This window comes from Phocoena phocoena, chromosome 19 (assembly GCF_963924675.1).
Source record: "Phocoena phocoena chromosome 19, mPhoPho1.1, whole genome shotgun sequence".
NCBI classification, from domain to species: Eukaryota; Metazoa; Chordata; class Mammalia; order Artiodactyla; family Phocoenidae; genus Phocoena; species Phocoena phocoena.
The window spans coordinates 58,339,462-58,402,299 of record NC_089237.1 but is presented as its reverse complement, the minus strand read 5'-3'; the positions used below and the strand labels follow the sequence as shown (position 1 = coordinate 58,402,299).

General features: G+C 60.4%; 4 protein-coding genes across 4 annotated transcripts; 2 read left to right on the top strand and 2 right to left on the bottom strand.

The window, feature by feature from the left end:
- Window positions 1-3,087: 3,087 nt before the first annotated feature.
- On the bottom strand, window positions 3,088-12,678 carry B9D1 (B9 domain containing 1). Its single transcript, XM_065897243.1, has 7 exons — window positions 12,603-12,678; window positions 11,083-11,151; window positions 9,596-9,707; window positions 6,075-6,171; window positions 5,189-5,251; window positions 3,442-3,509; window positions 3,088-3,230 (listed from the first exon to the last, which is right to left on the bottom strand). The coding sequence occupies exons 1-7, from the start codon at window positions 12,663-12,665 to the stop codon at window positions 3,088-3,090; spliced, it is 615 nt and encodes a 204-aa protein (XP_065753315.1). The 5' UTR covers window positions 12,666-12,678.
- A 17,735-nt stretch (window positions 12,679-30,413) lies between these two features.
- On the top strand, window positions 30,414-35,281 carry MAPK7 (mitogen-activated protein kinase 7). Its single transcript, XM_065896909.1, has 6 exons — window positions 30,414-31,045; window positions 31,689-31,854; window positions 32,498-33,576; window positions 33,673-34,232; window positions 34,582-34,715; window positions 34,811-35,281. The coding sequence occupies exons 1-6, from the start codon at window positions 30,814-30,816 to the stop codon at window positions 34,962-34,964; spliced, it is 2,325 nt and encodes a 774-aa protein (XP_065752981.1). The 5' UTR covers window positions 30,414-30,813; the 3' UTR covers window positions 34,965-35,281.
- Window positions 35,282-36,100: 819 nt separating this feature from the next.
- Window positions 36,101-39,222, bottom strand: MFAP4 (microfibril associated protein 4). Its single transcript, XM_065898075.1, has 7 exons — window positions 38,895-39,222; window positions 38,119-38,177; window positions 37,637-37,715; window positions 37,274-37,428; window positions 36,759-36,855; window positions 36,495-36,677; window positions 36,101-36,348 (listed from the first exon to the last, which is right to left on the bottom strand). Exons 1-7 carry the CDS (start codon window positions 39,220-39,222, stop codon window positions 36,101-36,103), a joined length of 1,149 nt encoding a protein of 382 aa, XP_065754147.1.
- Window positions 39,223-53,569: 14,347 nt separating this feature from the next.
- Window positions 53,570-58,299, top strand: RNF112 (ring finger protein 112). The gene is made up of 14 exons (XM_065897635.1): window positions 53,570-53,623; window positions 53,773-53,813; window positions 54,299-54,581; window positions 54,704-54,910; window positions 55,022-55,150; window positions 55,307-55,411; window positions 55,840-55,890; window positions 56,157-56,213; window positions 56,292-56,366; window positions 56,473-56,590; window positions 57,210-57,376; window positions 57,452-57,505; window positions 57,626-57,700; window positions 57,829-58,299. The coding sequence occupies exons 1-14, from the start codon at window positions 53,570-53,572 to the stop codon at window positions 58,297-58,299; spliced, it is 1,887 nt and encodes a 628-aa protein (XP_065753707.1).
- Window positions 58,300-62,838: the final 4,539 nt, after the last annotated feature.

Genomic DNA, 62,838 nt, shown 5'->3' with positions numbered 1-62,838 from the left:
CCCCCCAGGCGTGGACGGGATGGAGTACGGGGCTCCTCAGACACTGACCTTTGGGGGACGCGGTTGTGCGTATTTTACTTTTCTTTGGCTCGTGTGTGAGTTCAAAGTAAATGCCACCACCGTGGAACAACTCTTGACTTAAACCCACTAGAGCAAGCTTTAAACTAACCTGAGCGTAACCCTGCCACGTGCTCCATGCTTGTACACGTTTGCACAGATTTTGTTTAGTACAATTTCATATTTGTTTGCAGAATTATCGAATAGTCTTTTTTGGCTAATATTTTTATAACGTCGTTCTTATTTAACTGTCTAGTTTTGATAGAATTTACCAGGTCTGGCTGGATTAAGATATTGGCAGCGTCATGTTAGTGGTGTAAATCCTCTTATTTATGGTTTTAACTCTGTAAGAAAATTTAAATAGGAAGAGACAAAAAAAATGCCTTATGGGAAAACTAAAGCAAATTCTTTATAGGAAAACATATGGGAATTTGATTATGCATAAAAGATGTTTATTTAAAAGGAAAAGAAAACTACAACAGTAACAAAAAATCGTAGCCTCCAGTTGCCTTTCCCTTTAACTCCTTTTTTTGGTGGATTACCAAACTGATTGACTTTCAGCCTTTTTGGCTAGATCCTGAGAGAGAGGCTATTTTTCTTACTGATGAACCAACGCGAAGAAAGTTAAAGACAAAAAAAATCTAACATATGAATGTGACTCACCAGGTTTTATCAGCTAACTCCTTTCTGTGACTGAAGGCATGCAGTTAACAAGACTTCGTTTACAGTGGGAACGTGGGAAGGAGAGGCTTTTGGAACCCTGTGTCTGTGACCCCCTCTATCTTACTCCACACTCAGGGTAGAGGTGGGGACAGCGGGGGGAGCAGCATGTCGGGGGCAGCCCAGGCTGACAGGGGGAGGGCCCAGGGCTGGCCCCGACCTACGCACCCGCCCTCCAGACACCCGTTGCAACGTAGAAGTAATCATCTCTTACTTGGCAGAGGAAGAAAAATCATTCTCACCCGGAAGAGATTTTTAGCGAACGTGCACTAATCTTACCTCCCTCTCCCCTGCTTTCCTCACCCCGCCCACCACTATATAAAAGTATTAGGTAAGTCACAAATGAAAGACCAGAAGAGACTTGCTTCTCCCCAGGGCAGGGCCATTTCCCCTGAGTCCTGTCTGTCTGGTCAGCCGGCCTGGCGGGCACCTCAGTCTCACTCTACGTGGCGGACGTCTCACCTCTAGCACCAAGGGCAGCTGACAGCTGGGGGTCTCTCCTGGGGGGATGGGGCCCCTCCCCCCTCTCTGGTTCCAGGAGCTCTGACCCTTGGCGCTGGGCACGGGAGGCTGACTCAGAACAGCCTTCTCGGGCCACTCCTGTTGCCATGTAGAAGAGCTCACCCGTGCTCCTCCCTGGGGCTACCCCCGGCCCAGAGCTCCTGCCCGGCCCCTGAGACCTGGGGCTGGACCATGGGCTCCGGAGTCATCCACGAAGGCCCGTCTGGCCTCTCCCAGCAGCCTGGGGGAGGGTGGGGCAGGGCGGGGCTCGGGGCAAGGTGCTCCCCCGGGAGGTAGGGGCCATCCCCCTCACTGGGCACAGGACCACGCTACTGGGGTCACGATTCCCCGTGAGAGGGAGGGGCCCTTCCCGATGGGACTTTAAGGCCCCGACGTCACAGCCAGTGGCCCACCCAGGCCCAGGCAGACTCCCGCCCAGCTCCTGGCTCAGGCCCACCCCCAGGTGCCTCGTCCGTGTTGCCCGTTGCACTGATCATGAAGCCACTGGTGCTGCCACGCGTGTGGGACACATGCCATCAAGCTCCCTCCTGCCGGGCACCGTGGTAGGGGTGTCGCCCAGCCGTTTTCTCAGTCCCAGGGGCGGATGGCCGGTTTGGAACTTGTGTTGACTGTTGATACTTATTTACTGTATAAATATAATTTATCATTTGTATCACGACGTGGTTTCTGGCTGTGTCCTTCCCCCGCCCCCACCCTTATCAATCCGGAGGCATCGGGAGAGGCGCGCTTGGGAGCTGGTTCCTGCCTGGAATCCAGCTTGGCCTGCGGTTCACAAGGCCACCGACCCGGTCTCAGGGCCTGTGTGAGCCTGAGCGTAGGGAAAGGAGAGGGCTGGGGGCTGCCGGGGGCACAGGCCAAGATCATTCATTACAAGGGAGAGGGAGGGGCTGAGGAAGAGGCTACGTCTCGGGAAGGGCTGTCCGTGTGGTTGGTGACGTGCCGGGGCCACTGGACGAGCAGACAGGTGGTGGAGTCTGTGGTGGACGCGGTGTGGTCTGACAGCCGGGGCGTCGAGGGAGCTGGGACGGGGACACAGGAGATGCTTCTGCGGAGCAGCGGGGCCAGAGCGGGGAGGGAAGGTTCCACGTAAAGAGGGTCAGGATGCTGGGGATTGGCGGACGGTTCCAGAGCGCGCAGTGAGCTGGGGGCCCTGAGTTTATGGGGGAACTGGGACAAAGGCAGGTCCCCGTGACAGCCGGGCAGCGGGTGGTGGCTAAGGTGGGCTCTTCGGGCTGCGGGGCTCCCCTCAAATCCTGCTGCGGGGAGAACCCTGAGCAAGCCCGGTGTTCTGGCCAGAGGGCTCCCCGGAAGCTGCCAGTGGGGGTCAGGTGGCCCAGGGGGGCCGAGGGCAGGCGGGGCTCTCCCGCCGTGGCGCTGCCCACCTTGGGGAGGCTTGCAGCCCATCCTCTGGGCTGCCACGGGCCTCTCCATCCAAGGGAGGCTCTGCCCGGCTCGCCTGTTTGGTGGACAAGCTGGTTTTAGGGACGAGCGTGTGGAAGTGTGAGGGCCGCCCAGGCGTGAGCCCGGGATCAAGCGGAGCCCAGGCTCGGCTGCTGGCTTCTGTCCTGGTGCAGCTTCCACCCCGGGCTGTGCCCACCAAGGCCCGCGCCAGCCCCGGGGCCCTGCTCCCAGGTCAGTTGCTGCGGGAAGAGGAGCTGCCCCAGCCTGGGCTCTGTGAAAAGGTAACACTTTATTACACAAACACCCGCCACCCCCGACGCACGTCAGGCAGGTGGGTCGCTGGGCCGATCGTCCCAGGGGGCCGATCGTCCCAGGGGGCCGATGCCTTCACCGGGAGAGGCCCTGGGGCGTGCTGGGCCCTGAGACCCCCTGTGTGTCCGGAGGCCCGGTGTCATAGCCCAGCTTCCTCATGTCCTTGGTCACCACATTGAAGAGGAGAGTGACGAAGCCCTGGGAGCGGACGCGGGTCACTGAGGACAGAAGGGCAGCGTTAGCTGGGCCCACGCCCCTCACCGGCAGAAGGGGCTGCGGTGGGGACGGGGGACGGACGGACGTGGCAACCCCTCCGGGCTGGGCCCTGCCCCCACATCTGTGTGCTGGCGGGTCCCTGGCATCCAGCCATCTGATTGCGGGGGGCCCACCTGGTCCCACCTGCCCGGGGGATGAGGGGTCAAGTTTTACCTTCCCGGCCTTCCCCCTGAGCCACCACCTTGGGGTCTGTGTACTCGGGCCGCCGTCCCATGAACCAGCTGGGAAGATAGGAGACAGCCTGAACCCAGATAGAAATCCCAGAAACGTGACAGCAGCCGAGGTGGGGAAGGTCGGGCCCTGGGACAGTGTGATTCCCCATCCTCCTGGGGAAGGAGGGCCCCAACCCAGAGCCCAACAACCAGCCTTGGGGTGGGCAGAGGAGCCAGATCTGGGCTCTCCACTGTCCTCTGAACAGAGCAGGACCCAGAATGTCACTTCCATTTCTGAGCACCGGTGTTCTCACCTTAATGGGGACGTGATACTGGTCCCCTACCCCATGGGGCTCCAGCCATAAAGCATTAGCCTCTTGATATCTGAGCCTCCCACCCAGGCAGAGGGTTCTCCGCACCTCAGAGCAGGCCGCGGACACGCAGTGAGCCAGTGAGGGGCTCGGGGTGGGGGCAGGGAGGGGGGCGGGAGGGGGCACAGGGGGGTGGGGAGGGGGGAGGGGGGCAGGGGGGCACAGGGTGTCATGGAGGGGAGCCTCGCCCCCTCCCTGCACCTCGGTTTCCCCATCGGAGGAGCAGGGCTACGCGGCACCTGCCCCCAGGCTGCACTGAGGACCAGCCCGGGAAGCAGCCCCCAAGGGCCCCGGGGCCAGCCTGGACGCTGCTGCAGGGGCCCTGCGGGTGCCTTGAGGCGGAGATGTGCCTGAATAGCTCGTGCAGTGGTGTCTCAGGGAACCCTTTCTGCCGTGTGGAGAGCAGACTGGAGGCTCTGCGTGATGGCCCCAGAGACTAGGTCCCACTGTGAGAAAGTTAATTTCTGTGGTTTTAAGCCACCAAGTCCGTGGTAACTGGTTGCGGCGGCCACAGGAAGTGGCCGCAGGGAAGCAGGCAGCCAGCAGGCCGAGGAAGGATGCCGGAGGTGGAGGCCCAGCAGAGGGGACGAGAGAAGGGGCTGCTGGAACACGGACCCCTCATCTGGGACGACTGTCCATCCAGCTGCCTTCCCCCATTTCCGTAACCCAAGCACACACGGCCCAGCCCAGGCAAGAGCCCCTCCGAAGGGCGGGATACGACCCCCTGCTGCCGCCCAGCCGGCGGTGAGGGCTTTCCCAGCAAGGACCCCCCCCCCCAGGGAGACCTCACACGGGGGCCCGCAGCCCTCCCTCGGAGCTGTGGGGCGTGGAGCAGTGTGGACACCCGGGTGGTGGTGTCACCTCCAGCCGACGCTGGCCCTTCCCATCACGGTGGCTTCTGGAGGGCTCCCAAGGGCAGCAGGCGCCTCAGAGCCCAGGAAGCGTCCTCCCCCGAGCAGGGTGCCGGCCAGGGGGCCCAGGCGGTGCTACACGTTCCCCTGGGCCTGGTCCACCACCGGGGAGGGGAGCTGAGCTGACCCAACCCGAGTAGGTCAGCCAGGCCCAGCCAGCCCTCCAGCTCCTACTCAGATGAGGGAAGGGGCCAGACGCCTCGGGCTTGGTCTCCCTGCAGGCCCGTGTGCGGGCCCCACCGGCTGCCCCACCAAGGTCACCACCTCCTCGAGACCGAGCTGCTCCCTGCACCCCGAGCCCCGCCGGCCCCGCCCTCTGCTCTAGTCCCTGCTCAGCTGTCACCTCCTGGCAGAGGGCCCTTGTGTGAAGCCGTCCAGCACGACATGGCAGCGGGGGACGTGACAGCCCTCCACCCGACCACTGAGGCCAGGAGTGGCTGGGGGGATGGATGTGCAGGAGACTCACCTGGTAAACTTTTGCAGTTTAGACACAGATTCTGGGACAAACATGGGGATGGTCTTTTTGTGCCTGAAACAAATGTTTTCACAGACAGCTGTGCTGAGTCATGGAAAAGTGGCGGAGCCTTCTGAGCCTCCAGCGAGGGGCGGCAGTGCCAAGTCGGAGCCGGAGCCCCGCCCCCAGGGCTGAGTCCTCTGAGAGCCTTGTTTCTTTTGAAGGGTTGGGAGGATGCTGAGGGCTACAAACCAACCCTGGCTCAACTGTGCCCCTCACAGGGCCCTTGTCCTTCTCCAAATATCCCAGCGCGCTGCCATCCTCCAGGAAGCCCCTGACAGTCCCCTGGACCGCACCCGGCTGTGGTCACCCGTCCCCCGTCCCCCTTCCCCTCGCACCCTGCACTTCCCATCTCAACACCCCTCAGGTTCGCCTGCTGGGCCTCCTCCCTCCACCTGCTCTGATGGAATCCTCACCCCTTAGGGTCGCCTGACCCTGGCCACCCACCCCGCGCCTGGAACACGGTGCCTATACCCTGTCACCATGCTTGACAAGAGAGACCTGCGTCTCTCCATCTGTGCCCACTACTCGGGGGGGGGGGGGGCCCTGCCGAGGGCAGGTCCCGTGGTCACACGTGTCTGACACGTGTGTCCTCAGGCCAGCAGCCAGGGAATGAGTGTCTGAACTCCGACCCCAGCTGCCCCGGAACTCTGGCTGGACCCGCCCCTCTCGATGCCCCAGGACACCCGCTCCCAGGTGTGGGCCACGCCCCCACGCCAGGGACCCCTCGCACTCCCCGCCTCAAGGTGAAGCATGCCCCGGGGAGAGCCTCGCGGAGGGTGCCCGGGTCCCGAGCCAGCGTGGCCCGGCGTGGGACCAGGTCGGAAGAAGGACCTACCGTCCGGGTGAGAAGGGCACGTGCACCGCCCCGTAGCCTCGGACCACGTCGTTCCCGAACACGTCCGGCCCGTACACGCTAAGCACGACCTGCGGCCCTTGCGAACGACAAGGCAGGGGTCAGCCTGCGGGCAAGCCTAGGGGAGGCGCAGGGGGGAGAGCAGGGCGGCGGACCCGGGAGCCCCCAGGTGTGCGCCTGCAGGCTGGGCCCCGTGCCGCCCCGGTCCTGCCGCTGGACAGGACCAGGGAGTGCACAGGGACCCGGCTGTGACGGGGTGGGGGTGGGGGCGGGGGGCTGCTCCCGGGGGTGTCTGCGTGTGGCTCAGGGCGGCCCCGCACCCCCTTCCTCTCGAGCGCTGCCAGTTCCCACTGCTCCCTGTTGGCAGCTCCATTGGGGTACATCCTCAGGAGGCGGGGAGGCCCAGAGCCGGCCGGCCTGCCCAGCTTGGACCCGCGGCCACCGGACAGCCCGTTTCCTCGTCCTCCAGACGCCCAGGCTCGGGCCTGACGCAGAGGAAGTGCTCCCCGGTGCTGGGGGACGTCTGTTCCCTCCCCGTCACCGCCTCAAAGGTCATCACTCCTTTTCCGTAAGGTTTCACCGCCAAAGAATGCATCCCACACGTGGTCCTTTGGTTCTGCCCATGTTGTGAACTTTGTATGAGTGGAATCGTATGGTACGTAGATTCCTGCATCCAGCTTCTTGGATTCAGTGTTTATGAGACACATCCAAACCGAGTCACGTCTCCAGGGCAGGAGAACTCGGTCCTGTCTGGCGGCCATGGACGCCCGGGCTGTGTCTCCTTCTTGGGACAGCACGACCTCTCGTCACACGCACACCCGCGTCTGCCCAGGCTGCGCATTCACTCGAGCTGCTTCCCTGGGGGCACCGCACCAGAGCTTGGTGTCCTCACGCTTCCTAACTGGGCTGTTCTGGTCCTGAATCATGGCCGCTCACTTTGGCTTTAATTTGCATTTTCCTAATTGTAACTGTTCTTCCTAAAATGAAGTTGAGACCTCGTCCTGTTTCTTGGTCACTCGGATGTCCTTTTTTGGGTGGTGCCTTGCTCGAGCCTCTTGCCCAGTTTACAACTGGATGGTCTCTTTTCACCCGTAATGATGTCTTTGGGTCACTAGAAGCCCTAAATGTAACAGTGGAACCCGCGGATCTGCTCCTGTGAGGAGTCCTCATCCTGGTGCCGCGGTTCCCGCCTGACTGCGTGGAATCTTCCTGAAGCCGTATCGTCATGCTCTTCACATTTCCGTGCGTGTATCCACCTGGGATGGACTTTGTGTGCCTGATACAAAGCAGGGATCAGGCTGCACTTTTCTTCCTGCTTGTATCCAACTGCCCCAGGACCACTTCTCAAGACCCCCTTCCCCTCCTGCTCTGCCCTTTGTCGTGCATCAGCTACACATGTTCAGTTCTGCCCTGGGCTCCCTACAGATCTGTCCTGGTGCCACAACTGCTCTCGTGATTGTGCTTTACAGTCACAGCTTGATAGCTGGTAGGACAGGTTGTGTTTGATATTACTGGAAAGAATTTATTTTTAAAATATCAATTTCTACTTTTTATACAGAATAGAAAACACATTCTATTTTTATACAGAAAGCAACTGATTTTTAAAATAAATTTATTTACTTATTTATTTTTGGCTGCGTCGGGTCTTCGTTGTTGCACGCGGGCTTCTCTTGTTGCAGAGCTCGGGCTCTAGGCGTGCGGGCTTCAGTAGTTGCAGCACATGGCCTCAGTCGTTGTGGCTCGCCGGCTCTAGAGCGCACGCTCAGTAGTAGTGGTGCATGGGCTTAGCTGCTTCGCAGCACGTGGGATCTTCTCGGACCGGGGATTGAACCTGTGTCCCCCGCGTTGGCAGGCGGATTCTTAACCACTGCACCACCAGGGAAGCCCGCCAGCTGATTTTTATATACTGATCTTATATTTGGCAGTCATGCCCCCTTATTAATAATTTACTGTAGGTTATTTTGGAAATGCTACATAATCATGTCACCTGTGAATAATGACAGGTGACATGATTCTAATTCTTATACCTTTGAATTGTACAATGGTGGTGGTCATGACAAGCATCCTGACCTGACAGAGATCTTTCAACATCTCACTAAATAAGTGATGTCTGCTCTAAGTTTTGTGGGTAGCCTTTATCAGATTAAGGAAGTTTCCCTCTACTCCTGGTTGGCCACAGGTTTGTCATGAATGCATGTTGAATTTTATCACATCTTCTTCATCGATGGGGATGATGGCGACTTTCTTTTTAACGTAGTGAGTCTCACTGGTTGACTTTAGATGTTGCACGAACTTCTTATTTCTGGATTAAACCCTCCTTGCTCACGATAGGTCACCCTCCTGGTGTCCTGTTAGGCGCAGTTTGTGGATGTCTGGCACCACGTCCAGGGTGGGGATGAGGGCAGCCGGGCCGCAGGCCAGGGCGGGCTGTTCTCTCAGAGCACTGAGGTGGCAGGATCTTCCTGGCTCCTGGGTCCCCAGCCCAGAGCGGCCGACAAAAGTCTCGGTCAGCATCTCGATCACCTCTGCTGGAATCAGCAAATACTCCCAGGGGAGCTGTGGCTGGGGGTGTCTCTGGAGCTCTCCTTTTTTCCTGGGTCTTGGCCTCCTAAAGCGCCACGACTTTGCTACCTGTCTGATGCCTTCAAGTAGTTTGTTTCCTGGTTTTGCTTTTTAATATTTTATTCACCTTTCCTAGCCGTCCTCAGCAGGAGGAGATTGGTCCTTTATCTAGTGCCCTGTTCCAGGAAGCCTATGGAAGTTTCTCATGGATGATGACAACAGGATGGCAGTCTCTGCTCCAGACCCTCTGTGCCTGGTAAGCCTGAGCCCCCGCCACACACAGCATAAGGCCTGGACCGTGAAATCAGATGGACCTGAAATCAAATCCATGCTCAGCTACTCAAGGTAAAGCTGAAGGCAAATGATGTCACTTTTTTGAGTCTCAGTTTCCTAGAAGTGGAGAAGACTCTACCTACCAGATAGGGTTACAAAGCCTGGCCAAGCCCACATAGGGAGAGTATTCACGGCCCCTGTGGAGCGAACCCCAGGCTTTGCACACGGTTGGCGCTTATTAAGTGAGAGTGACTGGTAACTGCCAGGTAAGGCGGAAAGCAAACACTGCAGGCGAGGAGGGCTTTGGGAAGGTCAGTGGTAGGATGAGGGCCAGGTCCCCCGGGCAGAGAGAAGGGCAGGGACTTGCAGGAGGAGCAGGGCGCTCGGGTCTGGCAGAAGCACAGCTGTGACGGACAGGGGAGAGCTGTCAGGGCAGGCCTCCTGGCCAGACTGCTGAGCCGGGCTCTGCCCTTTACAGGCTGGGCCTCACCGGCTCCGTCAGAACCTCAGGAAGGTCAAGTGCACACAGATGAGCAGGAAGCGGGTAGGGAGGAGAGGGAAACTGCCAGGAAGCTGAGAGCACGTGACAAGGCTGGTCGAGGGCCCAGGGGACGGGCAGGGAAGGTCCATGTGTGGACACGGGGGCAGGACGAGGCCCGTGGACTCACAGCCGTAGGGGTTGGTGCTCTTAAAGGTGACATCGATGGGGAAGTTCCACACCAGCGCGCGCCGCGCATCCTGGCTCTTGGATGTGATCTGTGAGATGCCCTCCTCCAGCCCCTGCGAGGACGACAGTGACGGCCAGTGTCCCAGTTCCACGCCCCTCCCCTCCCTGGGCAGCAGCTGGGAGAGCTGTTTCCTTCACCATCTTCTGCCAAACGAAGGGACCTGAGACGTAATGGAGGGGCTCCCAGGTCTTTGAGGGTTTTCATCCATGAGGGCCTGGAACCTCGAGGCCCCAGCCCTCCCCCGGTGCCCGAGCTCCACCTGCACCTCAGCCTCACTGAGGGGACGGTGTTGCTCTCTCCCGTCACCATCGGCACATGTGTGCGTGTCACTTTCTTGGTTACAAAGCAACGCCCCTTGGCCCTACGCCCCCCCACCCCTTTGTTCCCAGCCAAGCTTCTTAAAAGACATGTCGACACTCACCAGACACACTTTGCATCCCTGAACCCACCCCAATCTGACCTCTGGCCCCCACTCTACCAAAGTGTTTCTGTCAAGTCACCAGTGGCTCGGCTGGCTGTGATGTGGTCCCTTCTCTGTCCCCATTTCACGGGCCCCCCACCTCCCAGGTCAAACATGCCAGGCACACCCCCCCGCCTCAGGGCCTTTGCACACTCCACACCTTCTGCCTGCCTAGTTCTTTCCACAGCCCTCCACGCGGCTTGTCCCCTCGCCTCCTTCAGCTCTGTGCTCGGCTACCGTCTCCACGAGGGCTTTTCTGGCCTCTCATCCCTCCCTTTCTTGCCTCTGCTTTCCCCCAGCGTGTCACCAGCCAACGGCCTGGAGTGTTTACTGCCCCGTGTCTAGTCTCCCCCTCAAGAAGTGCACCCAGCAAGACCGGGGCTTCACTGGCTCTGTTCACCACTGCGTCCCCATCACCACGAGGCTCGGCAGCTGTCGCTTAGCGGGTGCCTGGAGGACAAGCGCCATGGTCGCAGCTGCACAGAGGAGGGACCAGGCTCCGAGCGGCTGTGAGGGTCGCCCCAGCGCCGCGCAGGCAGTAACGTGGTGCGGGCTGAAGAGGCGCCAGCGTCCCTCTCCTGGTGGAGACCATTCCTCGGGGACTCTTGGAAGGAGGGTTCCAGAGTCTCCCCACAGGCTGAGGAGACCGGCAGTGCAGTGAAAGGACCAGCCCAGTGTCTGCAGCTCGGCCGCCTCCAGGCCGGCTCTCTGGGGTCTGCCCACCCGCGCTGCCCAAACATCCCTACTTGCTGCCACGCGCCAGCTCCCAGGACAGGGCGCGCGAGCGAGCACGGCCTCGGGGGTGGGTCAGGGAGCACCGCAGCGCTGCATTCTCGGGTCCCCCCTGAACTCAGCGTCCACCTCTCAACTGGTTCTGAACTGGGAGGGTAACGGGAGTGATGGAGCCTTCAGAGACCCCCCCAGTCACGAAGGCCGTGAGTCTGGGAGGCCAAAGGGCCCAGCTTACCGCCGTGGGGGCCCAGTCCTGGCCATACACGAAACAGTACTTGCAGTAGAGGTCATCATACTCAGGAAACTGTGGAGATAAGCATACACAGCTTCTGCTCACGGGGACTCACGCTGAGACCGACTGCTGGCCAGGCAGGTGCGGCCACCAGTAACTCCGATCGTGAGGCACCTGGTGAGGGGGGGCGGGGGCTAAGAGACAGCAGGGGGTGCGGACGTGGCGCTCAGCGGAGGGTCTGGGGCCCAAGATGTGGGCGAGTCCAGGGCCGCTACTGCCCCTGGGCCTTTGCTCAGGCTCTGCCTTCTGTATGACATACCCTTCCCATTCCTTCACCTGGAGTTTTCCTGCTCACCCTTCAAAACTGATCCTTCAGGGAGCCTGCCCTAAATTCCGGGCCGTCCTGGGGGGCCACTTCCTAGCTCCCGCAGCCCCTGGTGCTTCCCTCCATCACAGCACTGACTGTTTATTTCTCTCAACCCCATTAGACTGTGAACAAGGGACAGGTGTGCGAGCTTTCTGTGTCCCCAGCACCTGGCACAGGGGCAGCTCTAAGGAAATGATGCAGTGAAAGGTCTGCGAAGGCAGGGTGCTATTAGGACACACAGAGCAACATATGCTTGGCCTGCTAGAGGAGGGGCCCGAGCAGAGGGGGAGGAAAAGTGGGGATGAGGTGGCTGCTGAGAGCACAGACACATGTGACCCAGCCCAGCTGAGGCCCCTGATGGGACAGAGCAGAAGAGGGGAAGCGGATCTTGGGCACTGGGTCAAGGGGGAGGTGGACAGAGTGGGAGACTGGGGCAGCGTCCCTGATGAAACAGGAAGGCGGGAGATGCCCGCTAAGAGGCCCCAGCAGAGCTTTACCTAAACCATCTCAGTTAGTCCTCACAATATACTCATAACAGCCTGGAAGGGCAAGTCCAGCAAAGCTCTGACATCAGACCAGGTTTCAAATTCCAGTTCTGCCACTGCTTTTGGGCAAGTTTTCCCATCTGTAAAATGAGGGTGCCAGTAATACCTACTTCACAGGTTGCTGTGAGGATTGACCGAGCGGGGCTGGGCATGGAGGCTGGCATATGCTATGTCTTACACACAGAAATGACAAACGGTTCGTAGGACGTGCTGGGGACTGGAGGGTAGCGTCCCCTTCCGTCCAACAGACACCGCCCCCCCCCCCCCCCCCCCCCCACCGCACCGGGGCAGCCGCCACCATCGCTGCATCAGATCAAGCAGATGACCTCCCTTCCAACCCGCGCCCGAGGGCCTGAGAGTCGAGGGCGCGGGGCCTCGCTGCGCACGGACCCGCGCGGGTCGCGTGGGGTGGAGGCCCCCGCCCGTGACTCCACGCGGGCTCGGCCGACTGTGGCCTCGGCCTCGCTCAACCCCCCAGGCCTGTTTCCACACCGCACATGGGGCGGAGGGTTCGCGCGACCTCGCACCAAGCCTCTCACACGCTGGCTCCCTCCGGCGAGGCTCGGCCCTGGGGGGACGGGTGCGGCCCCGCGGGGTCCACGGCCGCTCACCTGGGCGCTCTCCACCTGCCCGTTGACCATGAGCAGGAAGACGCTGGGACCCGCGGCCGCCATAGCAGGGCTGCGCGGTTGCTAGGAGGAGCCGGGTTGCCTGGAGACGGACGGCGTGGCGCGCGGGACAAGTTTCTGGGAAGCGGGATCTTCGGAAAAGCGAGCGCATGCGTGCGGCGGCGCGGCGGGAGGCGGGCTTCGCGGGACCGTCGGCGCGAAATCCGCGGCTATATTGTGTCCTGTTGGTGCGGGACGCAGCACATCCCTGGTTCACGTTACCCCCACGGGAAGTGTGTGTCCACTCAGACCCCGGCCCCGCCAGGCCGTGGGAGGTCTTGAGCCGGAGGCGACGACCACCGCGCGTGGGGCTCAAGAGCGAGGCCCCCGACAGTCGGGGTCCGGCCCCGGTTCTGAGAGTCCGCGTGGGGACCAGCAGCTGCCTGCGTGGGGTCAACGGATGCTCCCTCGGGCCTTCTGAGACCCTCGCCTCCCAAAAGTTTATTAGACAAACCTGGAGGGACCTGGAGAATCCTTAAACCCGCGCCGGCGCTCCTCGCGTGGGGCGGGAAACAGGCTGCGGAGGGGCCGCCCCCGGCCGCCCCGAGCACCCCCAGTCGCTGAGGGGTGAGCCCGAGCGCGGCCCCGCCAGGACACTGGCCTCAGGACGTCACTGCCTGGCCGCCGGAGCGGGTCGTCGCCTGCTCTTAGCTCAGAGCACGGTTCGCATTTGAACATTTATTACTGTCACAGCTCCGGCCAATGCTCGCCTCTCCCGACCCACAGACGCCGTGAGCACAGGGGCCGCGCCCACCCCGTGTCCCGGTTGCCTGGCACAAGTGAGCACTGGTGGCAGCCTGTGGAGTGGATGAATAATTGAGTACGTCTCTGTTGCACAAAAGAGGAAGCAGATTCAGAGGCGAGGTGACTGGGACACAGTCACAGCAGCTGGTAAGGAGCTGAGCCGGGATTCAAACCCAGGACTCCGCGGGCTCGCGACCCTCACTGCTTCATTGCCTGGTCCTGGCCCAGCGCCAAGGGTGCCTCTTGGCTGGGGTGCCAAAGGTGGCATTGGAGACCTTACCCCGGATCCAGAAAATGAAGGGGTGGACAGGTGGGAAGACTTCAAGGAGGCTGCGCACCCAGCAACCAGCTGCCAGCTTGGGAGCAGATCAGGGGGGTCCCACGAGACACCTGTGCGGGAGAGGGAAGGAGGGGTCACAGCCAGCCTGGGCCCACCGACCATCCCCCCACCCGCCTCAGGTGAGCAAAGATACTTGACAGGGGAGGGGACTTGGGCAGCCAGTGTTCACACCTCTGACAAGAGAGGCTGAGGCCGCGTGGGTGGGCCGGGGGCTCAGGTGGGAGTTGGCCTCCCCCAGGCCTTGGCCATATCCCGTCCCCCCCCCCCCACACCCTCCCAGGTACAGTGCGTCTTCAGATGCTACCACTCTCGCCCAGCTCTTTCCTCCTTGTGGCTCAGTATTACACAAAGAACAGTTTTCAACAAAATGCTTGCTATTATCAAATATCCAGGGGCTCCCTGTAACCGCAGACCTGGCCATGTCCAAGGCTGCCCCACGTCCACACAGAACCTAAAGGGGGAGTCTCCCCAGGGGGCGGGTTCTCTGGGATGGCCATCAGGGTGCGGCTCAGTGGCCCCCCGGGAGTGTGAGAGGTGACCAGGCCTAGTGGCCTTAGGAGGGACTGTGGGAACGGGTGGGGCACCTCTCGGGGCCTGTGCAGGGCCAGGCTGGAACCCGCACCACTAGGTGGGGTGGGCTGGCGTGGGGTCTGGCCCACTGGGCGCCCTTGGGCAGGCTGGCCTCTGGGTCAGGACAGTCAGACTGGAGGCGGAAGGCGTCTGGGCTGGTGCTGGCGCGCAGCAGGCTCAGAGGGATGCCGCACAGCTCCGGGGGCGGGATATAGAGGTCTGCGGGGGGGGGGGGGGGGGGGGGGCGGGGACCGTCAGCAGGTTGGCACCAGTCCAGCCACAAAACTTCCTGCCCTCCTGGGCATCCAGTTCTCCCCGTCCTCTCTTAGTGGACCCCCAAGTCCCTCTCAGCGCAGCTCTGTCGTGTCATCCGTTGGACTCTCACAGTCTCCCCAGGGCCATACCCACTGAAACTGGGGACACACTGCGGCCCAAGGGAGGGGGCGAGGAGAGGGCCCAGGGCTGCCCTCCAGGCTGGGTGGGTCTGGAAACTGACCCGGGCGTAGCAGGCGCCAGTGCCACCCTCTGCCCCGAGGCCCGTGTCCACGTGCCAGCCAGCAGCAGGCCAGAGCTGGGCTGTGCTCGGGGCTCAGGGACTCTGGGCATTTCCGGCTGTGCAGGCCCCAACTCCATCCCAGCTGTCTGCCCGGCCCACCCTCAGCCATCTCAGGCGTCTGCTCCCGTCCTTAGCGAAGACAGGCTCAAACCCCTGTGCCCAACAGGGCTGCCCCTGGAAAAAACGCCAGGACCGGGTAGCCAGAGGGACAGGATGAACAGCACTGCTGAGAGGTGGTGGCCTTGCCAGCCGGGCCAGGACCAGGCCCCCAGGCCCTCCTGGGGACAGGAGCAGCTCCTCCACGCTGGACGTGCTCTCACAAGTGTCAAGCGCCAGTCAGTCTGGGCCCAAGGTCACGCTGAAGTGGGACTGGGGCAGCTGTGGATGGGGGGGGGGGGGGAGGCGGTGAAGAGGCTGGGCGCCCCCTCCTGGGGCCCCTCTCCATCACCCTCCCTGGCCGCTGCATCCACCTGCCAAAGCAGTTGGCACCTGTGAGTACCCACTCCTGGGAGATGAGGGCCCCCTCACAGAGGTACCGGCTGTCCAGAAAGATGCCGGCCTGCCAAGGTCACGTGGCTGGGCCCTCCCTGTGGTGGGCGTTTGCCGGCCTGGGCCCTGCACCCTGGGGAATGAGGCGTCACAGCTGAGCTCTGGGTCCCAGCGTCTGCTCTCTGTCCCCCACTGATTGTGATCTCCTCTCCCCCAGCCCTCGATCCCTTGATCCCAATCTGCCCCAGGGGAGGTTTCCTCCCTTTTCCTGCCCAGAAACTCATAGGTGTGTGCCCAGCTCTGTTTGCATTTCTCTTGAGACAGGGTTGGCTGGCTACTGACTAAGGCAGCTGGGCTCCTAGCACGCTGCCCTGTTAGCTTGGTTCCACCCTCGCGCAGGCCCCCTGCCACCTGCCACCATCTCTGCCCTGCACAGCTGCCCGTTACTTGAACCCAAGTCTGGACTGCCAGTCTTAGGAGAGCCTGGACTCCCGGCCCTCGAGGGGTGGGTGTCCCCCCTGCCCGCAGCTCCCTGTCAGCCCAGGACATTTAACCTCTGCAGCAGCCCCTCCCCACCACCGCCCTGAGGCCCAGGTTGGGGCAAAGGGGAGCTGGCCTGGGCAAGAGGAAGCGGTGCCCCTGCGGCGCGGGGGATCCCCTAGCTCCGCCCTGCCCCCCATCGCAGGTGAGAAGCAGAGGCCAGCGGCGCCGCCAGCACCCACGGTCATCCTCCCCTCCGCCACCGCACACCCCAGGGAGCTCTGCGGCACCCACGTCATAGCAACCCTGCGACAGCAGTGTTGCTTGTCCTGCAGGCGGGAGGCCGGGCTTCCCAGGGCCACGGGGAGTAGCGGCAGGGCTGTGCGATCTAACCGGGGTCCCTTCCTCTCACAGCCCTCTTAGGTCTTCCTTCCCAACCCACCTCACAGCTCTCAGTGGAGCTCGGTGCAGAAGGGGGCACAGGCCAGGCCCACAGCTGAATGTCACCGGGGACAAAGTCCAGGTCCTCTGTGGCCTGTCGGGTCCCTCTGGCCCCGCCGCCGCTGCCTGCATCCCCCACCCCTCAGCCTTGCGGTACTGGATGCCCGCACACATACACCACCTTCTTTCTTTATTTCTTTTTCTATAAATTTATTTATTTTTGGCTGTGTTGGGTCTGTGTTGCTGCGCGCGGGCTTTCTCTAGTTGCAGCGAACGGGGGCTACTCTTGGTTGCGGTGCACGGGCTTCCCATTGCGGTGGCTTCTCTTGTTGCAGAGCACGGGCTCTAGGCTCATAGGCTTCAGTAGTTGCGGCACATGGGCTCAGTAGTTGTGGCGCACGGGCTTAGTTGCTCCGTGGCATGTGGGATCTTCCCAGACCAGGGCTCAAACCCGTGTGCCCTGCGTTAGCAGGCAGATTCTTAACCACTGCGCCACAAGGCAAGTCCCCAACTTCTTTAAAGTTACAAGTGCCTCCTTTGTATTGAGGTAGAATTCACAGAACTTCAAACCAACCCCTTTTAAGGGCATAATTCAGTGTATCACGGCGTCTTTGCACGTGCTGTTCCTTCCACCCTTTCTGCCTGACCTTCCTGTTGAACTTAGAGCTCCAGATGACCATCCTGTCCTCCAGACAAGCCCTCGTTGGGCAGGGGCGTTCTCCACCATGGAGGGGCTGTGGCCTGACCGGGTCTCCTGGACCACACTCAAACTCCCCGAGCGCCCATTCAGTAAGCGCTTGTCGAATGACTGTGTGAGTGAGTGAACAAGTGAGCGGAGGACTTTGGGGGGTGCTGGTGCTGGGACCTTGTGGGCCAGGGCTGAGGCTCTAGAGTCGGGCAGGAGGGGACCCCAGCTTCTAGCAGCACAACAGAATCACCCGGTCTGGGTCGGGGCAGCTGCCCAAGCAGGGTGCCTCTGTCTCCAGCCTGTCCCCAACTTGCAGTGTGGTCCCGGGCAGGTCATTGCCTCTCTCCGATCCCCAGTGTCTCACTAGGAAGATGAGCGCATGGCCTGGACTGTCCTTTTCCCACTGAGTCACTTGAAGGACTGGGGGAATCCCTGACGTCTCCAAATCAGCCCCAGGAGCGGGCTTGCTCCCTCTACCCTGAAGTTCAAGGGGGAAGTGCCAGGGGCAGCTTCTTCCAAGGGTTAACCAGCAGGGGGAGCTGGGTTCCAATCTAAGCTCTGCCCCTCGCTAGCTGTGTGACCTTGGGCTGATGGCTCAACTTCTCTGCGTCTCAGCTTACAGGAAACTGGGGATCATAAGACCTCGACCTCACAGGGCTCAGCAAATGGGAGCAATGGTCTCCACGGCGAAGGCAGTAATGCAGTTGGAGTCCAGCTTGCTTGGAGACAGGCAAGTTGAATCGTTGGCCAAATTCTGGAAAGTACTGTAGGTCTTTCAAAACCGTTCATTTTCAGGGCTTCCCTGGTGGCGCAGTGGTTGCGAGTCCGCCTGCCGATGCAGGGGACGCGGGTTCGTGTCCCGGTCCGGGAAGATCCCACATGCCGCGGAGCGGCTGGCCCCGTGAGCCATGGCCGCTGAGCCTGTGCGTCCGGAGCCTGTGCGTCCGGAGCCTGTGCTCCGCAACGGGAGAGGCCACAACAGTGAGAGGCCCACATACGGCAAAAAAAAAAAAAAAACGTTCATTTTCAATCCATTGGATATAAACTCAATGTCAGCCAAAGCCAGGCGGATAAGTGAAGCTTGCCAGGAGTTTACATGTTGGGCACGTGGCATGACAGGCTGCGTATGATGGAAAAGCCAATTAGGGCTCAAATACATAAGGCTCGTTTGTCTCAAACATCAAGACAGCCCGGAACTGACGCTGACTTGGCCGCACCACCAGGGACCCGGGTTCTCCCCATCTTCCCGCCCCACCTGCTTAGCATGTGGATTTTGTCCTCACAACAAGACCGCTGATTCAGCTCCAGGTACAGGGCTATGTTCTAGGTGGAGCAGGGGGAGAAGCCGTGCATCCCCAGCAAGACTTGGCATAGGACGGGACCTCCCGCACAACCCAGTAGCGAGAACTGGGTCTCTTCTAGCCGCAAGGGAGTCTGGGAACTTGAGCTCGGGTAAGGTAGGAAGGGGAGACGCAGTTAGCATAGGCGTTGAGCTGCCCGTTCTTCACTCCCACGGAGAACCGTGCCTGCTTCTGTTGATCTCCACAGGCGCATCTAGCTTTTGTTTTCCTCCTGTGCCAAAAGAGTTCAGGCATGGGGATAATCCAGGGGATAATGAGGTGCACTGAGTCCCAGGCAGTTGGTGAGGGTCAGGTGGCATTCACAATACGGAACAGCTCACATGGCACAGGCCTCCACCCATCTGATCAGATGCCCAGCCCTGCTCACGGATGCCTGCTGGTGGGCCGGAAGCCACACCCACCAGCAGGTGCCAGCCCTTGTTGTAGGCGTCCACAGCTGGGAAATCTCTGTTTTCTCGAGATCTCCTAATTTTGTCATGTTGGGTGAATTTTTAGATGACGTCATGTAGGGCAAAGAAAGCCCATTTGTGGCCTTGGTATCTGATCCCTCATCTTTGGGTCTCGCGGGGGCAGAGGCGTGGCCTGACAGGCTCGAGGGACAGGGCGGCATGTGCCGGCCACTCTCTGTGGTCCTGGACAGATGGTTCTTTCCTCTGGGACATCACTCCTTCCCAGGTGCCCAGGAGAGAGACAGGTGGTTGAGGGAAGGGAGAAGGGGGTCCAGGGAATGGTAAAAGAGGTTCCCTAGGAAGAGTAACAGCTGAGAGCTAGGAGCATTTAGAATGACATCATTTTTAAATGGAGTGAAGTCCCCAAGGGTGAGAAAGGGACCATGGAAGGATGATTTTTTTAAAAAGCGTCCCAGATGAGACAGAGCCACGTAAGTGTCTCCACGTGGTGGTCGAGACGTGGAGATGGCATTGTTAAAGTCACTTCCTCAGTTTTCTACTTGATGAAAATGGGTGATTTTTTAAAATGCTGTTGCTGAGTGAGTTATGCTTTTACATCATGTGTAGCTGATTGTAAGGACTTGTGATAGTTCTGGGATGTTTCTAATAACTTCAAAATTTCTTCTGTTCTGAGAAATCGTGGGGTGGATGGGGGTTCCTGAATTTTAGGGGCTGTAGGTTGCAAAGTGCTTTCCCATCCATTCAGCCACTATGGTCCCCACAGTAGTTCAGGAGGTGGAAGTTAAATGCTCCCTCACGGGGGACAAAACCACGAGGCTCAGAGATGGAGAGAGCCTCATTGAGGCTGAGGGAGGCTCAAGAGCGGGAGCGGACCTGGGCTGGAATCTGTCTGCGTCCAGCCGGCTCCTGTGTGGGGGGTGTGTGGCCAGGAGGGGGTCGGGGCAGAAAGAAGGAACACCTCTGATGGGATGCTGGAGGTGGATTGAATTGCTCCAACCAAGCCTCAGAATGACCCCGAAGGTCATGGGAACCAGGCTCGCTGAGCCAAGAGTTACCGCTCGCTCAGCAGGTATTTATTGAGCATGTACTGTGTACCAGGCCCTGGGCTAGGTGCTTGGAGTAAAGTGGAAGACAAGACAGGCACAGCCCCTGCCCTCGTGCACTTGACTTTCTGGTGGGGACACAAGGAAGCGTGTTTGTGATAATTTGGGACAGTGGTAAGTGCTATGAAGAAAAAAATAAAGCAGAGAAAAGGGCTGGAGAGTGATGGGGGAGGGTTACGGTAGATGGTGGATGCACAAGGAAGCATCTCTGAGCAGAGTCCCGAAAGAAGCCTGCACGGATGTGGGGTGGGCATCTCCACAGCATAGTGAGAGCACAGTGCGTGCACAGGCCCTGGGCAGAATGTGCTTGAGGAACAGAGAGGCGGACTGGCGCCTGCGTGCACATGGCCTCGTGCTGACACACCAGAGGCACCTGCGCGACTCTGCCCCCAGCGAGTGCTGGGGGCTTGAAATCAGCCACAGAAATTGGCGAATGCTAAAATTAGGGCTTTCAGTGCTTTACGTTTTATTGACATTTTCTTTTTTTCAGAGAGCACTTTCCCAGCACAGCGCTGGGGTAGGAGATGGGTTGAGAGTGCCCCGGGCCCAGATCACTCAGGGCCTTAAGAGTCCTGGAGGGTTTCGAGCCAAGGGGGGATGTGAAGCGACTGGGGTTTTAACTGGGCTCTCTGGCCACCACGTGGGGCTGAGACTTGGGACCAGGGAAGCTGGGAGGCCGGTGCTGCCAGATTTAGCAAATGAAAATACTGGACATCCACAACTAAAGAACCATTCGTTGTGTACCTGAAATTCAAGCACAGCTGGGCATCCTGTGTTTCATCTGCAGCCCACCCATAGGTGCCAGGCCAGAGGAGGTGGAGGGCCACAGCTGCTTCTGAGAGGTTCGCCGAGGGCCATTCCTTCCTACTGCGGCGATCCCGACCACTCCCTCCCCACCAGCCCACACCCCAGCCGTCCCTGGGCCTACACACACCTGCCAGCTGTTTCCGCGGGGCTTTTCCAGCAGATCTGAGAGAGGAAATCAGGCAGATGAATGCAGGGGATGACCTCATAGGAACCATACAGCTGGGGCTGCTGCCATGCCCTGCACTCGGCCTCAGGGCAGCTGGTCCCTTCGAGACGGCCACCTCCTCCATCTGCCCCCCACTCTCCGTGAGCAGGGCCTTATCCCACGAGATGGGGACGTTGGGACACAACCTATCTGTGTTTTTCAAAAGATCACCCTGGCCGCTGTGCAGGGAATTGGTTACAGGAGCGAGAGGAGACCAAGAGGACGGTGACTCGGAGATGACAGCAAGGGTCCCGGCGAGAAATGATGGCGGCTGGGACCAGGCAGTTAGCAGTGAAAACGGTGCTTCTCCTACCCTGTCGCCCCTACTCAGGCTGCTCCAGCTGCAGCTTCCTCGCTGATTCTCAAACAGGCCAGGCACACCCTGCCTCAGGGCCTTTGCACTTGCTGTTCCTTCTGCCCAGAATGCTGTTCCCGCTGCCCGATCTCCACAGGGCTCGTTCCCTCTCTCCCTTCAAGTCCTTGCTCCAATGTCACCATCTCCACTGGCCTTCCCTGACCATCCGTGTAAAATCACCACCTCCTCCCACCGTCAGCACTTCTCAAGTCCACACCTGGGGCCTGTCACCTGAGACGCTGTGTTATCGAGTGGCTTTGTTGCTCTCTTCCAGCCCAAATCCACATTCCTCAGGTGGGGAGATTAGCACCTGTCGTGTTCACTGCCAACTCCCCAGTGCCCAGGATGCTGTCCGACACAGAGTAGGTGCTCAGTGACTGCTCAGGGCTGCTGTGCAAGTGGTCGAGCAGCGTGAGGGTGAGATGAGGGGCCTGGGTGGGGTGTTGGTGAGCGTGGTAGTGGTCACAGGTCCTGGGGGCTTGTGGGGCGTCCCCTGGAGACGTTTGGGAGCACCAGGTGTTGGATAGGCGCTCAGGGGAGGGAGGGAGGGTGGGCCAGGCTGGAGCAGGGTTGACAGTGCTTGGTGCAGAGCTTGGAGAGGAGTTCTGGTTGAGGAGAGGGCCCTGGGCCAAGCCACCAGGAGAAGGGGCCAGGAGAGGCGTGAGCGGTGAGGGTGGCGTCCTGGTGACAGTCATCCCTGCTCACGGAGGACAGAGAACAGACCTGGCTCCACCCTCACACCCAGGCAGGCCCAGCACAGGCCTCCGGAATGCTCGGGGAGGGGCAAGGTCGTCCATCGTTTGCCCAGCCACTGGGCCCTCGGGACCACAAGGACGGCACCCTGACGGCGCAGCCACAGGTGCTGGGACAGAGCGTGGACCCGCCCCCAGGGTCCTGGTCGGCCTGGGTATGCAGGTGGTGGAAGCATGGCTGAGGAGAGGGTGCTGAGAAGCCACGAGCGGCCCAAGGCAGAGCCACCGGGCCCTGAGGTCAGCCCACCCATGCAGGCCTCCTGCTGTCCCCTCCACGCACCCACAGGCTGGCCTTGGGGAGTATCCCCCGCCTCGGGGGACTGAGCCGCGGCACCGACCGACCGCTGCCTGGCTCCGTGTCCTGTGGGCAGGTCCCCGCAGCAGCCCCCTCCGTGCCCGTCCTGGTTCCCCTCACGGCAGCCTCCGAGGCTCAGCTCTTCCAAGGGGCAGGCAGGTTCAGGCAGAAACGTTCCCTCCTCTTTCCCCTACAACCTGTGGGGATGGAGCTGGCCTGGCTGCTTGGGGCGCTGAGGCAGAACAGGCCCAGCATGCGCCCAGAGGGAGCGTACATCCCAGTAGTTCGTGTCCCTGTGTGCCCGCGTGTGCAAATCTGTGCGTACGTGAACGCTGTTGCGTGTGCGTCCCTGTGTGTGTGCACAGTGATGCCCTGTATTCTGTGCGTCCTGGGTGGGCATGAGCGTGTCTGTGATCCGGCAACCTAAGTGGACCGCATGTACATGTGAGCACTGAGCCGTGACTGTGCCAGCGTGTGTGTGCCACAGGGTGACGGTGTGGCCCGGAGGGCTCAGCAGCACTGGAGGAGATGGCAGGGGCAGCTGAAGCTGCCGCCCAGCACCTGCCTCACATCCACCCCTGCCGCACTGCTCATCACCTGCAACATGGGCTCTGGGCCAAGGGGGGGCCTTGGCACCCGCCACCTTTGGGAAGGAACGTGGAGCCCCCAGGGCCGGGAGAGATGAGGGTGGTCTGTACTGGGAGGCCATGGACCCTGAGTGAGGGAATCCAGCTTCCAGTGTCTCCGAGAAGAGTCCTGTCTTGGTCTTGGGCACTAGGGCACCTCCCACCTGCCCTCTTGATGAGTAGATGTGGCTTTGCCCCTTGCACCTGTGAGCTACCTACTCAATATCTGTTCTCCACTTCTAACCAATCCTGATTTGGGGGGCAGCAAGGTGCCTATCTAAGCACTTGATTTCTGAGCCTCCCTTGCAGGTAGGGCTGGCCATGTGACGCAGTTCTGTCTAAGGAGATGTAAGTGCACATCTGCTGAGGGCTACCAGGAAGTTGTTTGCTCTTGTGATGACAGGGGACAGAGGTAGTGCCATGTCCTTCTCCCTTCATCCTTTATCCTGCCTGGAGCATGAATGTGATGGCTGGACTGCAGCAGCCATTTTGCAGCCATGAGCTAAGAGAGGTAAAATGTCACGAGGATGACAGCCAATCGGAAGGGTGGAGCCTCAGTCCCTGACAAGCATTATTGAGCCGCTAAACTGAGGTCAACAAAGTCCTTTGGATTTCTTGTGATGAAAGAAAAACAAATCTTCATGTGTTTAGGCCATGGTTGGTGGTTTCCTTTTATTTGCAGCCTGATCGTCTCAGATTGAAGGCTGGGAGAACCAGCTGCCCTGGCTTGCCCTGTCCCCCGACTGGGGGCCCTCCCTGCAGCCTGCCCAGAGTCCTGCCTGCCCCCAGCCTCTGCCGTTTACGTGGTTAACAGCAGGCCGGGAACCAGCTGTAGTTTAGACCAGCTCTTCATGTTCTTTTTTTTTTTTTTTTTTTTGTGGTACGCGGGCCTCTCACTGTTGTGGCCTCTCCCGTTGTGGAGCACAGGCTCCGGACGCGCAGGCTCAGCAGCCATGGCTCACGGGCACAGCCGCTCCGCGGCATGTGGGATCCTCCCGGACCGGGGCACGAACCCGTGTCCCCTGCACCGGCAGGCGGACTCTCAACCACTGCGCCACCAGGGAAGCCCTTCATGTTCTTTTAATCACGACCCTCACTACGCAGAAGGGGAGACTGAGGCTTTCTGAAGTCACCGGCCAAGGGGCTCTTAACTCAGTCATTACCTCTGTGGTGGGTCCTGCGGGCTCACGGAAGGGGTTCTGGCCCCCAGACTCCCCTCACCACCCTGTCCCACTGGTGCTGAGGGCCCCACTGAGAGCAGGCAGCGTCCTTTGCAGGTTCATCCATTAAGCTGGCCCCCTTCTCAGGGAGTGCGTTCTGTCTACAGGGCCCGCAGGCCACCCTCTCTGCTAGGAGCAGGGGCAGGAGGGCCAGCTAAGGAAAGTGGGGAAGGAGAAGGGGGGAGGGGCCGCAGGCTGACCAGTGGGTCCTGGTGCAGCTGCCTTGGCCTCTGCAGATGGGGTGTGAGCTTTGCGGGCTTCCCCCCGGGGGCCCCAGCCACTCACTGGGTGACTCAAGGCTGGCGGCCTTAGCCATAGACGCGTGTCTGCGCCGGGAGAGTGCAGCTGGGTACCGGGAACCCTGGGGGTGGAGGCAGTCCGCTCCCTGCACGTGGCCCTAGGTCACTCACCCCCTCCCTAGGTCACTCACCCCCTCCCCTGCTGAACCCATTTCTCAGCTGTTAACAGGGCCAGTGACTCCCTCTGGAAGAGGGTGAGGGTAGAACTGTTTACACACCCAAGACACGGCTCGAATGCCCCTGGGCCTGGGGGTGTCCGCCTGAGTGACCACGGCTGGTCCAGCACCTCCAGAGGGCCAGGCCCATGCCTGGGACTCTCCTGGCTGGGCTGTCATTTCTCAAACCCAGAAAACAGCCCAACCAGGGAGGTCTGAACATCCCCACTTTGCAGGCAGGGACACTGAGGTCAGGGCCCCGGGGGTCCTGCACGGTGGTCGTCTGCCCACCTCTCCAGCCCGTCTCTGTGTGCCCCTCCCCCTGCCACCTCCACGCGGGTCTCTGTGTCCCTAGACGTGTGCCGAGCTCACTCACACCTGCCCTTTGCACCTGCTGCTCCCTCTGCTTAACCCTCCCCTCCCCCTCCTCCTGGTCCTTTCACCTGGCTGGTCCCAACCTGGATGTCCCTCTGTGACTTCCCCGCCTGAGTAAGCGTCCTCTCCTCACCCCCGGTGCCTGAGCATCCCCTCCTCAGCGCCGGCCACAGGGGCAGACACTGCCGGCTGAGGGTTGGTCTCCCTGGTGAGAGAGGGGCGGGGACCACATGTCCGTGGTTATGACACAGAAATACACAGTAAAGAATGCCTTGGCTGCGATGTGGCAGGGCAGGATTCAAACTCAGCTGTTCCTGATCCCAAAGTGTGTCTTCTGGAAACTAAGGGCCTTTGGGGTTGGAGGGGAGGCAGTCATGTCGGGATAGCATCTTCCCGGACAGAGACCCTGCTCTCTGCTCCTCAGACTTCCCCTGCACTTCCTCTGGCGGCAGAGGGGTGGAGATGTGGGGCACATCTCATTCCTACTGGCAGCCATCCGTCCTTCCTTAAAGCCCAGGTTTCCTTTGGGAAAATGGCTCCCGGCCACTCGCCCTTCCAGAGGTGGACAGGTGACTCAGGTCTGGCCAATCAGCATGCGTCCTCCCACGCCCCCCACTAGCCTGTCCAATGAGAGGCCACCCCGAACCTTTGCTGAGACTATCGACAAAGGGGGGGTCCCTGGAGGTTGTCGGAAGGAGTCCGCCATCCGGGGCTCCCCGATACCCCCAACATGACGAGGGTTAAGGAAGGCTCTGCAGCCCAGGCGGGCCTCCGGGGCTGGGATCAGAGACGGGGCTCACCAGGTTCTTGGAGGTAGCTGAACGGCCTCACCCGCATCCACCACGCAGCTCAGGTGTCCGGATCTTGGTGACACCCCCATTGTCTCCACAGAAGCTCTGACACAACCCACGCTTCCTGCTCTCACCTCCCTCCACATCCGTCTTCAGGGATCCACTGCCACTGCTTGCTCCAGAGCCCCGTCAGGGCTGTCACCGGGACGGCATAACCTCCTTTTCTCCAGCCTTTTCTCAAGCATGTCTTCCGCACCATTTGCCAGAAATATTTCTCAGGAAGGCAATTCTGAAGGGCGTTCTACTCAAACCTCTTCGGAGGCTCCCAGTGACCTAAATCGTGAACTTGGACGTGCATGTGGCCAGGCAGGAGGCACGGCCAGGAGGGCTGAGCAGTGGTCTGTGTCAGGAGACCCTCTTCATTCCCACAGCTTAGTTGCTGCTTCTCTCCCTCCTCCCCCTGCCCTCCCCCTCCCCCTGCCCTCCCCCTCCCCCTTCTTTTGGAGACATGTCCCCTGGGCCTCTTTCATTTCCCTGCTTTTACTAAGGTGTTTCTACGCTGGTACAAGCATGTGATGAGTGGCATGTGACAGTCGGCCTGTGCTGGGGACGCAGTCGGGGGGTGGTGGGGACCGGTGAGCAGGAGAGCCCCCATTTCAATGGCGAGGCTACCGCTCTGTTACAGTCCACTAACGCTTTGTGGAAATGCAGCTTTGACGCTGACAGATCTTCCAGCTTTCCAAAAGAAACCAGAAACGGGGATTTTTAGGGGACGTCTCCCATTGTCAACATAGGCAAACAACTCCAAGCTTTTAAAAAGCACCGTGTGACTCCTCCTCTCACACTGCTGGTGGGAGCCTGAAGTGATATAATCCGTAAGGACAGGGATTTGACACCGTTAAAGTCACGAGTGCAGCGCTCTTCAACTTGGCACACGCCCGCTTCTGGGTGGCTTAGACTCACAGCGCACGAAACGATGTGTTCAAGATACTTCAGCACTACATCGTTTGCAATAGCAAAAAGTGTCCACCTATAGGGTCTTGGTTAAATAGATTATATCTGAAAAGTGGTACTATGCAGCTGTAAAAAAGAATGAGATGGGAATTTCCTAGCGGTCCAGTGGTTAGGTCTCCGCGCTTTCACTGCTGAGGGCCCGGGTTTGGTCCGGGGTCCAAGAACTAAGATACCGCAAGCTGCGCGATGTGACCACCAAAAAAATAAGTAAAAATAAAAAATGAAAAACTTTAAAAATAAGAAAGAATGAGATGGTTTCTTAGGCATGACATCAAAAGCACAAGTGACAAAAGGCAAAATAGATAAATCAGAGTTAATTGCAATTAAAAACTTGTGCTTCAAATGCTACCACCAAGAAACTGATAAGACAACCCACAGAATGGGAATAAATATGTAAATCATACGTCTAATAAGGAACTTATATCCAGACTATGTAAAGAACTCTGCAACTCAACAATAAAAAGGCAAATCACACAATTCAAAACAGAAAAGGAACTGAACAGACACTGAACAGACATTTCCCCAAAGAAGAAACACGGTCGATAAGCACACGAAAAGATGCTCAACATCATTAGTCATGAGAGTAATGCAGATCAAAGCCACAACGACAGACCACTTCACACCCACCAGGATGACTACAATTTAAAACAGAAAAAAAAAAGGAAAATAACAAGTGTTGGTGAGGATGTGGAGAAATTGGAACCGTCAGATATACTGGTGAGATTGTAAAGTGGTGCAGCCACTGAAGTAAACAGTCTGGCAGCTCCTCAAAAAGTTTTTAAAAGTTGGCCTTCCCTGGTGGCGCAGTGGTGGAGAGTCCGCCTGCCGATGCAGGGGACACGGGTTCGTGCCCCGGTCCGGGAAGGTCCCACATGCCGCGGAGCGGCTGGGCCCGTGAGCCATGGCCGCTGAGCCTGCGCGTCCGGAGCCTGTGCTCCGCAACGGGAGAGGCCGCAACAGTGAGAGGTCCGCGTACCGCAAAAAAAATAAATTAAAAAAAAAAAGTTTAAAAAGTTTACCATATGACCCAGCAATCCCACCCTTAGGTCTGTACCCAAGAGACCGGAAAGCCTAGGTCCACACAAACCTCGTCCGTGAGTGAATGTCCAGAGCACCGTTATTCACAATAGTCAAAAAGTAGAAACAACCCAAATGTCCATCAACTGATGATGGGATAAACAAAATGTGGTCTATCTATACGGTGTAATATATTCAGCCTTAAGAAAGAATGAAGTTCTGACACATGCCACAAGGATGAACCTGGAAAACATGCTGAGTGAAGGAAGTCAGGCACGAAAGGTCACACGGTGTATAATTCCATTGATCTGAAACGTCCACAATAGGGAAATCCATACAGATTAGTGGTTGCCAGGGGCTGGTGAGGGGAAATGAGGAGTGACTAACGGCTTTCTTTTTGGGGTGATGAAAATGTTCCAAAATTAGGCAGTGGTGATGGTTGCACGAACTAAACTCATGTACTGAATTGTACACTGTAAGTGTTTTATGGTACGTAAATGATATCTCAAAAACGCTGTTATAACAAAAAAAGAATGAGAGGTCCGTCTGGTCTTTGATAACGCGTGATCTGCAGGAAAATTGTAAAGAATCTGTTACCTTTTTGTAGAGTAAAGGGGAGGTGGGTAAGAGTGTGTATTAGTATTTGCTTGTGTTGAATTTATATTGTTTCTTCTTACTTCCAGTAGAAAACTATAAAATCGTCCACCTGGCGTGAGACCAAGATTTTTCACTTGAACTTTTTAATTAAGATTTGAGTTTTGAGCCATATGAAACAACTTTTTCTTGAAGTAGTCACTTGTGTCAAATGCAGCGAGGTCATAAGGCAAGGCTGAGAACGTTAGATAATTGATGACTATTCCAGGACAGAGTCAGGGCCTAGTAGGGGCAGGAGTAAAGCAGCTCATTATGTACTCAAAAGTCAATGAGAATCAGGGAGTTTTTGCCAAGGAAGTTGAAATGTCTGTAACTTGTATACCGATCCTAGCTGGAATATTTATAGAGAAGTATTTAAAGGATTCACAATGTATGGGTCTCTTCTGCTACTTTATGCTTTATTCCCACAGCAGATGGGACCATCACAGAGCTGGCCACCAGGTTCCCTGAGAAGACGCATTTATGGGTCCTGCTGCTTTACGCCCTCTCTTTTCACTGACGGGCACCGCAGAACTTATCCCGCACATATTTCAGAGTTAGGGAAGGCTGTCTACTGTCACCTAAGGAAAGGCCATCACGGAAATATTTTCAGAACTCAGGGCAGAAAAGGTCCACTTCCCGTGAATGTGGTTTATTAATGTTCAAGGCTAATCACGTAAGAGAGAATTTGGCTTTTTGCTGTGCTGTCAGGAAAATCAGAAACAAATGTATAGTTCAGCTAACTCAGGAGGCCCATGTGATCTCTCCATGTCGAAATACGAGGTATCTATTTGTTCTGGGGCTGACCTTATACTCCTAGACGTGTTTCCTTATGTCGTGTTTTTAAGAACGCAGTCTCTACTTTTCCATCCTAATGTATGGGTCCTAGTGAACCTCTTAAATTTCAGTGCAAAACCCCCCACCAAGTACGGAAGAGTTAACAGAAAGAAACTGTCACCACAAGAAAAGAGAAGGGGCTAATGAAGGGCTGGCAACCTTCTGTATTTTTGGTTTTCTCCATATGAATTCTATACACTGAGGTGTTAGGTGTGTGAAAACTGATTGATACACTTATGTGGAACTTTATGTATGTTTTAGTAAAAAATAAACAACCACAACAGTGGGGAATGTAAACAAAATTCCTTTCTGGTCTGGATCTACTCTTCAGCCACCAGTTGGGACGGAAGGGATGGACCCTCGCCGAGGCGCTCAGGCCTAACTCCTGGGCTCCCGACCCCGGACGCTGGTGGACACGCGGCCTCCAGCGAGCGGGCGTAGTTGACCCCGCGGCCCCGCCCGCTGCCCCGCAGGCAAGGCGCGGGAATCGCTAGACGGAGCCGCCACGGAGGCGTCACGCCCGAGACCGGGAAACCGCGAGCCGAGGCCCAGCGACGCCGGAAGCTGAGAGGAGAGGACCAGCCACCGGAAGTCAGTGGAGGCTTCGGGCCGACGCTCTATAACCCGGAGGACCGGGATCTCCGTGGTTGGATGTGACGGATTACCTTCTACCTGGGATGACGCTTTCCCAGCGCCGGGCTCCCGGGGCCCATCGGGAAAATGGGGGGGGGGGGGCAATCCCCGGGGCGATAGGGGCTGATAAGGGAAGAGGGGGCTGAAGGAGGGGGACTGAGTGATGCGGCCGCCAAGGTAACATCTAGTCACCTCAACCCTCCAAGCTCCCAGGACCAGCAGCAACTGACCGGAGGACACCTGGCGCATCGGAGTGGATGCGCGTGCCCGCGCACGCAGGGGCGGTGCTTTCCAGTCTCGCGGCGCCCGGGGCTGCCAGCGCGCATGCGTCCGAGGAGGGCACCAGGCCGCAGAGCCGCTGCGAAAGCCGAGCGCGGGTTGGGCGGCTCCCGCCGGGGGACTGGACAGCGGCGCGGGCGCGGGTGGAGGCGCGGCTTCCTTGGCCGGTGGGCGCTGATTGGACGCAGCAAGTGGAAGGGGTGGGCACCTCCGCGGAGACTGTCCACGGATTGGCCAGAGCCTGCGGAGGCGTGGTCTTGGGGGGCGGGACGGGAGACCGCGCGCTGCTGAGGTGGTGGCGGTGGCGGCAGCCCGACCCAGTGAGCGAGTGGGTCTTCGGGTCCCACCCATCACCCCGACCCGGGGACTGAAAGCCGGCGACGCCGGGGAGCCGGGGAGCCGGGACCTCCGAGGGCCTGGGCGGCATCGGGGTGAAGCGCCATCCGCCGAGTGCCGACCGAGGAGAGCGGGCGCCCCGCCCCTCGCTTTCTTCCTGGACCGCGCCTAGCTGCGCCTCCCCCACCGCCGACCCCGCGTCCCGCGCGGGCCTGAGCTCCGGGCTCCCGCGGGTGCGGGACACGGGGTGCGTGCGCCGCTCGGCCTGCGGGCCTGGAGGCTCCGGGGGGCCCCCTGAGTCCGGGGCCGGGCCCCTGCTCGCCCGCGTCCCCACGCAGACGCCATGGCTGAGCCCCTGAAGGAGGACGACGGCGAGGATGGCTCCGGAGAGCCCCCCGGGCCGGGGAAGGCGGAACCTACCGGCCCCGCCGCCTCCGTGGCGGCCAAGAACCTGGCCCTGCTGAAGGCGCGCTCCTTCGACGTGACCTTCGACGTGGGGGACGAGTACGAGATCATCGAGACCATCGGCAACGGGGCCTATGGGGTGGTGTCCTCCGCGCGCCGCCGCCTCACCGGTGAGCGACCCGCCCGGCCTTGCTCGCACGTGTGGAAACCGGTTCCCGGGGGCTGAGACCCGCCCCGTCCCAAGCAGCCATAGGGGACGCTGGGATGTGAATTCTGGGTCAAGTCAGCAAGCATGGGTTGGGTGCCTCTGGGGGCCGGCCTCTGTATTGGGCTCGGGTCTCTGAAACTCTGGTGGCTTTGCCAGCGCATCAGCCTACTTCCTCCTTAGGTGACAGTCCGGGTTAGACCCGAATGGAGGTTCTCCAGAGTGTGTTCTGGAGCCAGAGACTGGCGCTCGGGGTTGGTGGTGGGATGGATGAGGTCTGAGATGCAGGGTGTAGGGAGGTGGAGTGAGCACAGGTGTGAGAGTCTAGAGTCTACCACTAACTAGCTGTGCAATGCCCAGAAAGCTACTGAGCCCAGGTCTCCATATCTGTAACTTTGAGCTATGAGTACCTGCCTCAGGAAGGAGGTGAAGGGAAGATCTGATAACATACGTACTATCCTTAGCACAGAGCCTGGCACAAAGTAGGTACTCTGTAAGTGGTAGCTGTTGTCACTTGCGTCTGCAAAGGGAGGTATTGAAAGGGGCCTTGTGCTACTCTGCAGCTAACCGAGGTACCTTGTGGCATCTGCTTTTCCCCTGTTCCCCAGGTCAGCAGGTGGCCATTAAGAAGATCCCCAACGCTTTTGACGTGGTGACCAATGCCAAGCGGACCCTCAGGGAGCTGAAGATCCTCAAACACTTCAAGCACGACAACATCATCGCCATCAAGGACATCCTGAGGCCCACTGTGCCCTATGGCGAGTTCAAATCTGTGTAAGGAGCGGGGATGGAAGAGGGAGACCGAGCAGGGACCTTTTCTGAACGCTGGGGCCGTATTGCTGAAGTTTTAGAAGGGTAGCTCAACCTAATGTAGGGCTGGCTGGGAAAATTCCTGCGATTCTAGGATCAGTGCTCCCTTAGGGCTTTGCCAGGGATACATGTGATTCCTCAAGAAGAATGCAGAAGTAACGGTTTTATAGGACCTCAGTATGTAGCCTGGCAAACGTAGGACGTTCATTCTATATCTGTATCTTTTTATTCCCATAGCAGACGTCACTAGTCAATCACAGAACACTGTCCTACAGAAAATGGAGACGACTTTACAGTTTTCATCATAGTCTTTCGAGCAGCCACTACCAAACAATGGAGAGGGCTGCCGAACAAAACATGTTGGCCAGCCTGGTTTAGTCCAACCCGACCTTTGCTCTGATGGTGACACTAGATCTGGAGAGAAAAGCGATTTCACTTCACTTAAGTTAATGGAAGAGTTGTAGAGAATCTAGAATTTTCGTACCCAGTGGGTGGCCCCTGCAGAGTCTGAGAGTAAGGCCATGAGCTGTCTGGAGCGGGAGGGCGTGGTGAGGCTGGGGCTGGAGGGTGGGCAAGACAGCCCCTGCCTGTCTCCCCTGCCCCTCAGCTATGTGGTTCTGGACCTGATGGAGAGTGACCTGCACCAGATCATCCACTCCTCGCAGCCGTTGACGCTGGAGCATGTGCGCTACTTCCTGTACCAGCTGCTGCGGGGCCTCAAGTACATGCACTCGGCTCAGGTCATCCATCGCGACCTCAAGCCCTCCAACCTGCTGGTGAACGAGAACTGCGAGCTCAAGATCGGGGACTTTGGCATGGCCCGAGGCTTGTGCACCTCGCCCGCCGAGCACCAGTACTTCATGACCGAGTATGTGGCCACACGCTGGTACCGTGCCCCCGAACTCATGCTCTCGCTGCACGAGTACACGCAGGCTATCGACCTGTGGTCCGTGGGCTGCATTTTTGGGGAGATGCTGGCCCGCCGCCAGCTCTTCCCAGGCAAAAACTACGTGCACCAGCTGCAGCTGATCATGATGGTGCTGGGCACCCCGTCGCCGGCCGTGATTCAGGCCGTGGGGGCTGAGAGGGTGCGGGCCTACATCCAGAGCCTGCCGCCACGCCAGCCTGTGCCCTGGGAGACGGTGTACCCGGGTGCCGACCGCCAGGCCCTCTCCCTGCTGGGGCGCATGCTGCGTTTTGAGCCCAGTGCCCGCCTCTCAGCAGCTGCCGCCCTTCGCCACCCCTTCCTGGCCAAGTACCACGACCCCGATGACGAGCCTGACTGCGCCCCGCCCTTTGACTTTGCCTTTGACCGCGAAGCCCTCACACGGGAACGCATTAAGGAGGCTATCGTGGCCGAGATCGAAGACTTCCACGCACGGCGCGAGGGCATCCGCCAGCAGATCCGCTTCCAGCCTTCCCTGCAGCCTGTGGCCAGTGAGCCCGGCTGCCCCGATGTTGAGATGCCCAGTCCCTGGGCTCCCAGTGGGGACTGTGCCATGGAGTCCCCTCCGCCGGCCCCACTGCCATGCCCCGGCCCTGCGCCCGACACCATCGATCTGACCCTGCAGCCGCCCCCGCCGGCCAGTGAACCAGCCCCTCCAAAGAGGGAGGGAGCCATCTCAGACAACACCAAGGCTGCCCTCAAGGCCGCCCTGCTCAAGTCCTTGCGGAGCCGGCTCCGAGGTGCCTGGCAGAGGCTGCGGCTGGCTGGGGAGCGAGAGGCAGAGGGGCCCCAGGCCTGGACAGGCTCTTACCGTCACCCTCCCGTCTTCTCCGCAGATGGCCCCAGCGCCCCCCTGGAAGCTCCCGAGCCTCGGAAGCCGGTGACAGCCCAGGAGCGCCAGCGGGAGCGGGAGGAGAAGCGGCGGCGACGGCAGGAGCGGGCCAAGGAGCGGGAGAAGCGGCGGCAGGAGCGGGAGCGTAAGGAGCGGGGCGCCGGGGCTTCCGGGGGCCCCTCCGCCGACCCCCTGGCCGGCCTGGTGCTCAGCGACAACGACCGCAGCCTGCTGGAGCGCTGGACTCGCATGGCCCGGCCCCCGGCCCCTGCGCCCACGCCACCCTCCGCCCGGCCCCGCAGCCCGCCTGCGGCCCCCCCCCCACAGCCTGCCTGCCCACCTGCTGGGCCTGCGGCCGCTCCACCCCAGACCACCGCCTCCTCCGGCCTCCTGGGCCCCCGGCCGCTGGGGCCCCCCCCCGGGCTGCCTGGCGCCAGCGCCCCGAGCGTTCTGCCTTACTTCCCCTCTGGCCCACCCCCTCCAGACCCCGGGGGGGCCCCTCAGCCCTCCACCTCTGAATCACCCGACGTCACCCTGGTGACCCAGCAGCTGTCCAAGTCGCAGGTGAGGGGAGAGGCCTGGCCGTGGGGGTGCCTGGATCTGAATCCAGGGGAGGTGGGCTTGGGAGGTCGCTGGGGGCAGGAGAGGCTGTTGTGTGTCCTGGTCCCGTGCAGTGGAGCGGCAGCCCGGGCTCGAGCTCTCCTAGCCTGCCTGCTCGCTCGCAGAAGGAGCGCGGTGCTGATGGGCCGGTCGTCGGAGACCCCAGCCCGCACTCAGTAAACGTTTGTTGAGGCTGGGGCTGTCACCACAGGTGTCCAGGCCCACTTGAGGGCAGTGTCAGGGTGGGGTGCCCTGCACACCTCAGTTGGCGCTGGGTGGTTCCCGCGTTGTAAGCTGCCATCATCCCCTGCAGGTGGAGGACCCCTTGCCCCCCGTGTTCTCCGGCACCCCAAAGGGCAGTGGAGCGGGCTATGGCGTTGGCTTTGACCTGGAGGAATTCCTAAACCAGTCTTTCGACATGGGCGTGGCTGACGGGCCACAGGACGGGTAAGAGCTGGGCCGGGACTCCAGAATGGGCTATGGCTAGGGGCTCCCAGCACAGGAGGAGCCCCTCACCCCGCTCTCCCCCTTGCCGCCCTCAGCCAGGCCGACTCAGCCTCGCTCTCAGCCTCCCTGCTCGCCGACTGGCTCGAGGGCCACGGCATAAACCCTGCTGACATCGAGTCCCTACAGCGTGAGATCCAGATGGACTCCCCCATGCTGCTGGCTGACCTGCCTGACCTCCAGGAGCCCTGAGGCCCGCAGTCTGTGCCTTGCTGCCAGGGGCAGACCCAGCTCCGAGATCCGCAGGACCATTCCCGAGGGCTGGAGCCCCGGGCCTGACAGGGGAAGCTCAGCTCGGATTATTCTGCGGGTTCATCTCAGACCCACCCTGCGGCCTTAAGCGGCCACCTGAGCCAGCACGAGCCACGGCAGGAGGGGCAACCCCTACTCCCCCCCCCGAGCGATACTTTTCAGTATTGTATTTTTTTATTATTATTATTACATTATTATTATTACACAATTTTTTTTTGCCATCAAAACGAAGCCTGTGAAATATAAGGTTCCCTTTAGCGCCTGTCTCCAGGGCGTGTTTCTGGAGTTAAGGGCAGGGTGCCATCAGTGGGGGAACCAGAGCTTGGGGCCCAAGCAAACGCATCTGCGTGCACAACAGCCAAGGCCAGTTCATTCAGGTCCTGAGGTTTATTAAGATCTCCACTCCCCATTTGCTCCCAGCCCCACAGAGGTTGCCCTCTGCCACCTCGCGTGGTCAGACTCCCCCCCGGGGCGGGTGGGGGGACCTCACAATCTGTGCCTACCTTGGCCGTGGCTGTTCTAGTGTGGCTTGCGGTAGCTGGGGTGAGATACGGTTTGGGTGTCGAGCTCTGGGTGCCTGGGACGGGCAGGCGGGGGAAGCTGAGCGTGAGCGTGAGAGTGAGACGGGGCTGGGGGCCCGTGGTGCTCGCCGCTGGGAGGGAGGTGAAGGATGGGAGGTTCTCTGCTGGCTGGCGGGACTGCTAGGGCGTGGCGGTGGCGGCCACATGCAGGTGGCCTGGCGTGTGCAGGGAGTGGGTCGGACTGCGCCTCCGGTCTCCCGGCGCGGGGCCCTGGTGGAGGCCGCAGTCGGGAAGCCGGCTAAGGTGGGACACCGGCCCGCAGCCTTCCGGACGGGGTCCGAGTCCAGGCCGGGTGGCGGTGCCTTCCGGAGGTCTGGGAGGCCGCCGACGTGTAGCCGGGTGGAGGGGAGCGGAGGCCCGGGCGAGAGCTGGGCGTCGTGGGTGTGAGGGGAGCGGTTGGGCTGGAGCCACAGGGCCCCCGGGAGACGCGGGCGCCGAGGGCAGCGGGGCGGGGCGGCAGGGCGGGGGGCGGGGCCGCGAGGCGGGGCCGGCGCCTCAGGCCCGGCGGATCTTCATCTCGGTGCGCTTGAGGGAGTAGTAGAAGCCCTTCCACTGGGCCCAGTTGATGCCGTTGGCGTAGGAGAGGTGGGAGCCGCCGAGGTAGAAGCCGTTGAGGTTGGCGAAGTGGCAGCTGCGGAACCAGAAGGCGCCCGACGAGAGGGCCGCGCAGTTCTGCACGAAGAGGTCCTGGTCCCGGTCGAAGGTGGAGAACTTCTGGCCGCTGTGGTAGGACAGGGAGTCGCCTGGCGGAGGGGAGGGGCAGCCTGGGGACGGGGCCTCTCCCGAGCCAGACGCTGGGTAGCTGTGCGTCCGCAGCCCGCGGGGCCGCCTGGGCGCGGGGGCAGCCCGGCCTCCCCCCAGCCCCTCCGCGGCTGGCGGGAGTGGGTACCTGCGCCGCCGTCCTCGAAGCCCGACACGTGGAGGCTGTAGCCGTCCTCCTCGGCGCTGACTGCGTTGGGCGAGATGGAGAAGTCGTTGTACTTGGCGAAGGCCGTGTTGTTCTCGAAGTCCTCCAGGTCCACCCGCAGCTCATACTTCTGCTTCAGTGTCAGGAGGTGCAGGTTCTGCAGCCCTGCGGGGGGGGGGGCGGGGGGCGTGCCGGTCAGCGGGGACCTGGGTCTGGGGGCCCCCGGCCTGCCGGGCCCCGCCTTACCCAGCCAGTACTCCCCATCGGCGCGGCCAAAGCCCAGCTTGTAGTCGTTCCAGCCCCGGAAGAAGCTCACTGAGCCGTTGAATCTCTTCTGGAAAACCTGGAGCAGAGAGGATGGGCCTGGACGCTCGAGGGGCCAGGGGGCTGGGGCCTCACCCGGGCGAGGACCACGCCGGGGGCCGAGGTGAGGCGCGTGCCGGCACCAGGCCCCTCGGGGAGCGGCTGCCGAGAGCAGGAAGCGGTGAAGGGGGCGTTCTAGAATTGAGGCGCCTGGGGTTGAGTCCGGCGCCGGCTGTGTGCCCTTGGGCAAGTTACTGCACCTCTCTGGGTTTTGGTTCCTCATTTGTAACCTTGCTCCCAGGATTATTGTGAGGATTACAGGCACTAACCTACCTTAAGCATCTAGGAGTCTGTGGTGGCAGAGGCGCACAAACTGTGCTGTATCGTCCCTGCTTTAGAGACGAAGTCGCAGGCTCACAGCTGTGCGGCTTGGCCTCCGTGCCCCCCCCTCCACTCACCGTCCACTTTCCACCCTCGGTGGTCATGTCACAGAAGACGGGCACAGGCACGCTGGGGCCCGAGGGGTAGATGAGGTACACGCCGTCTGCCTGGTAGCCCTGGGCGTAGATGTCGTCGCAGTCCAGGGGCTGCTGTAGGCATGACCTCTCCAGAGCTGGGGGTGGGGTGAGGAGAAGGGGCCTGAGGCACACCAGCCACCTCCGCCCCCCCGGCCCCCCCTTCACCTCCCTCCCCGAGCTGGGGGCGCGTACCGTCTGGCCCACCTGCCCCCTCTTAGAGGCTCAGCCCTGGGCCCGACTCCCAGCTGCGATGCTCAGGACAGCCCCCTCGCCCAGCCTGCGGGCTGTGCGAGTGCAGCTTACCGTCTCCCCGGATCCCCAAGAGTTGGGGGACGCAGGGGCCAGTGCAGAGAAGCAGCAGCAGCGGCGGAGCCAGAAGGGCCTGACGACAGGAGAACAGGGTCACCCGCCCGGCCCCAGAGCCCCCGCCCCCTCTGCATTTGCCCCTCAGACGAACCAGCCCTGCCAGGAGCCCCTGGTCTGCGCTTCTGCCTCCACACCTCCCCTGGACTGAGCCCCGTCCCTTCACAGCCCCCTGCCTGGCAAGGGTCCTGTCTGCAGGGTGGGTTCAGTCCCCTGTGGCCCCGAGGCCCCCGCCCCGGCCCGGTACCTTCATGCTGCCAGCTGGGCTCCAAGCGGCTGGGTGTCTGCTGCCCCAGACTGCGCCCCAGACTGAGCCGGCCCAGAGTTATGTGCTGGGCCCCCGGCCAGCCGCTCCAGCCCCGCCCCTGCGGCTGCAGAGCCCCCTCTCCCCCTCCCCCGGCACGGAACCGGCATCCACTTACACTGTCAGTGGCGCCGGGAAGTGGGCCCCAGCCAAGGGACCACCTGGGCCTCATTAGCCCTGCGGGGCAAAGTGGGCGGAAGTCCACGCCCCAGGGCTCAGACCGGCCCGGACTCCCCCCGACTGGCACCCCCAGCCCCTGCCCCGCCTCCTGACGGCCCCCCTGCCCACGTCTGTTTGTTTTCTCCCTCTCCTTCCCTGGCCTGGATTTCATTAGCCGTTGTCGCTGGGGAAAGGCTGAGGTTGGGGGGGTATGTCTGGGTTCTGGGGAGCGGAAGGTGGGGTGGGGGGCAGCTCCAGAGCTCCTGATGTGGGACCGGGGGCTGGGGCTGGGGGGCAGGGGCAGCGGCCAGGCGTATCCTGGCAGGCCCGGGACATTGCTGAGCCGTGAGCACAGCCTGTAGGCATCCAAGTGCTCTCGGCCAGCTTGAGCCGGGGCCCCTTCCAGCCCCCTCCAGCACCCCTCAGGCCCCCTCCTTCCCCCTCCCCCAGAGGCCTCCTGTGCTTTTCTTCCCCTAGCCGCAGCCCCTTCTTCCAAATGCCTTCACTCGGCTCCCGTCCCACCTCAGACGCCCCTCGGCCCCTCTCAGCCAGTTTCCTCAGCCCTGAAAGGCCGCCTCCTCCTGTCCGGCCCCCTCAGCCTCCAGCCACCCTTTCCCTGCCCCAGTCCGGCAGAGTCCTCGGCACAGGCTGCCAGGATGGTCTCCCCTGGGGGCCGCCCTGCCACCCCCTGCTTCAGCCTCCCTGTAGCCTCAGGGCTGAGCCTACACTTCTCACCTTGGATTGGAGAGGAATGCGAAGTGTGGCTGAGGCCAACCTCGAGGGCCTTACAACCTGACTGCTTGTGACTCACAAAGTACAGCTCGGCCTCACCAGGCTTTGTCGCATGGAGGCCCCGCCTGAGCCGGCTCTGTGGCTCTGTTTCCCGCGCGGCCGCCCATCTCCTTACTTGGCCTTGAGCGCTGGAGGGCAGGGGCTGCGTCTCGACCCCCGCGTGGAGCCTGCGTCCACTCAGGTCAGGTGTCTTCGGAGCACCTGCCGTGTACTGGCTGCCCACGGAGCCGCAAACACAGGCACCAGGCAGTTCATCGCACACGTCACGCATGTCGGGGACGAGCATTTGTAGAGTGGATGAGATGTGCAGAGGCTCAGAGTAAGAGAGCAGCTCTGGCCCCGGGCCCCCTCCTCACTCCTGAGTCTGTGGCCCCTTGGGTGCACCCAGCTGGCCCCGGTACTGTAAATGCTGGTGAGAGTTGTCCTGGGGGACCTGGAGCCAGCTGCCTGCATTCAGATCCACGTTGTGCCACCTGTTAGCTGGGTGACCTTGGACAAGTCACCTAGCCTCTCTGTGCCTCGGTTTGATCCTCTGTAGAGCAAGTGTGGTCATGGTCTATCCTTCAGAGGCCTGTGTGAGGATTGGGTAACATATGAGGTGCCTAGCACAGGGCCCACAATTGGTAACTATTCAGTAAATATGTGCTGTCATCACCATAAATGTGGGAGTTGTTCTTCCGTGAACGGATTGCCTTAAATGTGATTTTTATCCTTGTCTGTGGAGGAGATGGTAGCCTTCCTCTCGATAGCCATTCTTCCCTTAGTCCTGAGTAGTGAGGTCCTGATCCTTAGCTGGCCTGATTGTCCAGCTTCCCTTGGTGAAGCCACGTGTCTGAATTTTGGCCAAGAAAATGCAAACAGATGTGGTGCAAAGGCAGCAGCTATTCCCTCTTCCTCCCGTCCTCTGTCCTGTTCCTGGGCACGATGGCTGGCGCTCTGGCTGCCACCTTGGACAGTGAGGAGGAGGCCCCTTCAGGGGGTGGTGGGAGGTGATCAGGGAGGATCGTGGAGCAGGTCCAAAGCCAGCTCTGGACTGCCCTTCTTCAGCCCTCTTTTACATGGCAGAGAAAGAAACTTCTATCTAGTTTAAGCCTCTTTGGTTGTTTCCTGTTACACACAGCTGAATCTAATTCCAAAACATCTCTCTTTTCAGCAAATGCCAGCTAATTTTAGCACAGGCTGCAGAAAGGAAAATAATGAAAAATCAGTCATCAAAACAAATAATAAAACATGTCCTAAGTCAAGTATCAAAGACTTCTGCTGAGTACAACTAATAAACATAGGAACCCCTCCCCCACCAAAACCAAAAGAACACAAACCAAAAACAAAAAAGGCAAGAGAAAGAATTAAGCAACGATGTCGTATCAGTCATAGTTTGCCTATTAGTTTTTTCTTAAAAACTTAATATATGTGGGTGTGCAAAGCAGGCACTGTGCTTGTTGGGTGTGGTTGAGGCTTGGTTTAACTCTTCAGGGAAAGAAATTTGGCCACAGGTACCGTGAGTAAGTCCTCCCTCTAAAGACAGTGTCTGAGGGAAACCCTTGGACGCACTGAAAGGGGCCCGTATCAGTGGGCACGTTTATTGGCTGCCCAGCGTGGAAATTTCTTCCCGTGTCTGGGGGTCCCCCTGCCTGGAATGAGGGTGCAGTTGGTTGGTTTAGCTAATGTAATGCACGGCCCTGGGCTCCACTTTGGGAGGGGCTAACTCAAGCAGGGGCAGGGGCATTCAGTTCTTGGGGTGCTGGTCACCCGGAGGCGTCTGGTCCCGGGTCCCAGGCTGGTTGGCGGTGGTGACCTTGCAGGCGAGGTGCTGAGTCACGTTGGCTCCGCTTGGGCCGCAAGCCCTGAGCTTGGGGCTCGGCCCTCCTGGCACCTGGTTCGCTCTGCCCATTGTTAGGGGTCTGAGGAAGACACCCGTGCGGTAGGTGAGGGGCTTCTCTGACCGGCGTTGTCGGGGCAGGCGGCTGCCTGAGCGGGGGTGGGTGGCAGTGAGGGGCTCCGAGGCTGCGGAGTGGTGGGCATGGAGGGGACGGTCTGTCAGGACGCTGCTGCCCGCTGGGCAGGCCTGTCTGCTGCAGAGCTGGTCCCAGGAGGTGAGGGCTCCCATCCCATGGGCCTTGCATGGGTCTCTTGCCCACCTCCTTGGCGTTCGCCTCTCCACTCCACCTTTCTCTGTCCTGCTCTGTCCCCAGGGCACCACTGTTCCTGTGGCCCCAGCTTCCAGCAGGATTTGGCCAGTGGGAGGCACTGACAGGACAAGCGGGGAGAGAGGTTCGGGTGTTCCCCCAGGCCCTGTCCCGCCCAGGACCGCAGTCTGCTCATGGCTGTGCTCCCTCCGCACCCCAGGGACGGCTCCCCCCATAACCCCTTCGCTGGCCCTGACAACCCATCTCCTCCCCTTATCCCTGCAGCCCAGGAGGGCCCCGGGTGCCTTGACGCCCCCCATGCTGGTTTCCTTAAGGCCCACATCCAGGTGACCATCCCTTCATGGAATGCTCTACAAAACAGCTGAGTCTGCCTTAGTTTCCAGCCAGGACTCTGGTTGACAAAGGTCTTTGGTTTTGTCCTGAAAGCCCAGCAGCCTGTGGAATGTCTCAGACCACAGCTAAGGACGAGACCCCCACGTCTCCCGCCGCAGAGGGTACGTCTTCCAACCCAGGCGGAATGAGCGGCTCCGAGGGAGACTGGGATGCCTGTCGGAAGGAAGGAGGGGTCTGGCCGAGCTGCTGGCCCCGGGCCCCTCCCCAGAGGCCGCGGGAAGGGGCAGGGCCCTGGTGGTTTACCGCAGGACGAGGGTGTGGTGTCCCTTGGGGTGTGAGGTCAGACCGCATCAGGCCCGCCCTGGGGTCGGCTTCAGCAGGTGGCTTTCGGGGGACACAGGCCAGCCCATAACCCCCGTGCAGGCAGCGGTGAGCAGACACACAACCTCAGCCGTCCTGGAGCCAGAGGGGAGAACTTGAGAAGGTGCTGTGTGGTGGGTTGGGGGGCGGGGGGGAGAGGGGGCCACGGGAGAGGTGTCACCAGCATGGGTCCCGACTGATGGGGGCCATCCGGGGTGTGGGCTCCTTCCCTCCCGTGTTTTCCTTCTTGAAAGGGAGGAAATTAGGAGGGATTTGGTGTCGTCCCTCCCCCACCTGTTCTGGTTTGGGGCAAGTTCAGTGGCTGAGAGAAGACGCATGGGGGACGGGGTGGGGTGGGTGGATTGGTGCTGGGCTCAGACCTTCGAGGTGGACCCGGAGGCCTTTGGGGTTGGGGTGTCTGGGCCTCATGTAACTTAGGAGCGTGGCTTCATTTCGATGTGTGAATTGTGTGGACGCTGTGTGCTGGGAAGGAAACACAGATGGAGGTTTGGGGATTTGGTTTTAATGTAATCAAACGAATGGGTCCACATCTTCGGGGTAAAAGGGTGCTTGAAGGCCCTTTTTGGAGAGCAGCAGCGTCCACCCTGGTGTCGGAGGAGTCCGGTGGTTCCTTCTGTTTCGCCGTGTGGCCACTTGGTGGCCCTTCCACACGGGGAGGCTTGTGTCCTCCTGGGTAAGTTTTTCTCTGTCACCTTTTCATTCCTGTTTCCTTCCCCTCCGTTTTCTCTGTTCTCTTCCCAATTATTTTATTAGTTGATACTGGGCCTCCCGAATGGATCCTTACTTGTTCTTATCTTTTCTCTGGCATTTTCCATCTCCGTTTTTAATTCTAAAAATGATTTATGGGGGTGGTACTGAACCAAACTCAGGTGTGCTCGCCCACGAGTGTTAAAGCCGACCTGCTGACACCAGGTTGCGGTGAAGGAAAGTGCAGCGTTAACTTCAGGGCCACAAGGAGAACCCGAACTCCCTCAGGGCTTTCAGGGGGGGTTTATAAAGACAGAGTGAAGGAGGGGGTCGAGGGGTGTGTGACCAGCTCTTGGACATTATTCTGATTGGTCGGTGGTGAGATATAAGGGTCGTGTTTCCGGAATCTCAGTCAACCTTCTGGTTCCAACCTGTCTGGGGTCTACGTGCTGGTGGTCAGCATGCAGCTAACTTCTTCCACCTGGTGGGGGGGTTTCGGCGTCTGCAATGCAGCTCAAGGATACGGCTCAGGATGTTACCTACAGCCCTTGAGGAGGAACTAAAGGTCCTTGACTTGTTTTATGGCTAAACTATTATTCTTTCGTCTTACTTGACTTTTTTCCTTTGTTTCTGCATTTTCTCATTTCTCTGATTAAATTTATTCTTTGGAATTCAGGGAAAGCCCAAGAGGCTAAAGTTTCTCTGCCAACAAGAGGCAGGCAGAGGTCATGGCCTCGGACGGCCTTTCCTGGGAAGGCCCCATCGGGTCCTTGCCGCTTGGTTGCAGGAGTATAACTTACAGGTCGTAAAATCCATGCGCTGTAAGCACACAGTTCAACAGTTGCTCCTTTAAAAATACCAGACTTTGTTTTTTAGAGTACTTTTAGGGTCACAGCAAAACCAAGAGGAAGGCACAGGGGTTTCCCGTGTACCCCCCGCCCCGACGCGCACACGGCCCCCCAGCAACGATCCCACCAGACGGGACCTGCACCCACACCTCGTCATCCTCACCCAGAGTCCATAGTTGACGTGGGGGTTCACTGCTGGTGCTGTACACTCTGTGGGCTTAGATGAACGTATAATGACACATATCCACCATCGAAGCATCGTCTAGAATAGTTTTCCTGCCCTAGAGGTCCTCCACGCTCCACTGATTCATCCCCCGCCCCCACCTTGAGGTGCTGTTGCTGGGGTGGGAGCAGCTGTCTGCCCAGGTGCCGGCCCCCGCTGGAGAGAAGAAGCCTGGGTTCTGGGGCCCAGCACCCCGGAGAGGGTGCCGCTGGGGGGCGATGGCGAGCGGAGAGGCAGGGCAGGTGCAGGGGGTCTGCACACAGCACGGGGAGGCCGGCAGGCTGGAACAAGGGTGGTGTTGCTTTCTGGAAGCACCCTGCACTTCACACTCCTTCCTGGAGATGATTTAGTAAAAACCGCAGAGTGGAGGAGCGTGGGGTTGGAATCCCGGACTCTCGTCCCATGTGTCATTCCTCCCGATGGGAAGGACCGACGGGCACAGAATTCTGTCTAGCAAGGGTCCTCGTCACCACTGTCGGTTCTGACCAAGCACAGACACACACACACGCACACGCACACGCACGTCCTCACGCATGTGCACCCCTGCATCCCTCAGCGTTTATGAGGCGCCTGCTCCACGTGGAACAGTGTGCCCCTTCCCGGCGCTCACGATGTGGGAAGTTTAGGGGGACGGAGATGGACGCCCACACGCTCAGCATCCGTCTCCAGGGCCTGGCGCGCTTCTGCCCCGGGGTGACTGGGATGCACCCAGGAGTAGACCCGGTGGACCACCTGCCCACGTCGGGGAGGGGACGCACAAGACGACAAGCAGGACGCAGGGGTCGGCTGGCAGCCTGCTGGGTGGGGACGAACGTAATGAGGGAAAACAAGACACACTTGAGCTGGTGATTGAAGTTAGGGAAGTTGGGGCCGGGAAGGCTCAGTGAGAGGCCGGGAGGAACTAAGGCTGGGTCGGCAGCTTTGTTCTGTAAACGACCAGACACGAAACATTTCAGGCTTTGGGAACCATGTGGGCTCAGATGGGAGTCTTCACCTCTGCCCCCGAGGCTGTCTATAGACACGAGATGGGTGGGCCCTGATAGAGGCTCACTGACAGATGCTGGGGAGAGGGGCCAATTGGAGCGCCGACCCCGACCCCTGGAATGAAGACCCGTGGGGTGGGGGCGGGGGGCAGAGGGAGGGAGCTGTGAGGATATTCGAGTGAAGAGCAGTCTGAGTGAAAGAGGCGGCACGTGCAAAGGCCCTGGGGTGGGAGTGCGCAGCTGCATTTGAGGGACGGGCGCCAGCTGGCTGGCCGGGCAGAGAGGACAAGTGGGGACGCAGGAGAGGGTCAGAGGAGTGTTGATGCAGGACAGACTTTGGCTTGTGTAACAGTAAACATTGGGAAGGGAGGGCCGTGGAGAATTCCAAGGCCCAGTTCCTAATTGTCTTTCTGTGGTTACACCAAGTCTGCTTCTTGCCTGAGGCAGAAATAAGAGCCCGTTCTTCTCTTTTCCTACAAAGAGAGCTGGTCTTGAGTCAAAAGACAGACTCACTGGGGGAAGAAAATCCCCAGCTGGTTGTCATGCCCCTGCCTGATGCAGACTCGGTGAGAGCACAGGGCAGGTGCCCTGCCCAGCACCCAGCAGAGAGGGGCCGGGAGGGGTGGGGAAGGGCTGTGTCACCCGGGCCCCCGGTCTCCCTGGTCCAGCGGTGGCCTTGCCAGTGGGTGTCCCGTGACCTCCCAGGTCTGCCCTGGCTGCATCAGGGTGATCTTGGCTCTAATGGGGAGTGGGCATGCCCTTGGGGGCTGGGACCCCCACAGGTGGCCTCTAATCCTTACAAACTGAAGGGTGGGCACGTCCTGGCATTTCTAACGAAGCTGAAGCCGAGTCCAAGGTGTATCAGCCTGCTGTTACAGTTTTCCTTTTTATTGAGGTTAGTGATCACGTGGGCAGGGGTGCAGCTCCACCAAGTCTTACCTGGGTGAACTGCTGTGTCACCGCCCCTAGGTCGGGAGACAGAAGGTTTCCAGCCCCCAGAAGGTCCCGTTTGTGCGTCCCCCTCCCCAGCCCGAGGGAGGCACTATTCTGACTGCTCTCATCTTGCAGTGGTTTTGCCTGTTCCCAGACCTCCTATGAATGGCATAGTTCAGCACATATTCTTCGGGCGTCTGGTTTCTCGCTCAGCACAATAGCTTGTTGTTTCCTAGTTCCATGTCGCGGTTCTCAAGAGTGTCATCTGGGGTCCCTGAGGGTCTCCCAGGCCCCTTCAGGGTGTCTGAGAGATCGGAAGGAGTTTTGCAGTAAAAATGCGAGTGTGTTATCTGCTCTCTCTGCCCTGGTTTTCCGGGGAGTGGGATAGAGTTTGCAGAGCCTGCGACATGAGGCTTCTCAAGACTGAACGAAGAACAAGACGCGAGAGCCCGGCTGCTCCAGTGCAGCCAGGGCGCAGACTCACAGGCGAGCTGGCACCGTCCTTCTCACTGTTTTTCTGTGTTGGGAAATATGGTTATTTTTATGGAAATATTTATGTAAGCACATGATAATTTATAATTATTATTTTAAGCGAAATGATGGATACACGTTCTTGTGTTTTTTAAAAAAATTTTGTCTTGTAGTAGGGATACGATTTTATTTTATTTATTTATTTTATTTATTTGGTTGTGTTGGATCTTAGTTGCGGCAGGCGGGCTCCTTCGTTGTGGCATGCGTGTGGGATCTAGTTCTCGGGCCAGGGATCGAACCCCGGCCCCTTGTGTTGGGAGTGTGGAGTCCCTGAGGGGCTGTGTGCTGGGCAAGCAAGGGGACTGCTCCCCCGGGAGGGCCACGCAGGGGGCCGGGATTCTCAGCAGAGTCCTGAGGATGCGAAGGAGTGGCTGGACAGCGGAGGGAGCGGCGTGGTCAGCTGAGGGGCCTCTCTGGGCCGCTCGCGGTGGTTGAGATTCGGACAAGGTGGCTCTGAGCTTGGGAGGAGTGAGCGAGGGGCTGGAGGAGGGGAGGGCTGTGGGGGCGGGGGGGGGGACTCGAGGTGGTGAGCAGGCCACGTGGGGAGGGAGCATTAGACTACCCTACCGGCCACAGAAAGGCGGTGTCCAATTTTAAGCAGGAAGGGACACCCTTCCTTTAGATTGTTATTTACTTTTATTTTTAACTTAGACTTTTAATCCTGAGATAATGGTAGATTCACATACAGTTGTACAAACTGATACAGAGAGAGCCCAGGTATCTTGTACCCAGTTTCCTCCAATGGGAACATCTTGTAAAACTGTCCTCCAGTATCACAACCCGGATAACGACATGGATTCAGTCAGATGCAGGACGCTTCCAGGACAGCAGGGTCCGTCCTGCGGCCCCGTGATGTGCACACTCGCTTCCCTGCACCCCGACCCCCTCCTTAACCCTCCCAGCAACCACTAATTGGTCTCCATTTCTGTAATTTGTCACTTCAAGAATGTCATATAAATGGAATCATACAACATCTAACCTTTCGGGCTTGGCTTTTTTCATCCAACATAATTCTCTGGAGATGCATCCAGGTCACTGTGTGTGTCACTAGTTCCTTCCCCTTTATTGCCAAGCTGTGCTCTCCATTTGGACCTGCTGCTTTATTGAATCATTTACCTGTTGAAGGGTAGCTGGGTGGTTTCCAGTGTTTTGCCATAAACTTTGTTTATAAAGCTGTTATAAACATTCACGTACAGGTTTTTTTTTTTTTAATTATTTTATTTATTTATTTTTGGCCGTGTTGGGTCTTCATTGTGGTGCACAGGCTTCTCATTGCAGTGGCTTCTCTTGTTGCAGAGCACAGGCTCTAGGTGCGTGACCTTCAGTAGTTGTGGCACGCAGGCTCAGTAGTTGTGGCTCGTGGGCTCTAGAGCACAGGCTCAGTAGTTGTGGCACATGGGCTTAGTTGCTCCGTGGCATGTGGGATCTTCCTGGACTAGGGCTCGAACCCGTGTCCCCTACATTGGCAGGCGGATTCTTAACCCCTGGGCCACCAGGGAAGTCCCTCACGTACAGGTTTTTGTGTGAACATTCTGTGGGAGCATTTCTCTGGGGAAAAGGCCCAGGAGTGCAATGGCTGGGTCATAAGGTAGTTCTGACCACTCTGCCAGAGTGTTCTCCAGAGTGGCTACACCGTTTTATGTTCCCCCCAGCTAAAGCCCACGTGCAGCAACGAAGACCCAACGCAGCCAAAAATAAATAAATAGACAGATGGATTAAAAAACCCCCAAAACCGGCCCGGCTGGGGGTGGAGGGTAGGTATGTGAGAGGTGGGGGAGGGAGGGGTGGCTGAGGCTCTCAGGCCCTGGTCTGTCCCTGATGGCCACTGTGGATGGGCAGGGCTGGCCCGAGCCCCGTGGGCGGCTCCCAAGCCTGCTCAGGCCTCTCAGCTGACCACCTCCACGCCTCTGGCAGCAGGATGGCCACTGGGACCGAGCAGTCTGGACCGGCTGCTCCGATCTGGGTGGGGACTTCTGCTCTTTCTGCTGCCAGACTCATTGTCGGAAAGCAGAAGCAAACTCCAGCCTTTGGACACCCTCCTTCCTGACCTCAGGGTCAGCTGGTCATTTCCTGTTAACCTAATCTCACTCCACACTCATTTTGTCAGCAGACAGGCTACGTGGTGGACCGCTGAGCTCCTGGCGGCTGCTTCTGCCCAGGGAGGGGTTGAGAGAGGAAGGAGGAACGTTGTGTGCGTGAGAGAGAAAGAGAGTCAGGGAGGGAGGCCGGCGGAAGGCGGGCGTGGCTATGAGCACGTGGGTAGCCTCAGTTTCCTCATCTGTAAAGTGGAGCAATGTCTCCACCTTTAGAGGAAATCGGGGAGAACTGGAGAGCCTGTTGTTTAAAGGACTCAGCATATTTTAGGAGCCCAGTAAATATGTGCGATCGCTCTTATCAGCAGTAAACTGCTGAAACAGTACTTTGTCTGTGGGGCATCGTCCTCATGACCTAAGTACCCCGGAAGGTTCTGCCTCTGTAGGAATCTCTTGGCTTTTTATTTCACAGAGGAGGGGTCAGGCCCCAGGAGGCAGGCCTGAGAGCCCAGGCAGGGGGGCAGGCGCCTGGGCAGACGCGGGCACAGTGAGGTGAGCCCAGGCTCGCCTCCACGGCTCCTCAGCAGCTGACATTTATTAAGCACCAGCTGCACGCCGGGCTCTCCGCAATAACCCCGCACGGGAGTGATTATCTTTAGTTTTACTGCTGGGACACTGAGCTTGAGTGAGGGGAGTGACCGGGCCCGGGGAGCTGGGCAGGGCTGGTGTTTGAGCCGAGGCCTGGGTGCTGTCCAGGGCCCTCCAGCTGGTCCGGCCCATCTTGGGGGTGGCCTTCATCTAGGCCACCTGGCCAGTAGAGGTCTGGATATAGAGGCCTGGACCGCAGGGGCCCTCGGCCCCATTCAGTCTGGCTGGCTGTCCAGCTGCGAGGCGCTGCCTCTCACCTCGGAGGGGTCTGGGGGGCCGGGTCCAGCTGGGCGGAGTCTGGTGGGGAGTCTGCTCCTCAGGGGCCAGGTGGCCTTGTCCCTCAGCATCCTGGCCCACTGCCTGGATGTTCCAGACCTGGTGGGCGGCTGGGAGTCTGAATGGGGTGGCGCGGGGGGAGGGGCCGGGAGCCAGGTCTGGGCTCGGGTTTGGGGGCAGATGGTGTGTGAGGGCTGGTTGGCCGCCAGCCGCCGAGGACCGCCCACCCACTGGTGCGAACCTCAGAAAGGCGCTGGGGGGGCTTCCAGCTCCACCAATGTCACTTGCTGTCACCACATCAATGAGTGCCCCCGTCTTGTGTGTCCTGCCCCTGCAGCCCACCTTCCTGTCCCCCGTGTTGGAATTGTGGCTTCTCTACTCCTTTCCTGACATTCAGCACATGTCATTGGGCCGCCCCAGGCCGTGGAAGCTTCTGTGTGACTCTGACTGCTGTCTGTTACAGCAAAACTTAGCAGTGCTCTGGACGGCTGTCCCTAGGGGATGGGTTTCAGGCCCAGTTAAATGCCGCCCAGAGCAGCCAGGTCTCCTCCAGTGTGTCTGTGTGGGCAAAGCGATGGTTCCAGAACACAAATCTGCTCACACACCTCCTGCTTAGAATCGTTTACGGTTCCCATTGTCATGCAAGGAAAGTCTGAAATCTGCCCCATGTCCCTCCAATGTCTGTGCTCTGCTGACCGCCACCTCGGTCCCCGGACCCTGCCCTACTCCCCGGCACTGACCCCAGCCCGGCCTCTGCACAGGCTGCTCCCCAGGCCTGGAACACCCATCCTCACCCAGCACCTTTCACGAAGGGGGGTTAACTCCCACCCATCCTGCAAGACTGAGCCTCAGCGGCCCCAAGTCTGAGTGAAGCCCAGACTTGGGGCCTCACCCAGTTGGACGGTCGCCCCGCGCCCAAGCCTGTTTCCCAGCTCAAGACGCCGGGCTGTCTCTGTTCTGTGGGAATCAGTGAAGGCAGCTCTTGGCAAGACATCGTGACCTTAAATTGCTAAGCAGGTGTCCGATGGTTGTTCTATTCTGAAAATGATTTCAGGGAGCCGGGGATGAACTGATGCGGGGGGCTCCGAACGGGAGGCTAGGGACTCGGGACTTTCCTGCTGCGATGGGAAGTCCCTGGCAGCTGGCAGGAGAGGGAGCGGAGCCAGGGTCAGGGTCAGGGTCCTGGGCAGCCACAGTGGGCCTGGCCTCGCCAGCGCCTGGACTGTGTCCTGCCCAGCACAGGGTTCAGGGCTGGCCTGGGCGCCCCTCTGCTGACTGCCCCCCACCAGCTCTGAACACAGAGGTGGAAACTACACACCACGTGTAACGATGGCCAGCAGTGATGGTGGGGGGGCGTGGAGGGGGCCTTTCAATACCAGCGGCTGTCTCAGGGCAGGGCGGGGGCCACCTTGATGGGAGGGGACTGGTGGCCCTGGGAGGGACCATCCAGGAAGTAGAAACCTTGTTTTCTCTGCACAAAAGCAGGAATTCCACACCATGCTTGGCTTCACCTTGGTCTTTGTTCGAAGCTAGAAGGTGGCAGCTGAACAGGGCACCTCCCTCCAGCTCTGTCATCCCACGGCTCCAGGACCCTGTCCTCCTCCCCCGACAGCGGCCCGACCGGGTCTCTGGTGCTCACACGAGGCGGCCTGGCACGGACGCGCCTGGGTGAGGCCTGGGTGAGGGCAGGGGCGGAGAGTCCTGGGCGTGAAGGCAGCCAAGGCCGGGGCTCAGCACACCTGACAGCACCCAGAGAGGCCTGTGGCTCCACAGGGTGGGAACCGCGTGCCCCGCCCCCCGGCCTCCCCTCCTTCCCCTCTCGGTCTCCGTGCCAGAGCGCTGCCCTCCCACCCGCCGCACCTTTGCCTGCCACTGCTGTTCATCCTTCAGGCCCGACCTCCCCACGTGTCCAGACCCCAGTGCCCTGCCTTCGCTCCGTGCTCACAGCCGCCTCTCCCCACAGCCCTCGGCAGAGAGCGTATCCCTCAGGACTCGTCTAGGGACCCTTCTTCCTCCCCTGCTCGACTGGAGGCACCCCAAGTGTTCACCAGCCTGTACTCAGGGCCTGCGTCCTGCCGGGTGTGATGTGCTCAGTAAATACCTGTCCTCTGGACGGACAAGTGTAAGGACGGATGACTGGATGGGCAGACACGCTGGAGGCTGATGGATGAGAAGATGGACGGATACAGGGGTGGCTGGGTGGCTAGGCGGGCGGACTGACGGCCTGGGTCGGGATCCCAGCACCGTCACTCACAGCGGTGTGACCTTTGGAAAGAGACTTAACCTCTCTGGCCTCAGTTTTGTCATCTGTGAAATGAGAGTGAAACAGTACCTCCTCATAGGTTGTGAGGTTGAGGGTGAGCTCGTGTGCCTGTGGGTACGAGTGTGTGTGTGTCCCTGTGGGACTGTGAGCTCGACTGTAAGTGTGCACGAGCGTGAAGGCCTTGGTGCACACGTGAATGTGTTTGCGTAAGCGTTCACGAGCGAGCATATGCCTGTGTGCAGTTGTGAGTCTAAGTGTGGCGCGTTCACGTGTGTGCATGATTGGGGTCCACAGGCGAGGGAGGGCAGTGAGGGCACGTGTGCACAGTGCGGGTGAGGAGTGTGCCGACCGTGTGCGTGTGTGTGAATTGACGTGAGGGGCACGTGTGACGGTGTGTCAGTGCACATGTGTGCGTGCGTGTGCACCGGGGTTGGTGAAGCAGCCTCTGCCCGCATCCGGGGAGCCAGAGTCACCCCAAACAGGGTCCCCGTCTGGAGACTGGAGTTTTGGCCCCACCCCAGCCCCCTCCTCCCAGCCCAGAAGCTGGAACAGAGGTCAGGAGGTCAGGGGCTGGAGCCAGGCCACCAGGGGCCTGTCCCACGGTGGGACACGTGCCCTGAGGGCCGGGTGCCCAGGGAGTGTTGCTGGGGGAAGGCTGGGTGCCCGTCTGCTTTACCACATCTCTGCCTGGCGATGAGAAAACGGAGGCTCCCAGAGGTCGGTCCCTTCCTGGGTCTCACGCTGGGACAGGGCAGGGGTTGGAGTGCACGTGAGTCAGGCGCCCAGGCTCTCTCCCCGCATCTGTCTGCCAGGGATGTGAGGCCGTGTGACCGAGAAAACCTACTTGGCCTCGAAGGAGAGCAGTGGACACGGCCCTGAACCCCGCCCCCCGCCCCCGCCCAGTGAGGCTTTGCTCTCAACCCCTTGAGGGCTCGCGTCTCTGCTTTGATTAAGAGGCCCTCCGTCCCTGGGAAGCAAGACCCAGCCCGGGCTGCAGGGGCATCCCTGCCTGCTGACGGTGGTCTCGCCTGACCGCCTCCAGGGTAGGAGTCCCATCCCACCCCCCTGCATCCTGGTTTAAGAATAATTCTTTGCCCCCGGCAAGTGGCTTTCCATATGTAATCGTGACCCCTCAGAGCTCAGAGAAGTGAAAGGCAGCACCTGGGGCCCGGCTCGCAGGGGTCAGCTGGGAGTTGAGCCGCATCAGCCCGGCTCCAGAGCCCATCACGGGTCAGGTCCACAAGCCACAGGCCATCTGAGGGCAAGATCACGTCCAGGCGGGAGGGGCGGCCCCTGAGCTGGGCCTGCGAGGGTCTCAGGAGGGATGGGGGCCCCACTGCAGGCACAGGGAACACTGGGCAAAGGTGTGGAGGCGGGGGGAGGGAGGGCTGCCGGGGAAGGCTCAGGCAGACCAGGAACTTTGGCTTTCGATCCGATGGGACTAGGGAGCCATGGCAGGTGTTTGCGCAGCGAGGGGTCGGCTGTGCTCAGGGCTCTGGGCTGGCCGCGAACTGGGGGGTGGATGGGAGGAGCCCAGGTGAGAGGCAGTTAGAAGGGCCAGGGGTAACTGTCACAAGCTTGAATGAGGGTGAAAGTCACTGGAGGAGGAAGACACCAGGGGACACGCAGCCAACGTCAGAACAGCCCAGGGCGCTGAGGAAAGCCGCAGCTGGGACAACCTGGAGGGAGGGGCGTGCAGGCAGTGGGGTGGGACACGCACAGGCAGTGCGGTGGCATCACGGGCCCCGCACCTGGCAGGTGCCCAGTACAGAGACCATCCATGGGAGGAAGGAGGCCATCGTGGCTCTAGGTCAGCACAGGTCATGCTTTCTCCCCGTCCCCGCAGCTCTGCCTTCTACACCCCCTGCCCGGTGCCCCGGAAGAACCCTGCTGGCCCAGCAGGGGCAGTGCCAGCCTAGTCCCGTGTCTACCGCGCACCCATATGGCTTCCTCTCCATCCACCCTCCCCCTCCCTGTCCTTATCTTTCCCTCCCGTCTCCATGGCGACTCACCACCCCGGCTTGCCTGCATCCCAGCCTCTGCCAGGGATTCTGGGCCCGGCTCCGTCCCTCCCTCCGGAGCCCTGGTTCCTGCAGTCCTGTCTCCTCCCCCTGGGGTGAGTCCAGAGGCAGCCTCCTCTTTCCCGACTGTCACATCCATTTTCCAGCCCTGCCGACTTGTGTCCTCTGGGGAGACCCCCCCCAGCCTCCACTGGCCACAGCTCCGCCAGCCCTTCCGGGAGGGAAGCCAGCCTCAGCGCCGCCAAAGATCTCCTGGGTGTCCTGCCTGCTCCCGGACCCTCTCCCGGACCCTCTCCCCACGCCAGCCTCCCATGCCGAGGTCTGCCTTGTCAGTCATTTCCTTTTGTCACCGGCTTGGCAAACAGGCGAGTCTTTGGTCCTGAGACCTGGGGGTGGGCACTGGGTCTGCAGAGGGAGGATGGGGGCACCTGGAATCCAGGATGAAGATAGAAGTCTGGATTCCCTTCTAAATAACATTTTTGGGATTGTTTTTCTCCCCAATTTTCTCTCCAAGGAGAGAAAACAGAGCTTCATGGGCAACAGCAGCAACAGTTGGTAAGTGGCAGGGCCTGGCGGCAGGACTGGGGCCTGGATGCCCGTCCCGGGGAGGGAGCACGAGGCTGGGTCCGCCAGGCTGTGGAGGGAGGGGTGGGAAAACCAGTGGGTGCTGCAGTGAGGCAGATGCCAGCTCGGAGCTGCCTGCTGCCCCCCGGGAGGCTTCTCCTTATGGTCCCCGCTGCCCGAGGGAGGTAGCAGAAGGGATCCCCTTGGGGTCTGGAGAGGTCAGTGACCCCTGGAGGGACCCCCCCCCCTCCCCTCGCAGCAGGAGGCCATGGGGGAGGATTTCCGTGGGCGTCTGTGCCAGGCTCCGGGCAGGGTGCACCATCTTGTCTCTTCACCCCATCCTTCCCTCCCGGACCGTTAGAAATGGGGCAGACCTGGGCGGGAACTTGCCCAAGACGGCTCCCTCCAGGCTTCCTCGTCTCAGGCTCCCTCTGACTGCTGCCCTGGGGTCCCCGCGCCCTGCACACCACCCCCAGGTCCCACGCACCATTCCCCAAGTTGGACCTGGGGCTGGGGGCCCGACCTGTGGCGCCCCGGGAGCCGCCCGCCTGCTCCATCTGCCTGGAGAGGCCGCGCGAGCCCATCTCTCTGGACTGTGGCCACGACTTCTGCCCGCGCTGCTTCAGTACCCACCGTGTCCCCGGCTGCGGGCCACCCTGCTGCCCCGAGTGCCGTAAGACCTGCAAGCAGAAGGGCCTCCGGGGCCTGGGGGAGAGGATGAAGCTCCTGCCGCGGAGGCCGCTGCCCACCGCGCTGCAGGTGCGCAGGCCTCCTCCCGGCCGGGGGCTTTGACCTCACACTGGGATGTCACGGAGGGAGGTGGAGTTCGGGGGGGACGCTCCCCAGCCTGGGAGCTCAGGGAGCCCTGTCTCCGTGCCCAGGAGCCCTGCGCGGTGAGGGCCCAGCCGCTGCTGCTGGTGCGTGTCAACGCCTCCGGGGGCCTCATCCTGAGGATGGGGGCCGTCAACCGCTGCCTGAAGCACCCGCTGGCCAGGGACACCCCCGTCTGCCTCCTTGCCGTCCTGGGAGAGCGGCACTCAGGGAAGACCTTCCTGCTGAACCACCTGCTTCAGGGCCTGCCCGGCCTGGTGAGGGTGCGGCTGGGCCGGGGGCTGGGGGCGGGGGCAGGGACCCAGCCTGGCTTGGGGAGGGGAGGGGGCCGGATGGGCCAGTGGACGCTCTGCTTCTCTGCCCCACAGGAGCCCGGCGAGGGCGGCTGGCCGAGGGAAGGGTGCTCCGGGCAGGGCTTCCGGTGGGGAGCCAACAGCCTCACCAGGGGCCTCTGGATGTGGAGCCATCCCTTCCTGCTGGGGAAGGAGGGGAGGAAGGTGAGGGGGGAAGGGGCAGAGGAGTCCAGACCGGCTCACGGAGAAGGGAATCGGGTAGGAAATCTCTGGGGGCCGGGACGAGAAGATGGGGCGGGCAGAGGCACCTGGGGGGCGCGGCAGGCTGACCCCTCAGTGTGCACCCCTGCCTCCACACAGGTGGCCGTGTTCCTGGTGGACACGGGGGACGCCATGAGCCCTGAACTGAGCAGGGAAACGAGGACCCGGCTCTGCGCCCTCACCTCCATGCTGAGCTCCTACCAGGTGAGGCCCCCCAGCCCCTCTGCCTGCCCTGCTCCGCTCTCGCCACCCACACTAGGGCCATCCCAGCCGGGTCTGGCCCTCCAAGCCCCGGGGACTGTCCCCTTTATCCCGGAGGCTCCTGTGTCTGGGATCCCCGCAGGTTCTTGGGGTACCCCTGCAAGGGGGTGCCTCCAGTCAGTGTGAAGGTCCTAAAGGTGGGTCGGAGGTCCCTGGGGCAGCTGAAGGTCTGTGGACCGTTCCCCTGCCTGCCCTCCACCCCTCGGGCCGGGCCAGGCCAGCCCTGCCCTGCAGGCTGCGGGGGTCCCCCGGGCTGGTCCCTCGCACATCCCGAGCCCCACGGTCTGCCTGGGGGTCCTTCCTCACCGGGGTCTTCCCAGTGTCTCTTTGCCTTCACAGACCCTCTTCCACCTTGTTCTCCTTGGTTCCAGATCCTCACGGCCTTCCAGGAGCTGAAGGATACAGACCTGGAATATCTGGAGGTGAGGAGACAGCTGCTCTTGGGGCTGAACCCTGTCCCTGCCCTGCCCATGAGGCCAGGGGTGCCTTTCAGCTCTGGCCCAGGATTTTGTGACCTGGAGCAGGATTGGGGGGTTGGGGGCAGAGGGTAAACCAGGAGGTGCCTGGTTGGGGAGAGGTAGGAGGGTCCTGGGGCCAGGAGCCCGGAGGGCGTCCTCCAGTGGCCCAGGGGGAGGGGAGGCACAGCCCTTGGAGTGGCCCAGCCATGACCCCTGTGCCCCGTCCCCAGATGTTTGTCCACGTGGCCGAGGTGATGGGCAGGCATTATGGGATGGTGCCAATCCAGGTGAGACACCCGTTTCTGGACTTGTCACCCCAGACTCCGACACCCCGGCTGCTGCTATCAGCACCCCTTCTCTTCCAGCACCTGGACCTCTTAGTTCGTGACTCATCCCACCCCAGCAAGGCGGGGCAGGGGCATGTAGGCGACATGATCAAGGTGAGGGAGGGGATGGGGCGGAGGTGTAGACGGGGCAGAAGGTCAGTTAGCCAGGGAGGGGTCCTGTCAGCGAGCCCGCTCAGAGCTCATCCCCACTCCTCTCTAGAAGTCGTCCGGCAAGTACCCCAAGGTTCAGGGGCTGCTTCAAGGAAGGCGAGCCCGCTGCTGCCTCCTGCCAGCTCCCAGGAGGCGGTGGGCGAGCAAAGGCCATGGAAGCCCGGGAGGTGAGTGTCCCAGGAGCAAAGCCTCCCCGGCCTGCCCTCCTTCTCCTCCTCCTCTCCCTCCTCCTCCCCCCCTCCTCCTCCCCCTCCTCCTCCTCTCCGTCCTCCCCTCCCCCTCATCCTCCTCCCCCTCATCCTCCTCCCCCTCATCCTCCTTCCCCTCCTCCTCTCCTCCTCCCCTCCACCCCCTCCTCCTCCCCCTCCTCCTCCCCTTCCCCTCCTCCTCCCCTCCCCCTTCTCCTCCTCCTCCCCCTCCTCCTCCCCCTTCCTCTCCCCTCCTCCGCCTCCCCCTCCCCTTCCTCCTTCCCCTTCTCCTCCTCCTCCCCCTTCCTCTCCCCTCCTCCCCCTCCCCCTCCCCTTCCTCCTTCCCCTTCTCCTCCTCCTCCCCTCCCCCTTCTCCTCCTCCACCCCTCCCCCTCTCCTCCTCCTCCCCCTCCCCCTCCTCCTCCCCTATTCCTCTCCTCTCCTCCTTCTCCTCCCCATCCTCCCCTCCTCCCCCTCCTCCCCCTCCCCCTCCTCCCCTCCCCCTCCTCCTCCCCCTCCTCCTCTCCCGACACCCCTTTCTCTTCCTGAAGCCGGTCCTGCTGACCAGGCACCTCTGCATGAGGACTCTCTTCCTCAGACACAGATGATGATGCTGGCCACCTCCGCGCCTACGTGGCCGATGTGCTGAGCGCGGCCCCCCTGCATGCCAAGAGCCGCTGCCAGGGCTACTGGAGCGAGGGGCGCCCCGCGGCCCGGGGGGACAGACGCCTGCTCACGGGGCAGCAGCTGGCTCAGGAAATCAAGGTGTGAAAGCTCCCCGGAGCCCCAGGAGACCCGCTGGCCCCCGCCCCCCCTGACCCCCCGACGCTGTCTCCGCAGAACCTCTCGGGCTGGATGGGCAGGACGGGGCCTGGGTGCGCCTCTCCGGATGAGGTATGGGGCTACGGGGAGGACGCGGGTGGGAGGCGAGCCGGGCTCCCCGAGATGGAGCGGGGGACCCGGCAGCGCCCAGCGGGGGAAAGGAGGGAGGCAGCCGGGTTTTGCCGTGGACAGATGGCTGCCCAGCTGCACGACCTTCGGACGGTGGAAGCTGCCAAGAAGGAGTTTGAGGAGTACTTGCGGCAGCAGGTGAGCCTCGGGCCCCGGGAGGCCAGGCGTCCTGCAGGAGAGGGACCAGTCTTTGGGCGGGGGGGCCGGCGTCCGGTGGGAGGCACCGGGGCTCCAGGTCAGGGCCCCTTCTTTCTCGTCCATCACAGGACGTGGCCACCAAGCGCATATTCTCTGCGCTCCGGGTAATGCCAGACACCATGCGGAACCTCCTGTCGACCCAGAAGGACGCGCTCCTGGCTCGGCACGGGGCGGCCTTGCTATGCGCGGGGAGGGAGCAGACCTTAGAGGCCCTGGAGGCCGAGCTGCAGGCCGAGGCCAAGGCCTTCATGGACTCCTACACCGTGCGCTTCTGTGGCCACCTGGCCGCTGTGGGCGGTGCCGTGGGCGCAGGGCTCATGGGCCTGGCGGGGGGCGTGGTGGGTGCCGGCATGGCCGCCGCGGCGCTGGCCGCAGAAGCTGGGATGGTGGCCGCAGGAGCTGCAGTGGGGGCCACGGGGGCAGCCGTGGTCGGGGGAGGCGTGGGTGCCGGGTTGGTGGCCACGGTGGGCTGCATGGAGAGGGAGGAGGACGAGAGAGTGCAGGAGGGGGACCGGGCGCCCCTGCTGCAGGAGGAGTGAGCGCCCGCCAGATGCTCCAGGGAAGGAGCGCCGCTGGGGGGAGGGGAGGGATGGGGGCCGCTGTTCCGAGGGCCCCTGTGTGCCACACCACCCTGGTTGAACGCCCCATCTGGGTGGTGACTGGTGACCGAGAATCGAGGAGACCTCAGGGCCGGCGGCAGGGTATGAGCCTGAACGGTCTGGGGCTGTATCTGTTGCAGGCGACTGCTAACCTGCCTCTCTTCCCAGAGAAACTGGGCCCCAGGGTCTCCCGCCAAGATTGTGGCCCACCCTCCCCGCCCTGGCTTATTTCCCGAGATGGTAGGGGGGCTAAGCGGGCGCCATTCTGGAAGTCTCCCCTTCAGAGACGGGAGCAGCCCCAGGATGGGTGACCTAGGTGTTCACGATTGGGAGCCCTGATAAGAGGCTGGGGAAGGAACAGGAGGGGCCACCGGGCAAAGCCAGAGAGTCCGGGTGGTGCACGGTGGCCTACCCCCCTGAGTGGAGACTCTTTCCAAAGCTACCCCAGCAGGACGGGGGCCACCCCCTTCTCCCGCAGCCCCGGGGAGCCCACATGTGCACCGGGAATGGGGTTCCCTTACGTGTCCCTCGTGGTTGTGCCCTTTGTCCAGCCTGGTCAGTGCCCATGTTCTTTGTGGAATGCCATCCCAGCAACGGGTCAAAAGCCAAAGAAAACACCTGTAGTTGCATTCTGAGCTACATCGACAGCCCTCATAGCAGATTCTATGAAAGTCCTGGGGGGACACATCCACGGAACATGCCCGCCCCCCTCAGCCTAGGGGAGACACCTCCGTCCATGTTAGCAGGAGACCTGGATGCAGCCCCCAGGAGGACAGCAAAGCCCCACAAGGAGGGCTTCTAGGCTATTAAACTGCAAAATAAAATGTGTGCTTGAGTGTCAGCTTCCCAGTAAATTATTGAAACATCTCCTGAATCAGCCTACGTGGGGCTCTGGGGACAGGGGCAGGGAGCCAAGGTGCTCCATGACGGGGACCTGTGGACAGGAGGAGGGACCGAAATTCCAGAGATGTGGGATCCGAGGGCAGGAGGGCTCAGGCCAGAGGCTGAGGGCATGGCCATCTGCGCAGGCTTGTCCAAGTCCTAGTGACCCTGTGAGAGGTTGCCACCTGGCATCTGTCCGAGCAGAAGGAGAGGGTGGAGGTTGATGGGGAGTGGCTGGGGAACTGGAAGCAGGAGGAGCCCGGATCACTCCCGCGGGCTAGCAGCGGGCAAGCACCCCAGGTCGCCGTCTCAGCGTTACAGATGCAAACCCAGGGAGGGGAAGTCTCCGCTGATGCCCCCCAGCTGGCTGATGGCAGAAGGGGAACCTCGAACTCCTGATCCCCCAGATGGTGTCCCCCGCAGGGTCAGTTGTGCTGAAATCGAGACGCTCCCCTCCAGGTCCAGCTCTGGGAAGCAGTGTTGGGAGATAGAGGCAGAAGGACGTGGTCTGGGACACACGGGTCAACAGTAGAAGCTGCAGCCCGCAAGCTGGGGACAAAATAACGATGCAGAGAAATCCCAGAGCCAGGCTGGGGATGGGTGGGGTGGAGACGGAGGACTGAGGGCGACTGTTGAACTTCTGGGGTTGGGGTTAGAGGTGGGGACAGGGCCCAGACTTTGTGCATTTGTCAAGAAAGGTTTTCTGGAAGCATCTCTCTGCGTTGTTCCCTTGCCATCTGGCAGACACATGAGCTATAGAAGCTCCCAGACTTTGGGGCTGGCAGGCTCCGGAATGTGGCGGAGCCTCAGCGGAGTCAGGGAGGGAGGGTGCTGTCTAGCTAGAGCCCGCACCCCACCCCACTGCCAGCGCTGGAAGGGACTGCAGCGCGCTGCTTCCCCTGCTCTTTGGACAGAAGGGGAGACTGGCCCGGCGGGCGAGTGCGCCGCAGAGGCCAGATGGGTCATATCAAGTAGTACTCGTCTTGTGCCTTATAGCTCTCAAAGCATCTTCCCAGACAGCCTCTCCCTAAAGCCTGGAAACCACCCCGTGCAGTACATGGAGTATCTGTTTGTAACAGAAGCTCAGAGAAATGATGTGTCTCCATTAGAAGAAACTAGTCAGGGGTGAGCCAGGACTTGAACACACGGTCTCTGATGCCAGATTCCTTGCTCAGGGGAGCCTTCACCCCACAGTCTCCCAGATCCCGAGAACAGGCCTCTGGGTCCCAAACCTGATGCTTCCGACACCGGTTCTGTAGTTCACAAGAGCCCAGGTGACTGTGCCGAGGCCTTGCGGCCCGGCTGGTGGCTCTCCTCTCTGGCGAAGGTCACCAACTCCAAGGTCCGGGTTAGAGATCTGGTGACTTAGCCTGCGGTTCCTACTTCTGAGGCCTCCGTGACGCTGAAGATGGCAGCGACATGATGCAAGGGAAGCGGCATCCTGAGCCCCGCCGTGGGCTGAAGCGTATCACCCCTGCCCCCTTCCCCCCCACACCCCATGCCCCAGTTCATATGTCGAGATCCTAGCGCCCAATGTGATGGGACTAGAGGGTGGGACCTTTGGGAGGTAATTAGTTCTTGAGGGTGCAGCCCTTGTGTATGGGATTAGTGCCCTTGTTAGAGATTGGAGACCCTGCAGAGCCCACTACCCTCTTCCACGTGTGAGGACCCAGCCGGCTATGCACCAGAAAGTGGGCCCTCACCAGCCACTACAGCGCATCTGCTGGCCCCATAATCTTGGACATCCAACCTCTTGAACCATGAGAAATAAATGTTGTTGTTGCCCCATCTGTGGATTTTGTTACAGCAGCCCCTGACAGAGGGAGAATTTACAAATAGTTTTCTCTAGGAAAAGTCCTAAGAAAAAGGAGGGGGGAGAAAAGACCTCTTTCCTTTTAATAACAAGGGAAAATTCAATCTTATTTTTATTCACCCTCACAATTTTCCCTTCTGTTGCTATTTTATTTTATAAATTTATTTATTTACTTATTTGTTTGTTTGTTTGTTTTTGGCTGTGTTGGGTCTTTGCTGCTACATGTGGGCTTTCTCTAGTTGCGTCGAGCGGCGGCTACTCTTCCTTGCGGTGCACGGGCTTCTCATTGTGGTGGCTTCTCTTGTGGAGCACGGGCTCTAGGCGCACGGGCTTCAGTAGTCGTGGCTCACGGGCTCTAGAGTGCAGGCTCAGTAGTTGTGGCTCACGGGCTGTAGAGCGCAGGCTCAGCAGTTGTGGCTCACGGGCTCTAGAGCGCAGGCTCAGTAGTTGTGACGCACGGGCTTAGCTGCTCCGCGGCATGTGGGGTCTTCCCGGACCAGGGCTTGAACCCGTGTCCCCTGCATTGGTAGGTGGATTCCTGACCACTGGCCACCAGGGAAGCCCTTGTTGCTCTTTTATAGTAGTGTGATAGGCTGAGACCTGGGACTCTACTGGAGAGCTTGCACCTGGATAACGGCTCCTCGAGCAGCAGATACAGAGGATCTACACCTGACTAAAAATAACTGTGTGCACGCCCAGCTGGGGGCAATTCTGAGCAATAAGATACAAAAAGGCCACAAACCAACTGCCAGGCTGAGGTGCCGGGAGCAAAAGCAGGGAACTGCGCCTGCCCCCTGCACACGGCACCAGCGAGGCGGGTGGGCAGACCACCTGAGCCGCCTCTCAGCCCCTCCCACCAGCCCACCCCCGCCCCCCACCCCATTTAAGGGACCCGCCCGCCCACCTAGGGAGCAGCGCCTGCTACTTGTTCTCCGTCCCTCCTGCTGCAGCGCGAGCCCCAGTAAAGCCTTGTCTGAGTTCCTCGTCCGGCCGCTTATCGATTTCTATTGATTAAAGAGTCCAAGGACCCGGGTCGGTATTACACTTTGTGATGACTCTGGCGGGAAGTCCTTGGGGCCTTTTACAGCGCCCTCAGGAGAGGATGTAGGCCCCTCCGGGACCACCAAACGCGGCTTCCCTGCGGGTGATGCAGCGGCCTAGACCTCTTGCTTCAGCTTCTCCGCGTCTGGTAAGTCTGCCATCGTCACCCTGAGGGTCTCGGCGCCCTCACTCAGGCATCGCTTCCCCCTCCCCGAGGTCCTTTCCCTCTCCTGATCTCTCTACTTCCGTCTGCCGTCTCCTACTTCTGTCCTCTCCTTCCGAGGGAGCGGATGTTGGGCAGCTACAGCATCCCTCTCAGCCGTGAGACCTGCTCCTTCTGGCTGGCAGCAGTCACCTTGACGGGTGACACACGGGTGGCATGAGGTGGGAGATGTACAACTGGCTGGTTTCGGGGCTGGGGCACCCCAGGGGGCAGTGGACAGGGTGCTTGGCGGTTTCTGGGTGCAGGTTGACTGGTGCCTGAATAGACACCCGCAGGGGCAGGTTGAAAAGGCAACCTCTGTCTCTCTCTCTTTCTCTTTTTCAGTGTTTTCTGTCCCTCCTCTCTTTCCCTCTCCTTGGTCCTCATACCTACACTCCCGTCCGTTTCATCTTGGAGACTTCCTGTTAGGTCACCTTTTTCACAGCTCCCCCCCTCCCCCCAGTACTTTTCTGTTCTCTGTTCCCAACTCCAGCTGGCAGGAGGCCACCTCGTGGTGACACCATTTCTTTGTTTCTTGTCT

Coding starts and splice junctions, on each gene's coding strand:
- B9D1 (XM_065897243.1), bottom strand. CDS start 12,665: ATGGCGGCCGCGGGTCCCAGCGTCTTCCTGCTCATGGTCAACGGGCAG. Junction 11,152..12,602: donor GGCAGGTGGAGAGCGCCCAG/GTGAGCGGCCGT, acceptor TTATCTCCACAG/TTTCCTGAGTATGATGACCT. Junction 5,252..6,074: donor GTGCCCTTCTCACCCGGACG/GTAGGTCCTTCT, acceptor CATTTGTTTCAG/GCACAAAAAGACCATCCCCA.
- MAPK7 (XM_065896909.1), top strand. CDS start 30,814: ATGGCTGAGCCCCTGAAGGAGGACGACGGCGAGGATGGCTCCGGAGAG. Junction 34,233..34,581: donor AGCAGCTGTCCAAGTCGCAG/GTGAGGGGAGAG, acceptor CATCCCCTGCAG/GTGGAGGACCCCTTGCCCCC. Junction 34,716..34,810: donor GCTGACGGGCCACAGGACGG/GTAAGAGCTGGG, acceptor TGCCGCCCTCAG/CCAGGCCGACTCAGCCTCGC.
- MFAP4 (XM_065898075.1), bottom strand. CDS start 39,222: ATGCGTGACGTGTGCGATGAACTGCCTGGTGCCTGTGTTTGCGGCTCC. Junction 38,178..38,894: donor GCATTCCTCTCCAATCCAAG/GTGAGAAGTGTA, acceptor TTTGCCCCGCAG/GGCTAATGAGGCCCAGGTGG. Junction 36,349..36,494: donor CTTCGAGGACGGCGGCGCAG/GTACCCACTCCC, acceptor CCCCTCCGCCAG/GCGACTCCCTGTCCTACCAC.
- RNF112 (XM_065897635.1), top strand. CDS start 53,570: ATGCCGAGGTCTGCCTTGTCAGTCATTTCCTTTTGTCACCGGCTTGGC. Junction 53,624..53,772: donor GTCACCGGCTTGGCAAACAG/GCGAGTCTTTGG, acceptor TTTCTCTCCAAG/GAGAGAAAACAGAGCTTCAT. Junction 55,151..55,306: donor TGGGGAAGGAGGGGAGGAAG/GTGAGGGGGGAA, acceptor GCCTCCACACAG/GTGGCCGTGTTCCTGGTGGA.